Source organism: Myxocyprinus asiaticus, chromosome 21, assembly GCF_019703515.2.
Source record: "Myxocyprinus asiaticus isolate MX2 ecotype Aquarium Trade chromosome 21, UBuf_Myxa_2, whole genome shotgun sequence".
Taxonomy (NCBI): Eukaryota; Metazoa; Chordata; class Actinopteri; order Cypriniformes; family Catostomidae; genus Myxocyprinus; species Myxocyprinus asiaticus.
The window spans coordinates 13,181,501-13,242,448 of NC_059364.1; the positions used below are offsets into that span (position 1 = coordinate 13,181,501).

Genomic DNA, 60,948 nt, shown 5'->3' on the forward strand with positions numbered 1-60,948 from the left:
TTGTACCACCCAAAACAAATATGAATGCCATAACTTGACTTTACAAATAAATTTGGCAATCATACATTTTTAGAAACCCAATTAGACGAAAGACATATTTTTAAGGAATTAAAGGGAAATTAATTTGTATTTGATACATAATAAAAAGTTATTTAAGAAATAATTTTTAAGATATTAACAAGGTTACAAGAGATATTTCAGTTCAGTGTTTTCTCAAAAATATTCTAACTATAGCTATAGGCTATATGTTTTCAGAAAGAAACACAAATATGTTGTATTTAAACAATTTTGTATTTAAACACAAAAAACACAGTTGTATCTGAAACATACATTCCTGGACATGTATTTTGATACGTACTCATTAGCCTTTCATCACATACTGTATAAAAATCACCACTGCTGAAATTCACTGTGGTTTCTTACTGTCAGTAATATCCAGCAATGGCAGATCACTTATTCCTAAAATAACCTGTAAACTGTAATCAGCCATTGTCAAGCTGTTATTGTATATTATTGTAATCCATTCTGCTTCATACACTTAACCCTATTGTTTCTACTTTCAGTTCCAATAATCTTTTTTATTTATTTATACCAGGCAGTGTATAAATGTGGTGACTGGTCATCACTGTTGGAAATATGCTATCATATTGAATTAAAAAAAAAAAAAAAAAAAAAAAGTCATTTTCACTAATTTTGCATGTAGGTAGAATTTATTTTGAAAATAAAATCAAAATAGCAAACTTTTGAACTTTTGACACAATTTTAGACCTCTTCCTAATTAAATCTATTGGTATTTTGTGGGAAAGATGGTTTCTGTTGACAAAATCATCTTGGACAACATTCAAAACTGGCACTTTTAGGTAGGAATCTGGTAAATAAACATAGCCATACATATTACTTTCATTTAGATTATGATCATGTAGGCTCTAAGAAAATGAATTCTTTTGAACTTTAGTGAAATTCAAATGGTCATTTGAATGCATTTGCTGAACAATTTCAAACTTAAATTTAAAACACAGTAATGTAAATGTCTTTGATGTGGTGTCATAATGAAGCAGGAATTCTTGCTCTACTGGAATGAACATGTTTGACATGCATATAGTTTTATTGTGAATGTCCATGCTGTAAAAACGAAAGTCAATGTGTTTGACTAACAAAGTCAGAATTATTACAGAATTATTTACGAAGCAAACAAAAGAATAACAGTAAAGCTTTTAAAAAAACTGCAATAAAATCCTTTTTTGACCCATGGAATAAAACGTTTTTCATTGTTCATAACTATTATGTGTGACTCTTGTTTATTCTTGGCAGTTAAATGATTATTTTTTGCACACACTTTGACTAGTGTAGGCTTTCTAGTCTACATGTGTCTTCCACACGACACTCACCTAATCAATCTCTAGCACGGATCATTGAGTTTCCTGAACTCTGAGAGTTTCTTTCAAACACATTAACTTCCTGCTGCTTTCTTTCTATGTCGTTCCCTTAATCTTGATCAGGAGACATAAACTGACTTTCAAAAACCTATGCAGTTCTTGTCAGGATCAGTCTGTGTTCTTAGGCGCAGCTTCATGCCATTAGTATGAATAGCTGCCCCTCCATCTTTCATCACATCCATTCTTTTGTGCTGTCTATCTCGACAATTGGTCTTCCTGCAAGGTTTATATAGTTCTGTTCTCTGTAACTACTGATGTTCCTGATAATTCAGTAACACTTTTAGTATACGTCTAACAATGGAAAATCACTAACATCCATTTTACACATAATATATTATTAATCTAATAAAGATATAAACACACATATACTGTAGTTACAGAATCCAGAGGATTTTTGATAATGATTTAAAGTAACACTCCATAATATATTTCATTGACAAATATGACATAATAAAACAGATAAGCAGTTCATGTACATTCAAATACGTTTCCTTGTAATTTCTAACTTTTCTGTTGTCGTGAACATCACGTGATCTGTGTTAAACACTATGTAATACAAATGATTATAAAAAATGAAAAACATATCGGTAACACTTTACAACAATACATTTGTTAACATTAGTTAACAATATTAATTAAAATGAACTAACAATGAACAATAATTTTAAACCACTTATTAATCTTGGTTAATGTTAATAGCAACATACACTAATACATTTTTAAAATGTTATATGTGTTGATATACATTAGTTAATACATTATTAAATAACTTAAAATAACAATAAACAATTGTGTTTTTAAAAATTAACATAAGATAAAAAATGTATATTGCTCATTGTTAGTTCATTATACCTAATGCATTTACTAATGCTAACAAATGTAACTATATTGTAAAGTGTTACCAACATATCTTTACAGTTTAAAATAATAAAGTGACTCTTATCTGAAATTAACTTTCATCATTATTATAACTTTTTATTTAATATTATTTAGGGATGTACTGATGTTTTGGCCACCGATATTTATCGGCCAATTATTGAGCAAATTAAATCCATCAGCATATTGGTAATAAGCATGAAAACGTTGATATGAAAAACGATGGTTTATTTATAATTAATTAGTAATACACTTTGTAAAAACTCTGTGAATTCAAATGCACAATCCAGAAATAATAATAGCCACAATAAAGGGTTGGCGCTCCTAAGAACATGTCATATTCCGTCTCCTTCTCACGTTTATATGGAAAAAACACCTTAAATGGACAAACAGCTGTGAAAGTGCACTTACAAATAGGCTACACGATGACGGAAACCATCCAAAACGCTTTGAAACCAGTAGACTTTGACTTCTGAGATGTATGATATCCATTAATGCAGCATGACTGATTAAATGAAGACTGAAATTGCAATATGGCTTTGTGCGATTACTAATCCTTAAAAGGCTGCATTTTAAACTGCAAAAACAGAAGTGCAAAAATGTTTTAGAAGTACAAAATAACTTTTTTTTTTTCATATCAAATTATCAAGTTATAATATTTAGTATAGATTTTTTTTAACATTTTGGACAGTCATGTGTTCAACAGATCAGTGGAATCAATGTTCAATGGACATTATTTATTGTTAGAACAGTGCAAAAGCTTTTGTACCTCTTCGTACATTTTTAAGCATTTCTAAGTAAAACAGTGATCTGATGACAAAATAAGCTAAGTAACAAAATATCAGTATAGATATTGTTACCTGCCTATAGGTTTTTGTTAAAATCATATCGGAATAAAAAATTCATATCGGTGCATCTCTAATATTATTTTATTATTTCATTAAACTTTATGCAAAGCACTTAACAAAAGCACTTAACACATAGTTTAAAATATATTCTTTACATGTTCTCAATAAATGTTTATTATTAATAATAATTCAATGTTTTAACAACAACAAAAGCAGCAATAATAACAATAATAATAATAATAAATATCAATCGTTCACCCATGTGCCCTAGAAGAAAATAATAATAATAATTAAAACAAATAAATAAATAATAAAAAAGATTTGCCACATGCAGAACTGGAACATAAATCTTTTGTGAGGTCTGTTTTTCTGCAGTTCCTAGGTGCGACTGACCGGGGCGGCCGTGATCCGGTGGGTGGAAGCGGTGTGGCGGATCTCGTGTACTGCACGAGCTGCCGTAGATTGTGTGTCACTCTCTCATCAGCGGCTCGCTGGAAACATGGCGTCAGTGCACACACGGGCGAGCCTAAACTCTGCAGACGGATAGAGTAAGAAAGTGTGCACCGGGACTCGTATCACACACCTGTCTTTGCAAAGTCAGTCTGTATTTTCCTGGACATGTTTTGATTCATGCACCGGTGAAAGAAGCATTCCGTCGATTCGGCTCCGGTTATGGAGCCTCCGGATGAAATCAGGTACGAGAAGCGCATCAGAGCCAGTGCGTGTGCATATGCGTGTTTGAGCTTTTTTTTAGTGTGTGTGTGTGTGTGTGTGTGTGTGTGTCTGTATGCTTTCACGCAACTACACAGCCGGGATCAGGACACGCTGCCAAATAGTGCTCCCATCGATATTATAGTGGGTGCGACGTTTGCGCATGCGCGAAACCGCTCCAACGCGCTTCCTGCCACAAAGTGATCCCGCTTTGCAGCGCAACATTAAGCAAGAATTCACGTTAAAGTTGTAAACTTTTTCCAAGCGTTGAAAATCGCTGCATCAAAGAAAGCGTGTGCATGTTTGCATCTGTTTCTGTGGGAAAAGCTCAGCGTTAATGGAAATAAACGGACCTGTGGAAAAGGTAAAGGGATTGTGCGTCTGTCTGCAAGATCGTTGTGTTTAGCTAGCGCGCGAGTTTCGTGAATGTGTGTGTTTGTGTTCCCTTTTTTCACTTTCTGCATCCTGCTACTAAAATTTTAGATTTGTATATTGTTTAAATGCAGCGTTGCATGGATGCATCACAGTCTGTCCAGTCCTATTGTCTAGGTGAGATTATAAACTTTTGTTGTCGGTTAAAGTTTATCTGCATCATTTCTCCGGTGTTGCTTCGGTTGCATAGAACTCACGCATACGAGTGAACTCGGACGGTGAGCCGGGAGCCGGTATAATGCAACAGACGTGATTGAATGGACACTATCAAGCAAGTTCATCACGAGCCCTGCGAGTCAGACTGACATACACACAACACACACAACTGGGAAGATGGGGAAATGTTTGATTTGCAATTCCCAGAAATAACTAATCTGCGCACAATTGAGCGGGAATGATCGGATTTGACGTGGAACATCGGATTTCTTAGTGTTGTAGTCGGGTAATGTTTATGTTTATATATGTATTTTTTTACATTGCTTATGAACTGCTGTTTTGCCCCTTGACCTATGTGCACTGCAAAGCTTGTTCTGGCAGTTTATTCCTTTCAAATCTTAGCTTCTACATTTAAAGAGAGAGTTCACCCCAAAATAATTTTCTCACCATTTACTAGAGCCCGACCAATATGGAATTTTTGAGACCGATACTGATTTTACAGAGGGAAAATTCACAGATTACCGATATATTTAATGTTTGAGCTGGAATGAAAACAGACCTTTTCTATGTGGATTGTTCACCGATTTTGCACCGATATGACTATGCAAAGGTACTCAGAAGGCTGCTTTCTTACACAAATATTTTTATCAAAGAATATTTGACATTATTATTATACATTGTCAACAATTTCTAGAAATGAACATTGAGAAAATAAAGAATAAATAAAAATACAATAAATAGCTTAATAAACATCAGTACTGTATGTTTAGTATAAGTCAATTGCTGACCATTTAAATAAAGAATAAATAAAAATAAAACAAACAGCTAAATAAACATCAGTTTTACTGTTTAGTATCAGTCAAAGGCTGACCATTAAAATAAATAATAAATAAAAATAAAATAAATAGCTAAATAAACATCAGTATTACTGTTTAGTATCAGTCAAATGCTGACTATATTAATGCTACCGAGTCAAGATAAACAGATAAGCAGCTGTGTTACACCGTATTTTGCAATACAAGTTCAGGGGAAACTTTCAACGGTGGAAAACCAGACCTTTAAATATTACATTTTATAAATGCAACGACTGGAATTGTTCGGTTGAAGGGGGTACCAAACTGTGAATCCTGAACAAAACAGTTTGGTGAATACATGTTTACACATTAGCTTCCACTCAGATGACAAGCAATGAAAGTAGCTACGTGATTAGCTAGTTAGCTATAAGCTCGTTTTCATGGAGAGTAAAAGACGGACATTGTTTATTTTACTTTCCAGCATTGTGTCTCACCAGCTAGGTAACAACATAGCGTGAAATCAGCACTCAACAGACACAATCCACCAACGCACCGTTGTCTGCTGAGCTGCAAAAAGATGCTCTGATGTTTACCTTTCAATCTGCTATATTACTGACAGCACTGACAAACTATAGCTGGCTAACATAACAAACAGATGTGATAAACATGAGTGACATGGTTGTCAGGGACAGGGTTAACGTTATATTAGTTATATTGAAAAGGGAAAATGATGGGGTCATTATTTATTAAGTTTCCAGTATGTATTTCACAAACTAGTTAACTTACCGACACACAGCTGAACTCCGCACTGCTTAACGCCGCCCTGTCTGCAGAGCCACCGTCAGTTCTGAGTTGGAGCTCGCTCTGCTGGACAAACTACGCTATGACACCAATTCTAAAGCATTGTTTTCTGCATTATGTTCTGAAAAAAGTTTTCATATCGGCGCATATCGGTAAAATATACCGATATATCGGTCGGGCACTACCATTTACTCACCCTCATGTCATCCCAGATGTGTATGACTTTTTCTTCTGCAGAACACAAACAAAGATTTTTAGAAGAATATTTCAACTCTGTTGGTCTATTCAACACAAGTTAATGGTTGTCAGAACTTTCAAGCTCCAAAAGCAAGTAAATGCAGCACAAAAGTAATCCATAAGACTCCAGTGGTTAAATCCATGTCTTTTGAAGCGATATGATAGTTGTGAGTGAGAAACAGATCAATATTAAAGTCCTTTTTTACTATAAATCTCCACTTTCACATTCTGAAAGTGAAAATGGAGATTTACAGAAAAAGTACAAAGTTCATTATGGATTACTTGTATACTGCCTTTATTTGATTTTTAGAGCTTTAAAGGTCTGGCCACCATTCATTTGCATTGTATGGACCTACAGAGCTGAAATATTCTTCTAAAAATCTTCATTTATGTTGAACAGAAGAAATAAAGTCATCCACATCTGTGATAGCATGAGGGTGAGTAAATGATGAGAGAATTTTCATTTTTGGTTGAACTATCCCTTTAAGTCCTTCATTTTCAGATCAGGTGCAGAAAGAGTTGTTTGCACCCTGCTCTGTGCATGAGACTTTGCTTTTAAAGACCTGGAGAATGTTTTCTAGAGTGTGTTTTCATATTCTTGTCACTTACGACCCCACGCAACGTCACAGACTGTGTTTACTCTGAACTCCCGGGCGACAACTTCTCAAGAATGCCTTGTTGTGTCTTTTGCTGCCATCCCCACTTTTCTAGTAAATTTTCATGATAAGCTGAATTCAGTGGTAAGTGTTAAGGGCAGAGATAACTTCTTTAGAATACACAATGACGGATGTTGTCATGTGTTCTTCAGGGATAGTTCACCCAAAAATGGAAATTCTGTCATCAACTTTGCTTCTGATGCAGAACACAAAAGTAGATGCTATGCAGCATGTTAGCCTCAGTCAACATTCACTTTCACTGCATCTTTTTTCCATACAATGAAAATAAATGGTGCCTGAGGCTAACATTCTGCCTAACATCTCCTTCTGTGTTCTAAAGAAGAAAATATGTAATACGGGTTTGGAACAGCATAAGGGTGACTAAATGATATCCCTTGTCTGTGCAGTTCATGTGAACTGGATCACCGTGGGGTGGGCTGTAAAATCAGTGTGCATGGCATTTAGAGGTTGAAATCGCACACTGTGGCAATAAAGTATTTCTTGACCTTGTGTGTAGACTCGAGGGCAACCCTAAGAGCTTGTGTATATCAGTTCATGGTTGTTGACTCCAAACGCATTGGAATCCTTAAAGGTATGATGCTGTGATGTATGTTATTAGACGTTATCAATGCTATTGATTGTTTTTCATTATTCTGCAGTCAACAAGCATATCATCTGTCATCAATATGGCTGTATAATGTGATGTGCATAACTGATGTTTGGACGTTTTATATCATTGTGTTGCATGCTGTAAATCCCATCCCTGTTCATTTATGACCGCAAACATTCCTCAATTCCAGGATGTGGCACACTAAAAGAATGTTGACCTCGCGTCCTGGAGGCACCCATGGCTGGATCTCATTAATTTATTGCTCTGCATAGTCCATGGTGCAAATCTTTGGATTGTCCTCTCTAATTTCAATATCTCAATATTTCCCACCTTTTTGATATTTTGTGAAAATTTCACATGATCACAAGGAAGAATGATATTGAATAGTTTGCTTTTATACGCACCAATGTAACAATGCATAGTATAGTTAAAGGAATAGTTCACCCAAAAAGTTACATTCTCTCATCATTTACTAACCCTCATGCCATCCCAGATGTGTATGACTCTCTTTCTTTAGCAAAACACAAACAAAGATTTTTAGAAGAATATCTTAGCCTTGTATGTCCTTAAAAGGCAAGTGAATGGGTGCCAAATTTTATAAGCTCCAAAATGCACATATAGCCATCATAAAATTAATCAAAAGACTCCAGTGAATTAATGTAAATAATTGTTTTTACAAAAAATGTTCGCTTCGAGTTCAAACTGCCTCTGTGTGACGTAAGCGCGTAAGCCTCCTCAGCATAGATATTAATGCGTAGATACCTTATTAGCAGCTATTCCTATGGACCGCGATACTGGTTCCACACTAAAGTGGTTTATGCTGCAGTTTGAGCAAGGAGCTTGGTCTGAGGCATCTCCTCCGTTCACTTACATTCAAACCGATTCAAACAACTCTCCTTGTTGACCATTCCAAGATGGTGCCGCAGTTGATGTATCCAAACAAGCCGAATGATGCATCTATGTATGAATGTCTATGCTCCTCTGTCGTAAACAACACTGTGCTTCTGTATTTTCTCGTATTTCACATGTCAGTTCTCACTTGAACTTGCCAATGCACTCACGTTATGCGAGAGGCCGCATGACCTCAAACCTCGTGAATTTTTAGTAAAAAAAGTTTTAAATACCTATTCCTTACACTTAGCCTTTCACTTCAGAAGACATTAATTAATCCATTTGAGTCATATGGATTACTTTTATGATGGCTATATGTGCTTTTTGGAGCTTCAAAAATTGGCACACATTCACTTGCATTTTATGGACCTACAGAATTGAAATATTCTTCCAAATCTTCGTTTGTGTTCTGCTGAAGAAAGACAGTCATACACATCTGGAATTGCATGAGGGTAAGTAAATGATGAGAGAATTTTTGTTTTGGGTGAACTATCCCTTTAATAAACAGCAAGTTACTTTTGTTTATTTTAATTTTTTTACTTAACATTTAAAAGCATGTAAAATGCCACACAGTGACTTCAATAAACATTTTTGGCGCAAATTAATCTTTAAATTTTGAACCGATTAACTGAAATGGAGAGTTCGAAAAAAACAATTTGCAGAAATGAATCAAAGTTTCGAGATTTAAATAAGATACGCTATTAAAATAGGCTTTCTGTTTTAGTGCTCTCATATTCACGAGTCGTGACATGAGTGGGTAAAAAAAAACCCATCTAAATAATCACAATATTCACAATGTAGGTTAATGTCATACTGGCAACTGGGCTAAATAATCTATAACATATCCTAAAAATGCAATATATCACCCAGCCGTAGAAGTTAAGGGATGTTTGGGGTCTGGAACAAAATGAGGACTGAATAAATGAGAGAATTTTCATTGTTGGGTGAACCTTTTCTTTAAACAACTGATTTAAACTGAATTTAAAAGGGTTTCTAGTTCCTTTCTTTTCATGGTTCTTGTTGCTCTTTCCACTAAGTTCTTTATTTAGGCTGTGAAGTTAGTATGTTTGGGTTTATATGTTAGCCAGGCACCTGTATCTCTTTGCCCAGCAGAGACTCAGCCCATATTGTCCCCTTTTCAGCTTGTCTACAGGAAGATGTAACACATCAACCTGAAGCGACTGCTTTTCCAAACTCCCAAAACAGTCTTTAGTTTCTCACATAATACCTTCCATTGTGCTTTCAATTGTCCTGTTGGGGTGTGCACCAGGGGTGGAGGTTAGAAAAGCTGCCCTTGTTGAGTCCTCTGTGCAGAAGTTGACTAGACGAGGTTTGTCATTGGTCCCTCATGCAACACACATTCCTTTCTTTTTTGCATGCTTATGGCTTATTGTCACCCACCCACACACACACACACATACACACACATTTATTCTGTCCTGTGGCCTCAAATGGTCATTATGTGGACACAGGAAATTATACTGTATGAATCTGTGGCATAGTGATGGGAAATAGAGCAAAGGAAGTGGTTAGTTTTAAAATTATAGGAAGGCTGCTTGAACAATCCTAGAACTCACTTTTCATAATGTGACTGTTTGCTATTATCCAGCTTCCGTACATCTCTGTGATGCGTGCTCATGACGCGCTTCTTGTCACCTCCTCTCCGCCAGTCATAGACCGCGTGACTTTACCAACGAGCTTACGTCATCCCTCTCATGAGCGCGCGTCACAGAGATGTACGGAAGCGAACATTTGTAGTTAAAAAGTATATAAGTATTGTTTTGTTTCTCAAAATAATCAATCGTTTGGGTTCAGAAGAACTTTATTTGTCGACTGGAGTCGTGTGGATTATTTTGATGCACCCTAAATGCATTTTGGACCGTCAAAAAATTTAGTACATTCACTTGCATTGTTTAAAGGAGAAGGCCTGAAATGAAATCCTAAAAATCTTAAATTCTGTTTTGATGAAGAAAGAAACTCCGATACATCTTGGATGGCCTGAGGGTGAGTAAATTATCAGCAAATTTTCATTTTTGGGTGAATTATTCCTTTAAATAATCCTATGGCCGATGCATTTGTATTAAAGCAATATCACACAAGCAAGAGTGTTGTATGTCCAGCTATCAGCACAGCTGTGATTCGGCCGTAGGCACGAGGCCACAGGCCAAATACAGCAGGTAAATCACAGCCATGATGATATATGGATAGACAGACAATGCAGCACGATTGTGAATGTGATATTACTTTTATACAACAGTTCAACGAACAAGTAAATAAATAAGTAGGGAAAAACTAAGGACTAGGGATGCTCTGATCGATCGGCCACCGATCGGTATCGGCCGATATTCACGTCCTATGATTCGATCGGTGATTGGTAATTTGGCCGATCACACAAACCGATCGCATATGAAGCAAAAGGCACTTGTAAGACAACAAACCTGATTCAGCAGTTAAGAACGATGCAGTGGGAGCGGTATGGCAAATATGAACAGTTTTTGTACTGTACTGTTAATGTGGCATTTCACTCGCAACAAGGCAAAGAGAAAACAGCACAGGCTGTGAAATGGTCCTTATTATCACTCATGGCGGTAGCTTCTCATTCTCCGCCGGTCATAGACATCTCAGAAATAATGTGAGTTAAAAGATGTGGTGTAATTCAAACATATTTATTAAATATCTGCTGATTAAACAGCACTAACAAAAGTAGCACCTGTAGAGTCCAGAAACATGCACTCTTTCTCCGCTTTCATCTCTTGCTCTCATGAGCTAGCGCGTGTTCCCCTCATTAAAGTTCAAGCAGCAACAAGTGAAAAATAAACAATTAATACAAACGTCCAACTAAATGAAAACGCAGGGAAGAAATTTATAAATATAATAATTCTTTATACAATATTAAGATACCACAATAGATCGGGACATTCGCGCAACTCATAGAAGAGGCGCTGACCACACAGAGAAATGCCAGTTTCGGAGTTTGTTATTTACATGATCTGCTTCCGTATTATTTTACACATTAAATATAAATTATTTTAAGATGTAGCGCCGGGGTGTTTCCTTTAGAGATCTGGCTCTGCTTATTCCATAACGAGAGTGCTTCTGTATTTACTTATTTTGTATTTTTGCATTATAATTCCCTCATACTTTGTGATCTACATAACCTGAAGCTGTTTGGAAAGTTTAGATTGCATCTGGACTGTGAGCTGTTTTCTTCCTCTCCTCAGTCAGACGTGAGCTTCAGTGCTGCTCTCGCGCGTCATCATTAGAGTTTAATGTGATCTCACGTTACGTTAAATGAGATCAAACGACTGTTTGACAATGAACATGTTCCCGATAACTTCGACTAATCGTTTCAGCCCTACTAAAGACTGGCCAAAAAATACTCTTGTGTGTGGAACTAATTTTTTACGCCACATGATCTATTTGCCATTTCTAGTTTGAAAGATGTGCCCAAGCCTCCGTTACTAATTTTGAAAACCACACTTTAGAACTTGTAACGACAGCTTGGGCTGTTTCTAACAAGTTATTGAAGAAACAAGGACCTGTGTGTGTATGAGAGAGAGAGAGTGACTGAGCATGTGATTACCTGTGTCTGATAGTTTAACTCTATTCCTTAGTGTGATAGTAATCTGCTCCAATCATGGAGTGATGCCGCCAAATGTGCTATCTGAATTATCCTACGAGTATTTCATGCACGTTCAAGTGTTTTGTTGTTGGAGAGAAAACATGGAGAATGCCAGTTTCTTGTGGAACTTCTATTTTGACACAGACACAGAAAGCTTTCTCTCCTCCGCATGTTGACATTTTATGTCTTCTCCCAACTCATATCAGGTAGGTGCCCTGAGTGTGCTTGATTACTTCATCTGTCAGGACTCTCAGCTGTGATCGGGAGTAATGCTGAAGCTGTTAGTTGTACTCTATTTCTCAGCTATATTATAGTAGTATTCTGAGCGATCATAGAGTGAGAGACAATTCCGGGTGATTTCATAGAAATTTGTTCACTCACTGAGGACACACAGTTTGTCAAGGTCAGCTCAACTCACTCCTAGCACACACAAGATGGTCTTTTGTCGCCACCTGCTGGTTCAAATGTTTAATATCACAGGGATTAATGATCTATCTGTTCTTACAAATCTGTGCTGCTCTTACATGTTTGGAACGCCACGAACACAAGAGGAATGATACAAACAGTAAAGAGTCCCAGTGCTGATGATGGAACGCTTCTCGCCCAATCAGATTCGAGGACCGAAACTAACTGTTGTATAATAGGAAATACTCCCTAATAAATGTAAATGTGACATTCACAAAATAGCTATTTTGAAAACAAACAAAATTAGTTTGTAGACTCAAGTGAAACCAGAGCCATTGCACTTGTTCCTTAAAAAGATTGAAGCCTCTTGTCTATTAGGAAATATTAAATATCAATTACATGACACCATGCACTCTAGAGTACATTATAGGCAATAGAAGTTGTTTACTAACAATGTCTTTGGGCATATTTCCATTGTACGTGGGAAAAAGTAATGTGTGGACCTATGTTAGTAACTTAATGGAGACAGAGGCACTGTTCTCCAATCAGGCCTTCAGTGTGTCTTGCAGGGCCTCTATCAATCAATGAATCAATCAGTAGCTCAGCAGGGATCAAGGAATTTTGTTAGTGAAAGAATTGTGTGAATGTGTGTGCACATGCTAGTGGTATCAAGGCCTCATGTCAAAGTTACATAAGTTAGTGGCATGACTGATTATTTGTTCCATGCTGTCGGTGACATGGTGTTCTCTCTGGTTTGGCCTCCACTGTTAACATCCTTTGAAAAATGAAGCTGTTTATTTCCATTTTCTGCTTATGATCATTTCCTAGCCTGTACTTAGAAAATGCACATAACTTTGTTTTATTCTTTTTAAGCAATTTCAGGGTAAATACGGAAATATCTAAGAGTATATTAAATATCTTCAAAATGGTGAAAAGAATGAAGAGATTATGTTTTTAACAGAGCCTTTCGCTAGCTGCAACCAGCCATTAGATGCCGAGACTCGACCACATGCTGTTCGCACACAATGGAACACTGCAAGCTCTGACAATGACACCAGTGGCGGGTGGGGTCAGAGTTTACTGGCCGCTACTGCAGCGAGACAGATGTGGTCAGCACTGTTTATGGCCCTACATTCCACTGCTGAATAGTCCGTTCTTGATAAACTTAGACGTGCTATTCAGTGGACCTGAGCTCCATATGCTATCATAAATCAACACGCTGTTGCTTTTGTGTGTGGTAGGGGCTTAATGTTCCCCTGGGTTGGTTGTCTTTCAGCAGGGTGATAGCACTGAGGCTGAATTCTCTAGAATTTTCTGCTCAAGTGCTTAAGCAGCATTCAGTGGTGATACGTCATGACAACCAAACAAACAGCCAGAGCTGGGGTGATTTCAGCATTTCCTCTGTCATTCCTGAAGGGTTTGGTCACAGGCTCTGCCCAGAGCTGCACCTTCAAACACAAATAGTCTGTCACTCTCCCAGAAGGCTGTTCTGTATTTCACTTGGCTGCTTGAGCTAAACTTTTGCACAATAATGCTGCAGCATGCGTGCAACTATTTTGCTTTCTTTGCAGACATAATTTACATATGATAGAATTTGCTCAGTGTGAAGCTTTGGGAACATTACACAATCAGTGCTTAATTTGCAAAGATATTTGGACTTTACTCCAGCAGTCTCAGTGGTTGGACTTTTGGAAATGATGTCAATGCCATGTTTGTTATTGAAAAAGGACACCCATCAAATTACATGCAGTGTGTATAATAGGAAAGGGTCACAATTAGGGATGTGTATTGATGCAGGATTTTCGATTTCGATTCATATGGGCATATTTTGGTTACAATGTCCATATATGAAAGAATTTCTTTCAGCTAATCCTTTTAATTATAAAGAGACCTTCTAGGTAACCCTTCTAGGTACAATTTGAAAAATAATATTTCCATTCGTTTTTTGTCATATTGGTCACATTTTAACTTTTGAAAAGTTTTAAAATTCAGTCTATTCCATCAATATATGTCGTGTAATGGCATATTTGTTGTTTAATATTTATTGTTTACATGCATAATTTGTACTATTTACAAGTATTTACATTGATATGTAGAACACGTGCTTAATCGGTACTGTCTCTTTTGAACTACCAGCATCAGCAAGTAGGCACATATTAACGAGAGAGGACGCGCACTATTTCTTTAGTGCATCCGTGCTATGTGATTCGAATTAAATGTATCTTTTTTGTTGTTGTTGTTTTTAATCAACAACTGATTGTAAATAACAGCAAGGGTATTAAAAGAGACATTATTCAAAGACATATGGATTGCTTGGCTCTCTTCTTTGGACACACAGAATGAGTCAAACCAAACTTTTACTCTCATCAGGCAGTGAAAGGATCTCTGTGCTAAACTTCTTTGCCACAATACTACTCAATAACTAGTCAATTAAATCTGAATGTTTACCAGGCAGTGGTTAATCACAGACATTTTTAGTCTCATAGAGTGAAAAATGTCTGCATATGCAAGTGATTTACTTGCATTGTAGAGAGTTGTTGCATAAAGTAAAAGATTTATCTTGGGGTTTAAGAATCGAAATCGAGATTGTTCTAACGAATATGCATCGCAATATTGTGGCTGTATTTTTGAAACTGTGTATTTTAATGTTTATGGCCTGGATTCCTTCACCTCCATTGTAAGTGCCTTACTGTAACAGCGACTTGTTGGGTCCCAGTACATTCCTTAAAAAATATACTGCTGCGTTTCTTATATAAAAAGCCTCCTAAGAAATGTGTCCGATCAGGGCCAGATGAACCAGAAACTAAATGACTAGTTGGTCCTAATTATACAGGACCAACTAGTCATTCATGTCACTCAGCAACTAGTAGATTTTGAAAAGTAGTTCAAATGTTCAAATGCGTTTGAATCAAATCGCAAATCACTTTTATTGTCACACAACCATATACACAAGTGCAATAGTGTGTGAAATTCTTGGGTGTAGTTCCAAGCAACATGAGCACTGTTGTGACAGTGATGAGACATATACCAATTTACAATAAACTTCAGATTTACACAACATAATTTAAAATCTAATATACATTTTTAATAATTATAATTACACAGCACAATATACAAATAATAACATACAATGTACAGTATACAATACACACAATATAGAATACACATTATAAAATAGAAAATAGTATATATAGTATATATAATATGTACAGTAGGTTGTATTGTACTGTATTGACATTCAGGCTGTCGGTTGATAGTCAGTTGCCAGTGTGTTGTTAAGAGAGAGATAATTATGACAGTCCAGTGTGAGATAATAAGATTAATAAAGTGCAGTGCTGATGTATTTTGATCGTGAGAGATCAAGAGTTCAAAAGTCTGATTGCTTGGGGGAAGAAGCTGTCATGAAGTAGGCTGGTGCGGGTCCTGATGCTGCTATACCACCTGCCTGTTGGTAGCAGTGAGAACAGCCCATGGCTAAGATGGCTGGAGTCTCTGATGATCCTCCAAGCTTTTTTCACACATTGCCTGGTATATATGTCCTGGAGGGAGGGAAGCTCACCTCCGATGATGTGTCTGGCAGTTCGCACCACACTTTGCAGGGCTTTGCAGTTGTGGGCAGTGCTATTGCCGTACCAGGCGGAGATGCAGCCAGTCAGGATGCTCTCTACAGTGCTGGTGTAGAACCGTGTGGGGATGTGGCAGTTCATTCCAAGTTTTGGAATGCCAGTTTTGCACATCCATATTGCATTAATGGTGCAGAAACCTTATATGTTCTCTACTGGTGTCCATAAATGGCAGCAGATGGTGGGTGGTATCAGGTTGAATGTTCTGGCATGAGGGCCTCAATGCTATGCAGCAGGTGTCTGATGGACTTTGGGGAGGTCTGGAGACTCCCTGAGGGACTGGGTGATTTTATGTCTCTGTTCCATATCTTAGTGAGCTGCCTTGCTGTCCCCTGCCTACATAGGCAGCTGTCTTCAATGGCAGCATCCTTACTGAAATGATGCCTCATAAGAGAGCGATTTGGAACGCTGTACATAGGCGCCTCTACACGACCCCTAACCATATCCTCCACAGTTTTAGCAATAAACGTGTTGTTAATATGCTTTATTAATAAAAGTTATATCCTTTCTTATATGTTAAAATGAGAACTTTTCTGACCCATGATTTATAAAAAAATAAATAAAAAAAAAACCTTTTATATGTTAAAAATATTTATTTTTATTTTTTAGATTATTTGTCTTTATCTTATTTATGTATACATTTTGGTAGGTATATACGTATTTTTTTTATAATTTTTACTTTATTTGTTTATTTTTTTCCCTTCACCTGCACTTGTCTTTATGACTCATTGATTGTATTCATACATTGTTTGTTTGATCTTATTGAACATTTATATAGAAAAAAGTTTTAGCACCATTTGTGGACTTTTCAGACAGTCCCTTACCACACCCTACACAGTATTAGCACGTTTTAGCACAATGTGTGGACTTTTCAGACGGTCCCTTACCCACCGTAGGCAAATTTTCCAACTTGTTGGAAGTTTAAATTAGCGATCTGGAACGATTTTACCGTGACGCCATCTGACCAGCTTAAATATGGGGCAAATCGTGTCCCGTAATGATTTGATACGGGATGCATAATTTTATCTTTAAATATGGGACGATCCCGTATTTTATGGGATGGTTGGCGACCTTATGTATAATCCAAATTTCTCTCTCTTCGTCCGCCATCTTGGATTTAGTTTTCCATCGAGCTCATCATGTTGCATTCTGGGAACGCCTACCCAGGGAAGGATACATACGATGCTACCTTAAAATTTGTCTAAAACGAGGTATTTTATGAGGCAGCATAATTAAGAAACCTATGTTTTGGAACAGCCATTGCATCGGGAGCGCACCTATGATGTCTTAAAATGCTGCCTCCAGAGGAAGCTCACTGAGGTTTGGAACAGATGTGTGTGTAAGGGGCAGATGGATGACTCCGGCTTTGCTCTCAGTGCACTTTGTGAGTGAAATCCCAGATTGACAACCAAAGTCTGACCCCACTGTGAAAGTGATCTGTGAAAGTGATGCCGCCCCCCACCCAGCAAATGCAGTCTGTTTGGTTGGTTTCTTTGTCTGCGGGATAAAGGGTTTTATGGGATTTTACTTACAATTAGGCCTAACATATTTGTAATATGTTTGCTACAGCTTTATTTGTCACAAATATAATTAACATCTGACCATTACATCAAAGCCAGCTGGTGATGTTTATGGTCTGTGGCCTACTAATTTAACCATTTTGAACTTGTAGCATACTAGCATTGTGTTTACTTATTTCCCTATTCTGAAATAGACTATGCGAAGGCAATTATAGTGTGTCTGTTACAAATAATGTAGGACACATACTTATTCACTTGTTTTCTGTTTCTACGATACTAGTTTATTCATCCCCAAATTTCAAGATGAAATTTAAGCGTTACAGCAGAAGCATAGAAAAAAAACTGAATACAACACAAAACAATAAAGGAATATGAGAGAAGACGACTAGAAATAAAAAAAGAAACAAAACTACACTGCTGCAACAGACTGCCACACACAAAGTGCAGAAGTCTGATTTGTGGTTAGTGAACATTCTTAAGTGATATGCAGTCTGAACACTTGCAGTATGTATAATCTCAGGCTGTTGCAGCTTGTCGTGAGTCACTTCCAGTGTAGACTCCATGTAACATAAGGTTTACACAGTGGAGTTTGGCAAATCCATGCTGAGCCTGTAGTGCCTGTTGTTAAGTTCATTGTTGCATTATGGCATAATCTTGTCACATTTGTTTCCTATGCAGGCCGGAGGACTCATCCAAATATGCGTCCCAGGAGAACACTGAGGTGGATGAGTCTTGGGATGAGCCCAGCCAGGAAGAGGAGACTCTGTATGATACCTCCCCTCCCCGGACTCCCCGGCTGATCAAACGCATGTCCAACAAACACCAGAGAAGTAGCCAGGGGTCAAAGGGCAAAGGTAACTTTGCACCTTTTTGAAATTTTATATGCATATCTTAGGCCCCCCATTAACATTAGCGATGCACAGCCAAGGTTCTGGAGCGACCTGTTGTGCATTCAAGACCTTGAAATTGATGAAAATTGATGCAAGTGATATTTTTTAGCCAAGTGGGCATTGTTTATTTTTTTTCCAGAATGCCAAATACCGTCGGCATGGTTGATATATTAGCCTATGACTCATAGGCATAGCAAAATAAAGCTTTTGTAAAGTGCCACATCTTAGTTTTGGCAATATCTTTTGTATTGCTTTCACATTATACAACAAGGACATATATGAGGTATGCCAAGTATGTAGATATAGAAATTAGACTGGGAAAAGAATCTTTTAAAAATAGTTAAAAAACAGTTTAGTTTGGTTGTTTGTCACTGATTTGCATCTCTTCTGTCATCTACAGAGAAGCCCTGTTCCTCCAGCCCATTGCCCCAAAGAGAACGTGAGGGAGCCCGATCGGCTGAACCTCCCGAAGAGCACAGTTATAAGCAGGAGAAGAAGCAGCGCTTCAACCAGCGCTCCAACGAGCGAGATAGCAAAAAAACCTTTGAGGGCTCCTTTATGATCGAATCAGTCTCTAAATCGAGTACCATTGGCTCTCGAAACATGGACCCCCGCAAGCCCTACCTGAGCTTAGGCATGCTCCCTGTGCGCACCCACCGGCAGACCTCTCGCACCGACTGTCCGGCAGACCGCCTCAAGTTCTTCGAGACCCTGCGGCTCCTGCTCAAACTCACTTCCATGTCGTCCAAGAAGAAAGAGAAGGAACAGCGAGGCCTGGAGAACACGGCCTTCATGGGCCAGAACAATGAGGTTATCTGGCTGGAGTTGCAAGCCTGGCACGCCCGCCGTAGTATCACGGAGCAAGACCTGTACCTGTACACCGCCCGCCAAGCCATACCTGACATCATCAACGAGGTACTGCACTTCAAAGTGGACTATAGCAGTCTAGTCGAGCATGACAGCAACCTCACAACAGAACAGAGCGACTCCTGTCCTGGAGAAACCAATTGCAGGAATGATCCTTTTAGTTTCAGCATCTCCTCCACATCGTGGGGCAAAGTCGATGCTGCTGCTCCTTTTTCTTCAGCATTGGAGTGCCGAGAGCACCTGCAAAGGCAACGAATCGCCTTTGATCAGGTGAAGCGAGTCATGTCGCTGTTGGAGTCGGTGGAAGCTCTGTACCCATCTCTGCAAACTCTGCAGAAAGACTATGAGAAGTATGCTGCCCGAGATTTCCAGGGCAGAGTGCAGGCGCTCTGCCTGTGGCTTAACATTACTCAGGATCTCAATCAGAAGTTGCGAGTGATGGGCACTGTGCTGGGCCTAAGGGAACTTTCCCGCATCGGCTGGCCTGTCTTTGAGATCCCCTCGCCTCGATGCTCACACGAGGACGAGGAGGTGGATGAGGATGAGACCGAGTCTACCGTTACCTTCACCACGGAAAACGATGGGGAGGAAAGGACCTTGAGTGGGGCAGCTAGCGACGGAGAGCAGACGCCCTGCCTCACGCCAAAGTTTTCACGCCTCATGTCAGAAGAGGAGTTCCTCCCACTGGACAGTGAGACCCAGTACTGTCCCACCGCCATCTACAGGCCGTTTGTGGATAAGGCACTTAAACAAATGGGACTGCGTAAACTGATCCTCAGACTGCACAAGCTTATGGACCGATCGCTACAGAGGTCCAGAACTGCACTGTTGAGTCACATGTCGGCTCAAGAGGTGAGAAACATCTGTAGAACTTCTAGTTCCTGGAAGGACGTTGGTTTGGTTCTGAATGTGAGACATATTGGAGGAAAATGGAAGACGTTTCTTTTGGCTTAATAGTAATTTTGGTTGTTTGGATGCTTGTTTGGGTGGATGTCATTCCATAGCTATGTTTACATGCATCTGATTAAGTTTGATCCAAATAACATTTATATTTCCTTTGCAATAGAGCTGTTCAGCCTTGACGTCAATTTGTAGGTAAACCCGGATGTCTAATTTGACATGGGTTCCCTCAGGATTTTCCTATGGGTTTTTTATAATGGGATTTTTGAATTTATGTGTAAAATACGGTCTTACGTGATGATATATGGACGTTTTGTTGTGTAGACAGCTTCAGACTATAGTGGGAGCAATCTGGTTTTGTAGCGTCGTGCTCGTCCTCCTCCAATAGCTAGACATCTCTTAATGTGAATACATAGCAAAGATTGGTGGGAGAGAGTTGTACTTAATGCATCCACACAAGGTATTTTGTAAGGGATTGTGAAATAGAGCTGTTTATGTTGTAGTCCATAAACCTGGAAGAGAATTTGCCATGGGTTCCATCTGGATTTTATATTATTTTATAATGGGGTTTTCAACTTATGAGTAAAATAAGGTCTGTGATAAACTACTTGACGATACTTGGACATTTTGTTCTACAACATAAATTGCACACTTTCATACCTCAAACTTGAATTTTTAAGCCGCTGTGTTTTTTCTTTTTTTAAATAATGCAATTCAATATGGCTTCCAAATTCACATATGAGGTATGAAAATTTATGTTGTAGAACAAAAGTCCACGGATCGTCAAGTAATGTTTACCACAGACCTTATTTTTCTCAGATGTTGAAAACCCCATTATAAAATCCCATAGGAAAATCCAGAAGGAACCCATGGCAAATTCTCTTCCAGGTTTATGGACTACAACCTGAATCGCTCTGTTTCACAATCCATTACAAAATAACTTGCGTGGATGCATTGTAAAGTACAACTCTCTCCCACCAATCTTCACATTCAGAGATGTCTAGTTATTGGAGGAGGAAGAGCACATCGCTGCAAAACTAGATTTCTCCAACTATAGTCTGAAGCTGTCTACACTTAACTCTTTCCCATTTCTCGCTGCTAAGGTAATGTTGACTCTAAATGCCTCTGTTTGCATGTGCAGAAATGTTGTTTGCAATACATGTGAAGCATATGTAAATAGATATTTTCATCGGATTGCAGAGTTTAGGGCTTCTTCTAATCAGTTGATATGGAATCTACAGTTGAATTAAATGGATTTTGATTGACCAATCTGTGCATGTAAACTGTGAATCTGTAGCTCATTTTATTTGTTTCCTTTCATTACTGAGCAGTATTGAAATGCATCAGTATATGCATATGTAATATTGATCATTAGCTTTGAGATCGATGCCTTCTTTTTTTTATGTTCACAACCAGATTCATATACTGAAAATGTTTTTATTCATGTTCTTGTTACAATGTTTCTGGTAGTTGTTGGCGATACCAGGTTGTTCTTTGCACTGTGACTACCTTCCTGAGCTATCTCGTCACCTGGGCGGTCAGGAGGATGCGGGGTCAGGACGGGTATCGTGGGAGGAGCTTATGGACATGGACCTGCCCTCATTCCGGCCGGCATTCTTGGTGCTTTGTCGTGTGCTGCTAAACGTCATTCACGAGTGCCTCAAACTGCGACTTGAGCAAAGGCCTGCAGGGGAACCGTCCCTGCTCAGCATCAAGCAGGTCATTACTTACAAACATACAGTTGTGTTACCTACTGCTTTGGCTATGGATTTAAGCCCAAAATTTATAAACAAAAATGCTAGGTTTTTATCTTATTTTTCTTTAGCCTTAATGAGATAAATAATGATTGTAAATTTAACCCTACTTCATTGTTGTTTTTAAGTCCTATATTTAATTTTATTTAGCTGACAGTCAACATTGTTTTTTTTCTACACAAATGGAACACTAGCTTTATTCAGTATTTACCAAATAAAAAATAAATTAAAAAAAGTTTTATTATTATTATGTTATACTTGGATAATATTATTTTATCGGCCAATTAAATAATTTGCTCTCTTCTTCTATTTGGACCGTTCAGATAATCTTAAATTGTCAGAATATTAACTGATTATTTGGCCCAGTCTATCACTATTTTTATTTGTTTATATTTGTGACTCATTCATTATTTTGACCACTTAGTTGGTCTATTATTGTTTTACATTTGATTTTTTTGACAATTATGACATATTTGAGCCTGATTTTTTACTGAGATGCTTCATGCCACCTGTGTTTGGTGATTCCCACTGAACCAATAAGAGCTTTTCACTAGGGCTGGGTATTGATACAGATTTCCCAATTTGATTTGGTTCTTATTTACAAGCTCTTGATTAGATTAGATTCGATACGATACCGATTCATAAGGGTACATTTTTGTTACAATGTCTGTTACATATAAAATAAATTCTCTCTCAGCTAATGCTTTTAATTATAAAGGAACCTTCTAGGCAACTCTTCTAGGTACAATTCGAAAATATTAATTTTACAAATTATATTATATCATTAGTTTTTCATCAAATTGGTCACATTTTAGTTTTGAAAAATGCTCAAATTCAGTATTTTCCATCAATTAATATGTTGAAATTGCATATATATTATGTTGCATTTATATTTTTGTTACGTTTATTGTTTACTTGGATAACTTGTACTATTTACAAGTATTTATATTGATACGTGCATGGTTTCTGTAGTGCATCCGTGTGTGATTATAAGTAAGTGTTTATTTTTGTTTTTAATCAACAACTGACTGTAAAGAACAGAAAGGGTATTAAAAGAGACATTATTCAATGACATATGGATCCGTGAATCATGTCTTCGAACACAACATGCAGTTAAAAGATCTTGGTGCTAATAACTACTACTTCACAATACTACTCAATCACTGGTGAGTGAAATCTGAACATTTACCAGCTAGTGGGTAATCATAGAATTTTTAGTCATATAGCGTGAGATTTGTGGCATATGTGAGTGATTTACTTGCGTTATAGAGGGTTGCCACATTAAAGTGTAAGATCGATCTTGGGATTTAAGAATCGATATTGAGATTGTTCAAATGAAGATCACAATGCACGGGAAAATCTATATATTTATCCAGCCCTACTTTTCACACATTCTACACAACTAAATGAACTGAATTCCTAGAGGCATCAGAAAAGACTCATTTGTGTGTTTGTGTGTGTGTTGTAGTTGGTGCGTGAGTGTAAAGAGGTTCTTAAAGGAGGGCTGCTGATGAAACAGTACTACCAGTGCATGCTCCGCGGTGTCGTCACTGACCCCCAGGGTCTACAGACTAATACCAACATTGACGAGTTTGAGGAGGATCTTCACAAAATGCTAGAGGTGGGATTTTACCGTCTAGTGTTGTGAATTTAGCCTGAAGATGTGTACACAAAATTCCAGTACAGATCCCACCATTACCACCAGAAGTCCTGTGTTATATGACCCAGATTTTGCATGGTGTGAGTTTGTCTTGACAAAAATGCATGAATGCGTGACTGTTTGTAATTAACAAAACCAATAAGTATATTATTGACATCTAGATTAACAGTACGATTCCTTCACTGTGACTCAGTGGGTGTGGTTCTCTGTGTTTTCTGGCTACTAATTTGTACCAGGGATTTTTTTTTTTTGCCCAGCTCTGCTTTGTTCTTTTATTGCATTTTTGTTTTTGTATGTGATAAAACTCCTGATAAAATTGTCACACAGATTCAACTGAAAAATGTTCTTTAAGATAAAGTCTGGATGCCAGTGTCTAGAGGTATTTAAAAGTGAGCTAAGGCAAATGCTTTGAAAATAATCTATAAAATGGTTTTATTCTTATCTGGTACAGGTGTTGTTCAGAGGAACATGACATTTGAGTGGTTCATGCTCTCTGTTCTTTACCATGTTTTGGTGGGTTCTTGGACAGCAGTAATCTCAAAAGGGGTTACTGTAGAAAAGGTTAGAAAATAAGCTAGAAAATCATTTGTAAAAGTATGAAAAGTATGGTCTGCTCTTACCTAAATGAGCAGGAGTTGTATACGTGTCTAGTCATGACTAAACAGTCCTTTTTAAAGATTCAGTCAAAGCATTCACCGATCATCAAAGTGTTTTTAAATCACTGGATTGGAAGTGAGAAATTTCTATGGGACTCACACCTCAAGGTAAACCAAAAGCAGCATTACATTTGACAGAAAACTTTCACTGAATAGTCCTTAAAAATCATGTTTATTTGGACCAAACACGATCAGGATCTCAATTATGATGACAGTTATAACCTGGAAACACACACTAAATACAGCTAAAACATCCTAATTTATGTAACTTTAAGGTAAAGTATGTAATTGCTGCGCACTTAGCATCATCAAATGGAATTCCAAAAATAAAACCGGTTTCCTGAAAGCTTCCCCTCTCATGTATTGGTTGAATAAACGGATAAAAAACCCACTTCACCTTTAACCCATTGTAGTGATAAGCAATAATATTTAAGTAAATATTTTTATTACAAAATCGAACAGGTACAAATACCATGCAGGGACTTCTAATAACACTTTTGATTAATGACTGAATCAGTTTTTTGAACTGTTGTTGAAAGAGCTGTCATAATGAGCCGAATCGGACTTCGCAACTCTAAATGAGACAACATTCAGCCCGCTTCACACCATTGGTGTGTTGTGTATATCTGTGCATGCAGGTGTACTTTGACTACATGCGCAGCTGGATTCAGATGTTACAGCAGCTGCCTCAAGCCTCCCACAGCCTGAAGAACCTACTGGAGGAGGAGTGGAATTTCACTAAAGTCATCACTCCATACATCCGTGGCGGAGAGGCCCAGTCCGGCAAGCTCTTTTGGTTAGTCTCTCATCCGGTGCACTGGCTGTTTCAAATTCTCTCCTCATTCATTGTGTTAAAAGAATAGCAATATGTGACATTGTCTAAAGAATAAAGTTAATTGATGCAGGAAATAAACAAAAATATTTTTTGAATTTTATTTAGCAGAAATGTAAAACAACAGCTACATCAAAATGAAAGTGCACAATATAAGCGTCACTATACACGGTGCAACTAAGAATATGGATTCATCAGTATTCTTGTGTTTTTAGTGATATTGCTGGAATGCTGTTAAAATCCACTGGAGACTTCCTGGATGCGGGCCTTCAGAAGAGTGGCAACGAGTTCTGGGAGTGTGCAGATGATAGCACTGCTTCAGATGAAATCAGGTGTGTTTGAGAGAACACTTCATGAGTAATTAACTTTTCTGAACACACAGCACTAAACTGATTAAAGTAGGAATGTATATTTTGACTATTCAGGTTTGATCAGATTGCATGACCTAATTAGGGATGTGCAAAACTACCAATTTTCATAAACGACTAGTTGGTCAGTTGTTTGAACAACTAGTCAACTAGTCTGTGTTAAAGATAATTTAAGGCTATATATTATATATTATTTATACAGTGGCATGCAAAAGTTTGGGCACCCCGGTCAAAATTTCTGTTGCTGTGAATAGTTAAGTGAGTAGAAGATGAACTGATCTCCAAAATGCATAAAGTTAAAGATGAAACATTCTTTTCAACATTTTAAGCAATATTAGTGTATTATTTGTATTTTGTACAATTTTAGAGTGAAAAAAAAAAGGAAAGGAGCACCATGCAAAAGTTTGGGCACCCCAAGAGATTTGAGCTCTCATAACTTTTACCAAGGTCTCAGACCTTAATTAGCTTGTCAGAGCTATGGCTTTTCACAATCATCGTTTGGATAGGCCAGGTGATGCAAATTTCAAAGCTTTATACGTACTCTGACTCCTCAAATCTTGTCCCAACAATCAGCAGCCATGGGGTTCTCTAAGCAGCTGCCTAACACTCTGAAAATTAAAATAATTGATGCCCACAAAGCAGGAGAAGGCTATTAGAAGATAGCAAAGCGTTTTCAGGCAGCCATTTCCTCAGTTCATAATGTAATTAAGAAATGGCAGTTAACAGGAATGGTGGAGTTCAAGTTGAGGTCTGGAAGACCAAGAAAACTTTCAGAGAGAACTCCTCGTAGGATTCCTAGAAAGGCAAATCAAAACTCCTGTTTGACTGCAAAAGACATTAAGGAAGATTGAGCAGACTCTGGAGTAGTGGTGCACTGTTCTACTGTGCAGCGACACCTGCACAAATATGACCTTCAAGAGTCATGAGAAGAAAACCATTCCTGCATCCTCACCACAAATTTCAGCATCAGAAGTTTGCAAATGAACATCTAAACAAGCCTGATGCATTTTGGAAACAAGTCCTGCAGACTGATGAAGTTCAAATATAACTTTTTGGCCACAATGAGCAAAGGTATGTTTGGAGAAAAAAGGGTGCAGAATTTCATGAAAAGAACACCTCTCCAACTGTTAAGCACGTGGGTGGATCGATCATGCTTTGGGCTTGTGTTGATGCCAGTGGCCCAGGGGAACATTTCACTGGTAGAGGAAAGAATGGATTAAATTAAATACCAGCAAATTCTGGAAGCAAACATCACACCATCTGTAAAAAAGATGAAGATGAAAAGAGGATTGCTTTTACAACAGGATAATTATCCTAAACACACCTCAAAATCCACAATGGACTACCTCAAGAGGCACAAGCTGAAGGTTTGGCCATGGCCCTCACAGTCCCCCGACCTAAACATCATTGAAAATCTGTGGATAGACCTCAAAAGAGCAGTGCATGCAAGACAGCCCAAGAATCTCACAGAACTCGAAACCTTTTACAAGGAAGAATGGGTGAAAATCCCCCAAACAAAAATTGAAAGACACTTACAAAAAGCTTTTACAAGCTGTGATACTTGCCAGGGGGTGTTACTAAGTACTGACCATGCAGGGCGCTCAAACTTTTGCTTCGGGCCCTTTTCCTTTTTTGTTATTTTGAAACTGTAAAAGATGAATATAAAAAAGTAAAATTGCTTAAAATATTAAAGAAATGTGTCATCTTTGGAAATCAGGCCATCTTTTGCTCGCTTAGCTATTCACAGCAACAGAAATTTTGATCAGGGGTGTCCAAACTTTTGCATGCCACTGTATATTATAATAAGGCTCCATTTTGTTTACATGACTCTGATCAGATGCCTTTTAGAGGGATATACGGATGTTAAGTGCAGCACTTCAGCATAGTGACCTATGGATATTCAACAAATGAATAGGTTAAAATAACTATAACATCTTATTACACAAAACTATCAAAGAAAGAAATAGAAGAGATGCTTCAATACAGAGTGGCGTAAAACTGCTTATGCACTTCCTGAATGCAGAATGAGGCGCTTCAGTGTAACCAGAGTGCCTCAGGGCGATCCTCGCTGCACATTCAAAAGTGCAGAACTGCAAGATAACATACCTAGTTTACAACGTCAAGCAGATAAAAGCTTTTTTGCTACAATTTTTTTTAAGCAGAGTCAGACCAAATCAGCAAAATACTTTAATCTCTCTACAGCACCTCACAAATACGCAACTATTACTCACAGCAGATGATTTAACATTGACAGTGATTGTCTTGAAATGATTTGTTGATTCAGCGCTTTGCGTGCTATAACAGCAGCGCATAAATGGACTAAACATAAAGCATTAAAGAGATAAAACTTCTTGCAGAGGGTTTTACTGTGCTGACTGTCATTCACTGTTAAGCACAGCAAGCTATCATCTTGCAAAAACAGTCACTAAGAAGTTGCGTTTCTCAATTAATTTTGAAATTGTGTCTCCCATTAAAACCACCACCACTACATATATTATGTTAGTCGATCCCACTAATCTCCTAGTCAGTTTAGGTCGATTAGTTGACCACCCTGGCACATCCCTAGACCTAATAGTCTTATATAATGTATTTTTATGCATCTTTCAGCATCGATCATCCCTGTGATTTTCTTTCCATACAGGCGTTCTGTGATTGAGACGAGTCGCTCCCTCAAAGAGCTCTTCCATGAGGCAAGAGAGAGAGCATCTAAAGCACTAGGCTTTGCCAAGATGCTGCGCAAAGTGAGTGTACTACAAACCCAGTTCCACTCATCTCGGCACAGTGATGGACAGTTTTTACCTTCTGTTTTATTCCCACTTAGGATCTTGAGATTGCAGCAGAATTCAGCTTAACCAGTGGAGTAGCCTCTCTCCTGCAGGCACTGAAGGCCAAGAGTTACGTCAAGGTAATAACATATTTTTCTGTGATATTGATGAACTGTTATGACACCTGATTATTTTAGTTTTGTATCACTGTATTAACTGATTTGGAACCTATTTATATATTACTACAGTATGTTGATAACATAGCATATAAAATCTCAATGCATTTGAGATTTGGGACTTAAAGAGATATGAAACGGATTTGTTTTTCTGTTTTTTCTTAGGTTCAAATCCCAGGACTGGAGGAGTTGCAGGTGTTTGTCCCTTGTGGTCTGATGGAGCAGCGGTTGGTCATCTTACAGCTGCTAAATGCGGCTGCAGGAAAGGACTGCTCAAAAGAGCCGGATGAGAACCCGGAGGATGAGGCCTACCTGCTCATGAGCAAGCACGGAGTCGGGGACTCGACCGCTGATGGCACCTGTGCCGAGTGGGACGGCAGTGTGCTTAAACTGGTGCCTCAAGTGGAGACGGTGGACACATTACGTGCCATGAAGGTATGAAGTTGGATTTGCATGAATTTAGAAGTTGTCAACTCGTCATTCTAATTGCTTCATTTGTGTACATAACCATTTCAAGTAAATAACCTTGTCAACCCTAGGGCATTTTTAAGCTGCCACCCTTTTCACACTCATATTTAAGCTCACCATTTACACATACTGTGAACTAATTGCCAAAAATTGGTCTAATTTTTTCAGACCCCACCCCCAGTTACTCATAAATAATATTGGATATGTTAACAATCCTATGTTGAATAGAATAATAAAAAAAATAATTTGTCCTAACTTTGTAAGCATGTAATTCTGGTTCTGGTCCTTCCAACTCCCTCCAAAAAGTCTTATTTTATTCCTCTATCACCTTCCATCACAAAATGACGATCTGAAATGTTGGTGGCCCCTAAACGCATTTTTAGCCCTCACAGATGTGCTTATCCATAGACATTCAGTCTAATTTTCAGTTCATGCACCACCCATTGTTTCATTGAATATCTCTGCCTCTGAGTGGACTACAAGCTCAATCTAGCTGTAATTTGAAATCTGAGATCCTCCCCTTTGATGTATAACATGCTATCATCAATAGTTGATAACATATGTTTTAGATGATTTGTTTAGCATGCATTTCCTTCTGGACCGCATATTTTGTTATGGAAATCTAAGATATAACTTTCTTATTATTCACATAGGCAAGCTCACAGCCAAGTAAAAATTTACTTTTTTTTTTTTTTTTTTTTTTTAGAAAACTGCCTAAGGTAAAAGCAGATATAAAGTTTTTAGCTGTTTGGGGCAGCAGTGATCAGCGCTTAAGAGATGTTTGTATTTGATGTCTTACAGATATCATATTTCACTGTGTGATTCTTTTGAAAATCTTTCAAACTGTGGTATTAGGGCAACAAAATAAACAGTTTAGTCTCATTCCTGAGAAAGAGAGCTTTCATTTGATATAATTTGTCTTTTTAAGTGCTATTTTATATTCATATTAATATTTCTACAATATGACCTCTAGGTGGCACTGATTTGTGACGCGAATGTTTTCAGGCCTTATTGTTATTTTATTTAGCATAAATGCAGAAATAATGGTTATTTCTTAAAATCTGAACTTTTCAGCTTTTAAACGATATGCCCGATTTATGTATTCTGAGACTTGCATTTACATTTATGCGTTTGGAAGACACTTTTATCCAAAGCGACTTACTTATAGGGACAATCCCCCTGGAGCAACCTGGAGTTAAGTGCCTTGTTCAAGGACACAATGGTGGTGGCTGTGGGGATCGAACCGGCAACCTAACCAGTGTTGTGCTTTAGCCCACTATGCCACCACGACTCAGACTTGAACGCTTTAAGCGTAAACTTTTTTCCGCGACATGGCGCCCCCTTTTGGACCCGCCGGCAAGTCCGCAGAGTTGAAAAGGTTAATAGAATGTAATGATTTCTTTTTGTAATGTAATCTGATTAAAAATAGACTTCCACAGATTCAAATACACTATATAGGTATGAAAGTGGGTGGACACCCAAATTCCACACCCATATGTGCTTGTTGAACATTTAATTTTAAAACCATGGCCATTAATGGGGAGTTGGTCCTCTCTAACAGCTTCCACTCTTCTGGGAAGACGTTCCACAATATGTTAGAACATGGCTGTCGAATTTGTCACAAAAAATGTTGCCAGAAAGTTCTTTAGAATGACATTGAATGCTGTAGAATTAATATTTGTCCCCAGTGGAATTGGGGATGTTACATCATTATTTCATTCCTGATTCCCAGGTGGACAATCTCCTGCTGATTGTGATGCAGTCTGCACACCTGGTGGCACAACGCAAGGCCTTCCAACAGTCGATGGAAGATCTTCTAACCCTCAGCCGAGAACAGACATCTAGCCAGCCACTCATCGCCTGTGCTCTGGAACAACTCAAGGTGAAGAAACACAAACTATTATCTTGTGGTTCTTTCCTTCTATTTTTTTTCTCATCAGCAGTTCTCAACTTGTTTACTGTCTGTCATTGGAGTTTGTGGAGACCCACTTTCATATCACATCAAGCAAAGGTTTCAGTTTGTGTCACTCAATGCTGATATAGCAAACAAATGGAAAATGTGGTAGAGTTTTGTCAAACACTGTCATTTAGGGAGATGAGAACTAGACATGTTGCAACAAACACACCAGCGAGTCCTGCTTTAACGAGCACAATGACTTTTGATGGTTTTGTTTCAAAGGCAAAAGTTATATTTGTTATGCAAGGGATTGAAAACCCATAGCTGCATCTCAGCAAAGTTTCCTTCACCAACAGGATGTTTGTAAATAGAACATTAGTTCATTTGGATTGCATTGTATTAAATTGCTCTCAAAGAAAATGTTTTTTTTTATTTTTATTTTTTTAGAATGAGGCTCTCCAGCTGTGCATCAAGATCAACACAGCAATCGACCGTGTGGAATACATGTTCACGTCAGAGTTTGAGGCAGAGGTGGAGGAGACAGAGAAGGCAACACTGCAGCAGTATTACAGAGAGGCCATGATCCAGGGCTACAACTTTGCCTTTGAGGTCAGAGCCCTTCTTTAACTTGGGCTAGTATGTAACATCTAGTGACCACATAGCAACATACTAAAAACCACTCAGGACACCTTGGCAACTGCAAAGTTATGCCCTGGCATCCACCCATAACACATTTGCATCGTGGTGGCAAGTTTTACATGGGCACTACTGATATTTTCTTCATAAAATAAAAAGCATGTTTGTGCTGTCCCTTCAGTACCATAAAGAGGTTGTGCGTCTGATGTCTGGAGAGTTCAGGCGGCGGATCGGGGAGCGCTACATCGCTTTTGCTCGCAAGTGGATGAACTTTGTCCTCACAAAGTGTGAAAGCGGGAGAGGCACTCGTCCACGGTCAGTGTTTCATCCTTCAAATATATTAATATCCGCAGGAAATGTTTCCAGCTTCCTGCTAAATGAATTATATCGCCACTTTGTTCTTTTATCATGTTTACATATGCTATTTGAGGGTATATTTTTGTTTCATCTCCAGATGGGCAACCCAGGGCTTTGATTTTCTTCAAGCGATTGAGGCGGCGTTTATATCAGCCTTGCCAGAAGATGACTTTCTGGTGAGATATCTATTATCTGTTGTTTCAATATCTGTAATGGGTTGTAATTGAGTTTATAACAAGGTTATTATAGTTTGAGTTTTAAATATAGTTTTCATTTTTATTTGATTTCCAATTTTAAATAATTTAGTTTAGTTTCAGTTATTTTGCAAACTGTGTTTGTCAGTTTTAGTTTTTCAATTAAATTAGTTTGTTTTAGTTTAGTCTATAAATATATTTTAGTTTTTATTTTTATTTCCATTTCTATTATCACAGGGGGGTAAATGATACATGAATAACATCTTTTGGCCGATCAGTTGAGATGACGCTGGATGGCTTCTCCCTAGCTGTGTTTCCATCCACATCTTTTTATGCAAATTTTGGGAGATCGCTTAAAAATGCTGGATGGAAACGCCAAGATGCAAATGATACAGTGCGTCCGGAAAGTATTCACAGCGCTTCACTTTTTCCACATTTTGTTATGTTACAGCCTTATTCCAAAATGGATTAAATTCATTATTTTCCTCAAAATTCTACAAACAATACCCCATAATGACAACGTGAAAGAAGTTTGTTTGAAATCTTTGCAAATTTATTAAAAATAAAAAAATGAAAAAAATCACATGTACGTAAGTATTCACAGCCTTTGCTCAATACTTTGTTGAAGCACCTTTGGCACCAATTACAGCCTCAGGTCTTTTTGAGTGTGATGCTACAAGCTTGGCACACCTATTTTTGGGCAGTTTCTCCCATTCTTCTTTGCAGGACCTCTCAAGCTCCATCAGGTTGAATGAGGAGCGTCGGTGCACAGCCATTTTCAGATCTCTCCAGAGATGTTCAATTGGGTTCAAGTCTGGGCTCTGGCTGGGCCACTCAAGGACATTCACAGAGTTGTCACGTAGCCACTCCTTTGTTATCTTGGCTGTGTGCTTAGGGTCATTGTCCTGTTGGAAGATGAACCTTCGCCCCAGTCTGAGGTCCAGAGTGCTCTGGAGCAGCTTTTCATCAAGGATGTCTCTGTACATTGCTGCATTCATCTTTCCCTCATTCCTGACTAGTCTCCCAGTTCCTGCCGCTGAAAAACATCCCCACAGCATGATGCTGCCACCACCATGCTTCACTGTAGGGATGTATTGGCCAGGTGATGAGCGGTACCTGGTTTCCTCCAGACATGACGGTTGCCATTCAGGCCAAAGAGGTCAATCTTTATTTCTCATGGTCTGAGAGTCCTTCAGGTGCCTTTTGGCAAACTCCAGGTGGGCTGTCATGTGCCTTTTACTGAGGAGTGGCTTCCGTCTGGCCAGTCTACCATACAGGCCTGATTGGTGGAGTGCTGCACAGATGGTTGTTCTTCTGGAAGGTTCTCCTCTCTCCACAGAGAAATGCTGGAGCTCTGTCAGAGTGACCATCGGGTTCTTGGTCACCTCCCTGACTAAGGCCCTTCTCCCCCGATCGCTCAGTTTGGCCGGGCGGCCAGCTCTAGGAAGAGTCCTGGTGGTTCCAAACTTCTTCCATTTACGGATGATAGAGGCCACTGTGCTCATTGGGACCTTCAATGCTTCAGAAATTTTTCTGTACCCTTCCCCAGATCTGTGCTTCAATACAATCTTGTCTCGGAGGTCTACAGACAATTCCTTGGACTTCATGGCTTGGTTTGTGCTCTGACATGCACTGTTAACTGTGGGACCTTATATAGACAGGTGTGTGCCTTTCCAACTTGTGTCCAATCAACTGAATTTACCACAGGTGGACTCCAATCAAGTTGTAGAAACATCTCAAGGATGATCAGTGGAAACAGGATGCGCCTGAGCTCAATTTTGAGTGTCATGGCAAAGGCTGTGAATACTTATGTACATGTGATTTTTGTTTTTGTTTTTTATTTTTAATAAATTTGCAAAGATTTCAAACAAACTTCTTTCACGTTGTCAATATGGGGTATTGTTTGTAGAATTTGAGGAAAATAATGCATTTAATCCATTTTGGAATAAGGCTGTAACATAACAAAATGTGGAAAAAGTGAAGCGCTGTGAATACTTTCCGGATGCACTGTATCTCCAAAATGCACTTAAAAAACGCATACGCTTGCTTGAGCTAGATATTTTTTTATTCGATGAGAAGACATGCGCATAAACTACGATGGAAACACATTTACTGAATATATTCCTAGAATAGAATTTAAATAGTACTATAGATGTTCATCAGAAACATCATGTGTCTGTGCCTCATCAAGCCAAGTAAATACATAATTCGTTCAGAATATTATCAATATCATTGCATAGCATTTCAAAGGTTATTCTGAAATGCTGGACACAAAGCCTGTTATCAAAATTATTGGCTACTAATGCCTCCCAGAACTTATTTTGCTCCCAGACATAAGGCATCTGCTACTGAACGCTAGCAAACATGAAGCTTTTTGCCTGCACGCAAGTAAATCATAAAATATAATACAAGAGCCACAGTGGCTTTAACTTCAATTGTCATTTTTATTTTGTGCCCATTTCCCCTTTTGTTGTCTTGAACACATGGGATGGAAATACTACTATATTCGCATATTGTTTTTGCAAAATTAAATTTTTTTGCACAAGTTAAATAAGTAACTTTTATGGAAACATAGCTACTGCTGTGCCTCCTGATTAGCTGAGCCCCGCAGTGTTCCATATCTTTGAACACCTCATTGTGCATGCTTTGCAGGTACACTTTCAAGTTTGTTGGGATTTTACGAGAAACAAGTAGGGATTTCGATTTATCAATCAGTGCAAAATATTCGACGAACCCCCAAACACAGCTGGCGTCTCCTTCCGGCGTTTCTCCTGCTAGAAAATCATGGCAGTATATAGCATGTTTTCGATGCAACAAATTCAAGATACATTTTGTAACATGAAAATATTTGTAAAATATTTTATGATCATTTAATTTAGTTAGTTTTGAAGCGATGCTGGACAGTTTCAGTTTAGTTTTTATGAAAAGTTTAGTTTTCATTTTTATTTCCTTTTTCAAGGTTATTTTTTTGGAATTTCATTTCATAATTTGGTTCATAATTTAATTATTCATAATTTTTATTTATCATTTAGAGTCTGCAGGCTCTGATGAATGAGTGTATCGGACATGTTATCGGGAAACCACACAGTCCAGTCAGCAGTATGTACTTTGGTAAGTGTTCTCCTTAAACATTCGTTAAAATCCGGTTCATCTATAACTGTTTTTCAAAAGACACTTTTGTTTTTTTTCCTGGTTTCTCAGTCTTTTGAGTTTTATGTTAGTGTATAATTTTTTCAATGTTAAAATACTTTCTGGTCCCAGCTTAAAATGCAGAGACAACTTTAAGTAAGCCATTCGTAGATTGATTCCTACAAAAAGCGCAAACACTATGACTCATCAAAACATTGCTATGTTTGTTTGAGCATCCCAACCATTTGCTTAACCAATGCCGCAAGTTTCTGATGGGAATATCTGGTTTTCCACCATTGACTGAAAGGGGTAATGTTTGGGAAACAGTCATTATTTTTGCAATAGCGTTTGGTGTCGTTAGATACACTTAAATTATGCAGTTCACCTTTTAACTCACTTTAAAAAAAATTACGTTGGGCAGCTGTTACAGTTTAGTACTAAATTAATACACTACCTGGCCAAAAAAAAAGTTGCATACACTAATACTTCGTTGGACCGCCTTTAGCTTTGATTACGGCGTGCATTCGTTGTGGCATTGTTTCGACAACCTTATGCAACATCACAACATTTATTTCTGTTCAGAATTGCATTCATTTTTGGCGCGATCTTGTATTGATAACGGGAGAGTCAAACCACTCTGTAAAGTCTTCTCCAGCACATCCCAAAGACTTTTAATGGGGTTAAGGTTAGGACCCTGTGGTGTCCAATTCATGTGTGAAAATGATTCCTCATGCTCTCTGAATCACTCTTTCACAATTTGAGCCTGATGAATCTTGTCATTGTCGTCCTGGAATATGCCCATGACGTCAGGAAAGAAAAAAATACATTAATGGAATAACCTGGTCATTCAGTACATTCAGGTAGTCAGCTGACTTCATTTTATTGCCACATAACGTTGCTGAGCCGAGACCTGACCAATTGAACAACCCCAGATCATAACACTGCCTCCAGAGGCTTGTACAGTGGGCACTATTCATGACGGATGCATCGCTTCATGCACTTCCCTTCTTACTCTGATGCACCCATCACTTTGGAATAGGATAAATCTTGACTCATCAGACCACATGACCTTTTTCCATTGCTCCACAGTCCAATCTTTATGCTCCCTAGCATATTGAAATCTTTTTTTCTAATTAGCATCACTAACAAGTGGCTTTCTTGTGGCGACAGATGTTTAGTCCCAATGCAGTAAATTCTCGTCACATTGTGCATGTGGAAATGCTGGAGTTCTACTGTCGACTACTGTTCCACTGGAGTGGAAAGGAGTTCTACTGTTGGTTTCTCTTTTTTATTTATTTATTTATTTATTTATTTTTTATGATGTGACTTCAAGCGCTTTATTCAAGATTTTTTCGGACCACATTTCTTCCGCAAAGCTGACGGTTCACCACTATCCTTCCAGGTTTTAATAATGTGTTGGGAAGTCCTTAACCCAATTCCAGTGATTTCAGCAATCACCTTAGTTGTTTTCTTTGCTTGATGCAGGCCAATTATTTGCCCCTTCTGAAACACAGTAACATCTTTTCCATGACCACTGGATATGTCTTCCGACATGGTTGTTTAAGAAATGAGAAGCTACACACTGCAACAATTAGGGTTAAAAGAATTGTTGCCAGCTGAAACATATTAATCACAGCAAAAAAGATCCAGTCATAGGCTCTTAAGTATTTGATTATTTAAATCCAAACAGCAACTTTTTTTTTTTTGGCCAGACAGTGTATAATGACAATAAAGAGCTTGACTTAACTAAAATGCATTTGATTCTGACAACATTTTGTGTCATTCTTCCAGCAGGCCCACGGAACAGCCCTCGACCTGTCAAAGTGCCACGTTGCCACAGCGACCCTCCAAACCCATATCTCTTCATCCCATCATCTCATGCTGAGGGCTTCAGGTAGGCAAAGTCCTGGGTTTTCACAGCACAGCTAGTACAAATAGTTTGAACATTTTTACGTTTGTGAATATTGACCTCCTTTGCATGCCCTAGTGCCCTATTTTTTAAACTGGAGAAAGGTGTAATTAAATGAGTCATGCTTATATTAATGCTTTAACCAAAATATGTGCTGCAACATAGAGCTTCATATAGGTGTGTTTGTGTGTTGATGTTAAAGCATGTGTAAAACTCTGCCTTATTTAATATACACAGTCGCTTACACACATACACCTCTTCACATCCAAAGCACAAATGCTGAGGCAGTCAGTGTGTTTTTCCACCACAGCTCGCGGAGTCTCCCGTGTGATCTGCGTACCCAGTTGTGTCCCCCTGGTCCCCGCCCCACCCCTCTGTTACCCCCAGGGGAACACAGCCAAGCCACCAAATCCTCCGGCAGCACCCCCAATGACATCAGGTAGTCAGGACCACCCCTTCTCAACCCTAGATTTCTGCAACATTTTCAACAGCTTAAGCATTACATACGTGTGAGAAAGCAGCTTGCATGGGTTTTGGGATTCGTAACTGAATTGACCAAAATCTGAAATGTAGAATGCTTTATGCCAGCAACAGAATGATGTGTAACAGAAAATCTTGAGATAGTCTTCCTTGAAAACTCCCTCCCCAGAATCCTTCTCTAAAGATTTTGTTTTCTCACCCAAGACCATTAGAACACCATGTTCCTTTTGACAAGAAATGCTGTTTTCACACAGGATAAAAAGATATTGAATGGGCCATATCACAAGGAATCAAAATGTACTTAATCTTTTAAGATAGAAGTGTTTGATGTTATGTGAAAACCTACCTTCACTTTCAGAACTCAAAATTAAAATAACTTAATGATGATGTTTTTGGTGCAAATAAACTTTACTTACATTGTAAGTAGAAACATATGTAATACAAAATAGGTGATTTGACCCCATTATGTTTGATATGCAAGTAATAGTGCTCCTCATTAAACTTGCCAGTAAACTGTAAATAAACACAAAATAATCATGATTACATTTGGATGCTGCATGACTATGCACATTAATAGTTGGTTAAGCCCTTTGCAGATGAATTGCTTGAATGAGTAAAATGGGTTTGGTGAACTATGACATTTGCAATTTGCATAGTGTCCAATGCTTCCCTGTTAATAGCCTTTGTTGAGGTGCTTAAGCATGCATCATTGGCTTATACACATATAGTTCATTAGCCTAAATGTTGGCTGTTTATGGTTGCCGAGCATTAATAGCTGTTAATTGGTATTTTTAAGTCGTTAGTTTACATTTTATATGAATGTGTCACCCTATATAAAATGTTTTTTCACCATTTTTAATAAGCTTTTATTTTGTTCCCTTTTGCAGTTAATTTAAATATTCTGGTGGTGTGCCAAAGGAATTAAGAATAAAAAGTAGTCTGTTAGAGGTTATAAAGACAGCATGCATGAAAATATACAAGGATTGGAGACATGTTAATTAAAATGGTTTCAGATAGCAAATAGCATGTCACACCGCAGGTCAATGCTGTCACTGCTTAAAATTTAATGTCAACTACCCATATATTGATGTGCTCTTATGCTCTCATGTTCGATTGATGTGCATTTACAGATGGCCCATCCAATAAGTTTAAAACAATTGGGGCCTGGGTAGCTCAGTGGTAAAATACGTTGGCTACCACCCCTGGAGTTTGCTAGTTCGAACCCCAGGGTGTGCTGAGTGACTCCAGCCAGGTCTCCTAAGCAACCAAATTGGCCCGGTTGCTAGGGAGGGTAGAGTCACATAACCTCCTTGTGGTCGCTATAATGTGGTTTGTTCTCGGTGGGGCGCGTGGTGAGTTGAGTGTGGTTGCCGTGGTGGATGGCGTGAAGCCATATGTCTCCGTGCCAACACGCTCAACAAGCCACGTGATAAGATGCGCGGGTTAACGGTCTCAGACGCGGAGGCATCTGGGATTCGTCCTCCGCCACCCGGACTGAGGCGAATCACTACGTGACCACGAGGACTTAAAAAAAGCACATTGGGAATTGGGCAAATGTTTTGTTTTTTTTTGTTTTTTTATCATTCACAAAGGCAGAGGTGTTTGTATGTGGTTTGAAAGAGCTTAATGCTGCTTAAAGTGGCCTCTACACTGCTGCACTCTAATAGAGCTGGATTTCCCATTTGCTGTTGTGTTGCTGTTAGACTAAGCATGCTCAATATAACTAGTATCTGTCACTGTATGTGTCTGCTTGCATGCTTTGTGGATGTTTCTAAAAATGCTTCTTGTCTGAGAGTAGGTAGCATCTGTAACATGACTTATGTACTTCACAGGGTCTCCAGTGTACATGAGAATGACCGTCTGTCCTCTGTGGCAGCAGAGTTTAAATCCCTTAGCCGCCACTCCAGTCCGACAGAGGACAGAGAAGGTGTGTTTTGATATTTAAACTGTTCAGACGTCACTCTGTTGTTCGGTATTGATGCTTTACCTTCCATAAAAAGTGTCTTGTTTTAGGTAAACAAATTCTCTTGTTCTGTTGCCATTACAGAACCCTCGTATCCTAAAGGAGACCCCAACAGTACTGCTCGTCGCAGCTGGGAGCTCCGCAACTTTATCAGCCAGTCAAAAGGTAGGGCACACCAAAAGGAAAATATAATAATGCATTCTGCAGTGCAAACTGATATCTTATTTATTATATCTGATCTTTTGGCAATATTCGATGTATGGTATATGTCAGTGTTTGTGTATTTGCTCTGAAATGACCTAAAATCAGAGGAACCAAAATACAGTGAACATTTGTTTAAAAATAATTAAGCCATGTTTTTCAGAAAAGAATTAAATTATTATTATTATTAATATTGAATTATTTTTCATTTATGTGCACCATAATAACAATACATAATATTATTACATAAACTATATTTACCTACATAGGCCTGTCGCAATTATCAAATAATTATCTGATCATGGTTATTTGATCAATGTGATTATTGTGAACTTTAAATTCCAATAACATTTTACTGTCCAAATAAGGGAATGAATGGCAGGTTTGAGTGTCTCATTCAGTTGAACTCTGACTGTCTCACTTGAGCCGCACTGAGGACCGCACTTCCTGTGCAGATCCTGAAGAGCGTGTGAAGCAGTGTTGTAGTCAAGTCACTAGAACACTCGAGTCCTCACTGCCTAAGTCCGAGTCCAAGTCACTAATATTGTGTCAGAGTTGAGTCCAAATTGATTCGCCAATACCTGCATACAAGTCCGAGTTACGAGTCCTTGTCTTTGTCATAAAATAAGCAAAAAAACACAATTCTGTTGCAATTTTAAGTTTATTGGCACACACACACACACACATTCAGCCTTTCAAAGTTTATTGTACAAGAAACCATACAAACAATAACAATACCAATACCATCTCTAGGTTTTTTTTCCTTAATGTTACTTGAATGTTTGATATTGCTTTTAGAAATTTTAAGCAGTTTTCTTCAGTTGTTTCTTTGTTATAATTACTTGAACTTATGCATCCATCCATCCATCCATCTATCTATCACAATGTTGTATATAGGCCTATACAATAAGGAAATAAAAAAATTAGATGTCAGAAACTTTCCACCTTAAACAACAGTGCCTTCTTGCCATTTATTTGAAGTTTATTTGTTTATTTATTTTCCCAGATATTGTCCTCCTATTGTTATCAAAATTCATTATAATTCTGGCATTGGAGCAATTCACATGATTTTTCATGGATGAATGGATGGATATTTGTCCTTTTAACAATGGGATTACTGAACTGTTTTAGCCTACATTTGTGATAAACTGGCATCACACGAGCCAGTCTCCATCTCTGGGTCGTGTCACATGGGGTATCTCGTGGTCGCGATTAGGGGTTCTCTCTCTCAATGTGGCATGTGGTAAGTTGTGCGTGGATCACGGAGAGTAGCATGAGCCTCCACATGCTGCGAGTCTCCGCGGTGTCATGCACTGCGAGCCACGTGATAAAATGCGCGGATTGACAGTCTCAGAAGTGGAGGCAACTGAGACTTGTCCTCCGCCACCCGGATTGAGGTGAGTAACCACGTCACCATGAGGACCTACTAAGTGGTGGGAATTGGGCATTCCAAATTGGGAGGAAAGGGGATAAATAAAAAAAAAAAAAGAGGTCTTGAGTCGCAATGTGTTCTTTGTTAATGGTTTATGTCATTTGATTTGCTCATGTCTCTTACATTGTCAGTGAGCATCAGAATATCATTCTTACATTACAACTTTAACCATGTATTATGCACCACCGACCAAATGGCAATGAAATGCATATGATCTCATGCCATAAAAGGGCAGAATGCAAAAGTTAATGGTTGTAACAAGTCCTCTCCACCAAGTCAGAATGCACCCATTGCTCGAGTCCAAGTCCGAGACGAGTGATGAGTCATCAATATCGTGACTCGAGTCGGACTTGAGTACTACAACACTAGTGTGAAGATTAACTGCTTCTAAACCAGACTTGAAGTGCTATGATGGGCCATCTGCGGAGGTTCTCGCCAAACCTCCGCGAAAATATAAACGAGGATTTTAGTGAATGCAAAGTGCACCGGTTTCACTTTAATTATTGTGTAATGGCAAATGTTATTTGTCATCGTGGGTTCATACATGCAGTTTTAATTACACACAGTAGCCGCTTTTCCACTATCGGGCCAGTACGAGCCAAGGCTATCAACTGACCAGCCAGAGCCAGTAGCCTCGGACCTTGAGCCGCAAGGTCAAAATCGATCTGTTTTCACACCATCTGGCCAATAGCCCCGCAGCGTTGCCCTTAAACCCACCAATAATACGCTGACCTGGTGCCAACGTCACACACTCCGCCCATTTCACAAGCAAAAGGAAGCCTCAAGATGAGGTATCATGTTATCTAGAATATCGAATTTATATTGAATGTAAATATTAGCTAGCTAGCAAGATAAATTACTGATAACAACTCATTGACTGTAGCTGCCATGATGTCCCGAGTGGTCTCTCCACTAACAGTGGGACAGTGTCCCTGCACACCATCTATGAAAGTTCACAGAACCGTGGAAAGCAATTTCTTTGGGCACCGCTTTGTCCATTGTGCGTTTTAACGGATTTGTACTGTGCCCACATTTTTTATTTCCCCAAACCTGACCGTTGCACGCTGGATACATATCCTGACAAGTTTGGCAAAACTCTGCCTTTGACATTGAACCCGCCTCAATCCCTGGTTGACCTTGTTTGGCATTAGGGTAATCGGCGGGCCAATGGCCGTTGGCCCCGAGAAAGCCCAGTGGCGACACGATGAAGCCCCAGACGTGACAGTGGGAACACAACTGGCCCTGGCACGTACTAGCATGCCCTCATTTGGCCCGATAGTGGAAACATGGCTAATTACACAGGAGCCAGAGATGATAGAATGAAGAAACACAGACTCTCAAAGGTCATAATTCATGTGAAATAAGGGCTCGTGGGTTTAATCCTAGAGCCTATATATACCGCGTGAAATGGAAGAATTTTGGATAGAAATATTTTTCAATTGCGTATTTTAATATAATATAATGTAATATAATATAATAGCTATTCAGGTTGGCTGGGTTCCAGCAACAGCAGTGTAAATACAAAATGGACCAAGACTAAAGAGACAGATATTTTAAGTATTTTGAAATATTTTGATATTTAAAATGATTTTTTATTTCATTCATACATTTTCAAAGCCTTAAAGGAAATCATGTAAAAGTTAAATATGAATAAATGACTTCTTAAGGTTTATGAAGCACATATACACCTATGTCAAAAGCATGACAATTTGTATGACAATTAATGGACATGATCGTTAAAGCCCTAAAACGGACAGTTAATCTCCATAATCGCAATTATTTGTTTGACAATTAAGCCTAATTTCATAATTGTGACAGCCCTATACCTACTTATATATTTTTTACTACAACATTTTAGTTGAAAAATGCCATGCAGAGACTGGACGAATCATTGAATCAAAGTTTTGAATCAATTAAAACAACAGTTTGAACAACCAACTCTAGCTCAATTTTTGCTGTGGAAGTTTAAATTAAATATGCTATTAAAACACTATTATACTTGCAAATTGCAATACAAGGAAGGACTGCGACACTAGTTTAAATGAATCTTTATGAAAGTTATTGGCCAAATAAGAAGTGCATTCAAATCATCATGATATTCACATTAACAGTTACTTTCTATCAATTGTAAATCTTAAATCTTTTGTTATTCTTTGGCAAGGCAAGACAAGTTTATTTATATAGCACATTGCATACACAGTGGTTATTCAAAGTGCTTTTCATGAAAATGATAAAGAACATAAAAGTTAAAATGACGTAAGAACAAGAAAAAAGAAGAAATAAAAAGACATAAGAGTTTATTCTTAGTCTGTTACATTTTCCTGTTATATTAGAGTTGTATTATGACTGCCTCTCTGATGTGAGACCCGTACTCTGATTTTCCGTCAGACTCAGCAGCCCGTCAGAGCCCTATGGAGACAGTATGGCGCTCCATACATGCATTCGACGACAAGCACTATGCGCTCATGAGACAGCGCAACATCATCGGTCAGGTGTGCAACACCCCCAAGTCCTACGACAACGTCATGCACGTGGGCCTACGTAAGGTCACCTTTAAATGGCAGAGAGGCAACAAGATTGGTGAGTGCTTATCAGTATGCATGCATCATGCAGCAGAGGTCTTTTAGGATTTTCTGAAAACTTCTGAAATTGATCTGGAAAAACATTGTCTGTTGATAGGCGAAGGGCAGTATGGAAAGGTTTACACGTGCATCAATGTGGACACTGGTGAACTGATGGCCATGAAGGAGGTATTTGCTGGAATTGTGACATTTCAGTGGTTGACATTTGTAATGAGAGTGTCCTTTTATTTCTGTCAAGTTCATTTTAAAGACCCCATGAGATCATATTGACATATTACCTTTTAAACAGAAAGTTAAGGTGGGGCATACCAAAGGGCTCGTTCCTTTAAGATGGACTTTAGTTTAGGTAGTCAGTTGCAAATGGTTTTGGGGGAGGGGTATTCTCATTCTAGAGAGCATTTGATTGGACAAAAAACTTTGTAGTGCAAGATGAGTTAGCAATATTATTGGTCTGTTTTTCCCTAGTAAATTTCAAAATAAAAGTTCATGTTTGTCAACTTTTAGGAATAGACTAGCATATAGTTGACTTAAAAGCTAATAGACATGGATTCAAAGCCACAAAACTCCATTCATGGGGTCTTCTGATGTACTAGTTCGAAAGCATACTGTATTGTACATGTACGATTAACAGTCTATTAATTGTACATATGCTTTCAGATTCGGTTTCAGCCCAATGACCACAAAACCATAAAGGAAACAGCCGATGAGCTGAAGATCTTTGAAGGAATCAAGCATCCCAATCTCGTCCGCTACTTTGGTGTTGAGTTGCACAGGGTAAAACAGTTGTGTTCATGTCAATGTCTAACCTGAAGTTTCTTGGTAGCTTCCATATTGTATTCCACTTTGTTCCTTTTATTGGCTCCTAAAGGAAGAGATGTATATCTTCATGGAGTACTGTGATGAGGGGACGCTGGAGGAGGTGTCTAGACTGGGTCTGCAGGAACACGTCATCCGCCTCTACAGCAAGCAGATCACGACGGCAATCAACGTGCTCCATGAACATGGCATTGTACACCGTGACATTAAAGGTCTTCATTTATCCTTCATATACAGCAAGATTCCTCTCTTAAGTTACTCTTTTCCTTACCAAAAATGACCCAATGCCATTCTTAGATCAGTTTACAATGACCAAGTGCACAAAAATGTGGAAATGCAGTGTTATTTTACTTTCCAGGAGCCAATATCTTCCTTACGTCATCGGGCCTGATAAAGCTTGGGGACTTTGGTTGCTCAGTGAAGCTGAAGAACAATGCTCAGACGATGCCTGGAGAAGTGAACAGCACACTGGGGACTGCAGGTGAGAGGGTCATTGTTGTAGTTCCCAGGTTTAAACACAAGAGGGCATCTCGTTCTTTCAGAATTGTATTTTGGTATTGCATAATAAAGGCACACTGTTCTGAACCACAATCTTCACTGTATATCTCTAAATACGGGTTCCCACATGGTTGGTAAAAAGCCTGAAACATTTTCCACTGGTTTGAGCAAGCTAAAGGAACTGGTATATATTGATTCTATCTCATTTAAATGTATAAGAAGAAAAATTATTTTAAGCTGTCTCTAAAACATTTGCTCATCACAAAAAGTACCTGTAAATATTAAAATCCATCACAAATATTAATAATTGAAATTTCTGGATTAAAAACCACTTAAAGGAGTAGTTCACCCCAAAATGATCATTCTCCCGTCATTTATTCACCCTTATGCTGTCTCGTATGACTTTCTTCTGCAGAACACAAACAAAGATTTTTAAGGATAGATAATGTGTTTGGGTTTTTTTTGGTTTGTTTTTTTTTCCATACAATGCATGTCAATGGACTCCAAAGCTTTCAAGCTCCAAAGGCAGCATAAAGGATATCCATAAATGTTTTCTGAAGCGATACAATTGGTTTTGGGTGAGAAAAAGAACAGTTACATTTTGGTCTGTTTCTCACCCACAACCAATTGTATCACTTTAAAAGACATGGATTAAACCATTCGAGTATGGATTACCTTTATGCTGCTTGAAAATGTTGGACCCCATTGACTTGCATTGTATAAACGCATCATACGTCTTTGTGTTCTGCAGATGAAAGAAAATCTGAAATACAAGTTTAAGATGGTATGGGGTGAGTAAATAATGAGAGAATGATCATTTTTGTGTGAACCATTCCTTTAAGCTTTATCAACAGCATCTGTAGCATTTTGATGATTTGCCAAAGCAAAATATTTTTTCTCTGTCACTCCTATCTAGCATACATGGCCCCTGAGGTGATCACAAGGGCAAAGGGTGTAGGTCATGGCCGTGCTGCAGATATCTGGAGTCTTGGTTGTGTCTTAATAGAGATGGTCACCGGGAAGGTAAAGACAAAGTTTGGTCTTTATTCGTCCATGGACAGGTATTTTCCGAAATCATTGTTGTCTTGTGCACTGCTTTAAAAACATGTCAGCTCCATGACATTTTCAATTCAAAATCCTTGAAAGGAATTTTCTGAGCTTGCTCACACATGCCTGAACTACACAAAAAGAAACAATGTCATGACAGCCTGATATGGCTCTTCAAAAATAAAAATCTTCTTTCTACAAATTATGATAAGACTGGATTCAGTTTGGAATTGGACATCAGTATTAAAGTTTATACGGTTTGTAGTTTAAATTAATTTGTGAACTATGAACATTTTTGGAACCAAAGGAAGAAACTCTTTTTTTCCATCCTGTTTGTTTTATTCAGAGACCCTGGCATGAATATGAGCATAACTTCCAGATCATGTATAAAGTGGGTATGGGCCACAAGCCGCCCATTCCAGAAAAGCTAAGCACAGAGGGGAAGGACTTCCTGGTCCACTGCCTGGAGAGTGAACCTAAGCGTCGCTGGACCGCCAGTGCCCTGCTGGACCACACCTTTGTCAAGGTCTGAACGTTCTTACTTCACATAGAGCTAGTTTCATTCTTCAGCTGTTTTACAGGGTTGCATTTCCAATCTGTCACTTGAATTAACAGAACCCAGACTAGATCCAACCAGACAAATTTGTCTGTGTTGTTGCCTTCAGCACTTTTAGGCCTGGTTCAGACAGGCAGATTTTTTTTTTTTTTTTTTTTGCACAACTAACTCATCTGTTTAGTTGTTTGTAGTCTAAACAGCAAAAAAAAAAAATTGGTATCCATGTGTGGTAACAGATCAGGGCTGGGTTTCCCAAAGCACTAAGTTGGACGTAGTAGCACTTTAGTACTTAATTTCTAAGGCACATTTCCCAAAAGCATCATTATCTAAATAGTCAAAAACAGTGTCTTACTCCAGCAATTTTGGTATCCATGTGTGGTAACAGATCAGGGCTGGGTTTCCCGAATCACTATGTAGGACTTTAGTAGCACTTTAGTACTTAATTTCTAAGGCATGGTTCCCAAAAGCATTGTTATCTAAGTAGTTCGTAAATTAACGTATCTTTCTGGCATCTTTCACAGTTTATCAAAGACAATCGGATATTTAATAAATTGTATTAATATATTTTGATCATTGGAAAGCCACTATTTCAGAGGATAAAATAAGTGTTTAAAAAAATTGCATTGAAATCAATAGGCAGTCTCCGCAGTCTGCACGTGACGTGATTGGTCTAAATTACAAGACACGTAATACAGTATAACTTATATTAGCCTTCTTTGATAAGCATAATTGCAATGGAAATAGAAAGATGACATGTTCTTATTAAACAGATTATTTAAGAAGACATGAGTAATATAATGTGACCATGCAGTTGAAAACTTAAATATGCCTAATAAATAATTACAGTTTGGTTAGAGGAGATTAGAGTAAGAGTGTGCAATGAGAGATTCCCTCTCTCTTCCTCCTCTTCTTCCTCCAATGGCTGGTTCAAATCGGCTCGCCTATAGTCTTTTTTACAAGGCAGTAACAAATTGCATGATGCATAATGGCAGTAAGGCTACAAGTACACGGTGCCTTGAACTCTAACCAGATGATTTATTAATATTTAGACAGGTCTATGAGTAGTTCAATACTGATGCCATTTTAATCCAGTTCTGTGTGCATTTGTTCAGTTTCCAGCCAAAAATCTTACTTGAGAATCGCTTATGATTCACATCGCGCACTTTCACGTTACATGCATTTATTGCATCACTTTCATTAATCTCTATGATTGAGCATCAATACATCTGAAACTCCATCTTACTAAAGCCATAATTATTTCTTAAATTCTGTTACAATTTTCATGTTAAGACAAACATATTTACCATAGTGATCAGCACCTTTGGACTGGACAGCTCCTGTAACGAAGCACTTAAGTTCTACTTTATAACGAGCGATCTACGTGCTGGTTTGGGAAACAGGAATTACTCCATCGTAAAATAATGAGTGACGTTGGTTAAGATGATCGTAAAAGCTTAAGTTATAGCGTTATTGGGAAACCCAGCCCAGACCGGTTATATTTGTAAATCAACGTCTCAAATGCGCATTTGCGAAACTAAAACTTCACTGCACTAATGCAATCAGTTTGGCATTTATATGTGGATAACCACTCCATCTTCTGTGTAATTATGGCTGGTGCCTAGTATTAGGTCTGTTTTAATTCCACCCCCTATTTAGTGCTGGGTAGCAATGGATTATATGTAATCAGATTACAAAAAAAAGTACTTGTGAGGTATACACAGTGTCACATGCTGTCACTTGATTGGCTGGTTGAATGAGGTCAGTAGTAATGACACTCACGTCAGTCTCATGTCTTTTAATTACAGGTCTGCACAGATGAAGAGTGATCGGGAGGTCATCGTATTCTCTTAACGTTTACAGAAATGCTAGCACTACTTCACACGGCATGAAAGGAACTCTGGATTTGGGAAAGACAAAGGAAAAAGACTGGTTTTTAGCTTGATCTGCTAAAAATATCTGCTTAAAGGGGGCAAGTCTTACATGTACAGTCACATGAGCAGATGGAATGGGAGGGTTATATTGTACATACTGTAAGAATATGGTTATGGACTTTGTACAAAGCATAATGTAAAGCTGAAGTTTAATAGCCACTTTTTTGCTGGTAAATGAATTTTGTTGATTGAGTCACAGGGAATACTAGTTAAAGGAGACAAAGTACATTAATTCAAGAGACTTTTGTAGAAATATGTTCTCCTTTGACAGCACAAAGCATCAGAGAATGGAGATGGAGCGAGAGTTTGGCAATACATCGACTGACTGTATGTACATTCTAATGAGTGTTCATTGAAGAAAGTATACAGACCTGGGACTGACAGTCACAGTAGAGGTTTTAATTTTTTGTTAAAATATAGTATTTTTGTGTTTATTTTGCCTTACTGCAGAGCCCACTGTTAACAAGACATATTTAAGCCTATAAGTAGTGGTGCTGCGTCGACCCAGCTTCCTGCTGGATAATGGCGTGCCTTTATGATCTGGGTGTGAGAACATAACCAATTAATGAGAGGGAAGAGGCCAGTCTGACTCCGCCTTCTGCTGCTACACTCGGACAAACAGAACACAAGCTTCTACACAGGCATCAATGTTGTTGGTACTCTGCTCCAACAGTGTTTGCAATATTTAAAAAAAAACAATATTAATAAACAGACCAGTTTTTTTTTGTTTTTTTTTAATGGCCTCCATGTTTCATTCATGAATATGTGGTGAGTCAAAAGTGTGTTAAAGGTTGACTTTTTCTCTCGAGACACACAGGGCTGGGTCACTTTTCCGAGTTCCTCATTCTTCCTCAAATTTCACTTGTGAGTGGTTTCACTTTGCAAGTTTTGCCACTTCTTGTGTTGTGAAAATGTCCTCATATCGGTAAATAGCTCATCACATTAGCATGATTTTGTTGCTTTGGGATGCAAGTAATTCCTTAGTTATTGTTCATCTGCACTGCTTTATTCCCATAGTTTGAACCCTTGTCAATCTCAGTCTGTCCGATCATCCAGCGCATACCAACTGATGCTGAAAATGAAGGCAAAGATTTGTCAGTGCCATAGTACAACAGCTAGTCACATTAGCATGCGGCTTATAACTAAACAATGGCTGAACGCACTAATGTCCATTATATAATTTATTTTTAAATCAGTGACAAAAGAGAGTTCCCACAGGCATGGTAAACCTGAAAATAAGGGAATTTTGAAATTGCGTTTTCCAGGCCTGGAAAAGTCATAGAAATCAAAATTCTAATTCATAATGAATATAGATTTTTCTGTAACACTTTACAATAATGCAATACGGTTAATGCATAGGTATCATGAGCTAACAATTTTTACAGCATTTATCAATATAAAAAGCAGTTATACAGTAGAATAAAATACATTTTGATGAACATGAACCATTTTTATATATAAATATACAGGGTTCCCATCTGTCCTGGAAAATCTGGAATTTTGCAATGCAGTTTTCCAGTCATGGAAGAGTCAAGGAAAATGAGAATACCTAAATGTCCTGGAAAATCCCAGAAAACATTTTAGTGTAATACAACTGTTTGACTGTGTCACGAACCAGGTTTTTGTTACATATACAAAAACAAGGTAACAATGAGGACTTTGGATGTGTCAAATACACGTTTTTATCGTTTTGGTCACTTCTGCCAGCTGCGCATTGTCAAACAACATCAACGGTTGACTGTCATGAACTATTGATAATAGTGCAAATACTGTGAATTTTTTTTTTTTCATTCTAACATTGCTGTTTTGTTAACTACAAAAACAATTTGAGTCCACTTATACTGCGGTTACCAGATGCGCAGCACATACAGACTATATATTTAATTGAATCACAGCATTGAGACATTTTTTAATCACACTGGGTCATGTAGTGAACTGCTTATCTGGAGGTGAGAAATTACCATCAAAAACACCGAAACATTAAAATAAAAGATTTAAAAGGGGGGAAACAATACAATAACATGTCACCACTGTATAGTAATGTTTACTGTAATAATATAATGAGTGAATCTCTCACATTTGTGATGTTCTGTTGTGCAGCACTTCATTTGAAAAAATAACTCCAGTGTTGTTTTGGATTATGCTGTGAGAATTATGTATAAAGTACTTCAGGTTTAAAGTTTTTAATTAATTTGATTAGACAATTTTAATAAAAATCAAACTGTCAAAAATGGAATTCAGAAGAAAAAAAAATCCCATCATATTACTACAATATACATCATGACCTCTCGTGTGTGTTTTTGTTTAAATATTACAGCCGTTGGTGTAAACGTCCTGGAAAATTGTGCCTTGAAAAGAGTGGGAACCCTGATATACTACTGTTCGTGTAAACATATGCAATTTTAATGTTAATGCATTAGTTTATGTAGAAATGATTAACATATCCAAAATTAATAAATGCTGTAAAAGTATCCATTCATTATTAGTTCACGCTAATCTTAATATATACAACCTTATTGTAAAGTGTGACCAATTTTTCTAGTTATACTGGTTTTAAAATATAACAACAAATTGTACAATCTCTAATTTGTAGTCACAAACAGCTGGAGCAAACTTAATTTTTCAAAAATTGTGGGAACCCTGTACTAAGCAAGTGAGAAAAGAAAAGCTAAAATTAAAACTTCATTTAAACAGAATATTGAGTTGAATCATGTAGGTCAATGTTTGTGTTTGAGTTCAAGTCTGCATTCAGTGTTTAGATTAAACTTTTACTACTAATATGAATTTTTAAACCTGTTCTGGCATGCTGTGACATTAAAGGTTGTTTTAAATGTGGGAGGTGCTAGAAATGCATTACAATGTGCCATTCATCCATGCACTTATGAACTGAGCAACATGCAGATCCAGATTCAGTACATAAAAGTGGTTGATATACTTACTGTTATAGCACCTATTTGGCCTCCATTTATGTATTTAATTTTTTGAAAAACAGATTGAAGGAAAATAGGAGCAGTACATAATTTCTTAGTTGCTTGACCACAAAAGATTACTGACTAAAAGTCCTTGCCCCAATCTTGAAGGGATAGTTAACACAAAAATGAAATTGTCATCATTTACTCACCCTCTTGTTGTTCCAAACCTGATACAACTAACTTCTGAAAATTCTGAGAAATTAAAAAAAAAATAATAATAATAATAATAATAATAATGTTCCCTAACATTCTGCATAACATCTCCTTTTGTGTTCCACAGAAGGAAGGTTTGGAGCAACAATTTTTTTTATTTTTGGGTAAACTAGCCCTTTAAATGTTTAAATTCCATATCAATTTCCTTATTTTGATTGCTAATATACAAGCTTTAATTATAACCAAGTGAGAAAAAAAAAACAACTACCCTCCCACCCCTTGTCTTCCCCCCAAGTACCTGCCACACAAATGACAAATGTAGAGATGATATTGAAGGTGGACCCTGACAGCAGTAGTTGTAGCAGAAGCATGCAGAGAGGGTAAACCAGCACACAGACCCAGAAGAGCCAGTTCAGCAAGGACCAAGGCCGGCGTGGGGGGCTCATAATGGGTCCTGGAAACTGACCTGTCTGCCTGTAATGCTCTTGGAATTGGTCCTGTGAGAAATTACACAAAAACATCACTTATTAGTTTCCACGTTATAAATAGTGACTTGTGGTTACACAAATGCCATTAATGTAAAGTGACATTACAGCCATTATCAACCCAGGAAGTAAAAAATAAAAAGGTTTGATATGGTTCCAACAGTCATGTAATCCTGTAGAAAGAATTTTAAAATTGTGTTTTCCAATTACAAAACTTTTATGACTTACTGTTGGAAATATATATTTTTCTAGTTATGCTCTGCTCTTTTCATTGACTAGAAATTGCTCGTGCAGTTTATGTAGTGTTAGACATTCTTGAAAGGCATAGTAATGTCCAGTTTTTGGGTAAATAGTTATTTTGAGTTGGTTCTGTTCAATGAATCAGCTGAACTGATTCACAGATTTGAATTAATGATTCATAAGCAAAGCAATCTGAATTGGAATGTTTTGGAAAAATCTATATTAAAGGGATAGTTCACCAAAAAAAAAAAAAAATGCTCTCATCATTTACTCACCCTCATGCCATCCCAGATGTGTATGACTTACTTCTACTGAACACAAACTAAGATTTTTAGAAGAATATCTCAGCTCTGTAGGTCCATACAATAAAAATGAATGGTGACCAGACCTTTGTACTTCAAAAAATTACATAAAGGAAACATAAGTATTCCATATGACTCCAGTGGTTTAATCCATATCTTCAGAAGTGATATGAAAGGTGTGGGTGAGAAACAGATCAATATTTCAGTCCTTTTTTTTTACTCTAAATCTCCACTTTTACATCTGAAAGCCATATGTGGTGCCTATTTAGTTTCACTTCCACATGTGAAAGTGTAGATTTAGACTAAAAAAGGACTAAACCCTCTCACCCACACTTATCATATTGCTTCTGAAGACATGGATTTAACCAATGGAGTGTCTTAAGGATTACTTTCATGTTTCCTTTATGTGATTTTTGGAGCTTCAAAAGGTCTGATCACCATTCACTTGCATTGTAAGGACCTACAGAGCTGAGATATTCTTCTAAAAATCTTTGTGTTCTGCTGAAAAAAAGTCATACACTTCTGATATGGCATGAGGGTGAGTAAATAATGAAAATTTTCATTTTTGGGTGAACTATCCCTTTAAGTAATCATGAACAACGGAGAAGTCGTGAAGATTAATAAAAGCTTAAGTTATGGACATTTATGTTGCAAATACACATTTTTCAAGTTATGCTTTTAAATATATTTTATCTGCAATTAATTGCTTTTGCGTAGATTAATACTTGGTTGAAAGCCATAATGATGTATGATTTAGAGGCAAAAAATTATTTTGAGTCAGTTCTGTTCAACATATTGGCCTGAATGATTCATTAGCGAAACTATTGAATAATGAAAAATCATTCAAATTCAGACAATCAAAACTCATGGAAATTTACTGGTCAAACTTTTCTTATTCAAAGGCATTTGATGTACTTGCAACAGACATGGTTCCCACTTCCCATTTCTGACCAATGCATTTCCGTAACTTTTTCCAGTACTTTTCTAGGCGTTTATGATTACTGGATACAGAATTTTTTTATTTTTTTTACTCTGATTTGTGAACCGTTTCGACTCATTTATTGACAAGAACTGAATCAAAAGAATGATTTACTGACCAACAGGTCAGTATCAATATCCATGACTTCAATTTCCTGATATTTCCAGGTTTTCTATGATCTTGAAAACCCTGACTAGGCTTCAAGATGGAAAAGTCCTATTGAAATACAAGGTAATGCCACTTCAAAAACACCTCAACCTACACCTACCTTCTCCTGATAGAGTTTGTGGAGCCAGGCTGCACATTCCGACTCATCCTCTGGGATTGAGTCCAGAGGAATCCGCCTAACAGACACAATGAATTTCATGAAGGTTTATCTTGCAAAGGAGCAAAGTTCTTTAGTGGACTTGGCAACACTTTTATATTGTAAGCCATAAGTGAAACTTAATGTATTCGATTATATTTATATGACTATGGAGACTGCATTTTGAACCTTGCTATATCAGGAGATGTATTCAAAGAAAACATAATAAACAATATGCTGTTAAATATTGCCCAACGGCAGGGTGAACATCTCTATTATTCAGATTTTTTTCTTATTCTTACCTCACATATAAATCAGCATGGTACTTTCTACCGTTGAGCACTCCAAGTAAAGTTGGCATTTCGTTGTTTCTGAAATTAAGTGTAGAATCGTACACAGCAGTAACTACAGAGGAGACACAAACCAAGTCAGCGTGCCGAGTCCACATATGTCAGCAAGACGTTTTTCCTCCCCAATTTGGAATGCCCAATTCCCAAAGCGCTCTAAGTCCTCGTGGTGGCGTAGTGACTCGCCTCAATCCGGGTGGTGGAGGACGAACCTCAGCTGCCTCCGCGTCTGAGACCGTCAATCCGCACATCTTATCACACGGCTTGTTGAGTGCGTTAGCGTGGAGACATAGTGCGTGTGGAGGCTTCACGCTATTCTCTGCGGCATCCACGCACAACTCAGAATGCGCCCCACCGAGAGCGAGAACCACACATTATAGCGACCACGAGGAGGTTACCCCATGTGACTCTACCCTCCCTAGCAACCGGGCCAATTTGGTTGCTTAGGAGACCCAGCTGAAGTTACTCAGCATGCCCTGGATTTGAACTCACGACACCAGGGGTGGTAGTCAGCATCTTTACTCGCTGAGCTACCCAGGCCCCCAGCAAGACTTAATCTTTACTCATTTTAGGAATTTAATTTATGAGACATCAACCGAGGGATTTGCCTTAATTTACCAAAATCATTGAAAGATCAATAAAAGCCCTGCTGCTATAGATTCCTCATTACTCAAAGGTCAAGTAGCTCTCACCCGTTCCCCGTAGGTTCTGGACTGTAATGCAAAAGCCTTTGGTCCGAGGTAGAAGATGGTACTTGAGTTTGGGGAGACCTTTCTTCTCTGCCACCTCCATACTAATCTTGTGCTTCTTCTCAGTGAATCGTGTACCCTCACAGTGCAACAGGAACTATAGATGTATCATAAAAATTAACATGTCCTGTCGTCACCAACCAAATACAGCGAAGTACAGTCAAAGACTTGGTAACGTGTCAACCATAACAAGGATATAGGGTACTTGTTAAAAGAATAGTTTACCAATAGAATATGAGTTTGAAAGGCATGAACTACCCATTTAACTAAAAATGATTAGTGTTTAATTTGTGGTTTTTAAAATAAAGAGATGGAAATCTGAGATCTAGTAAAATCCCATTGGCATCAATTTGTATAATAAGTTCACAAATATACCCAAAAGTTTTCGGGGTAATCCCAAAGGTTGCGCAGACTCTGCACTACTGTCTTGCGATCCTCTTCCCACTTCCTTTTGCAGAAGACGATTTCCTGGAAGTACCACATCCAGCCCATCACAGGAACATAGGAAAGTTCTTTCTTTGCCAACACTTTTGAGCTCTGCAATAAAAATGTGACAAAAACAATTATGTGTGACAGTACAACTGTCCAATTACATCATGAAAATACTGATTTTTAACATAGAAATGAGTATTAGTTCAATAAATGTTTTAGCTACTGTACTTAATCGCAGCTAAATTTCATTTGGAATCTCAATACTAGTTGTGTTGAGAGAGGGCACTTATATTATCATTTGGGCTATTTTTGTCTTACCCCTAAAATACCAAATCTGTCACAGATGGTCCAACCGCACAAAAAATCGATTTCAAAGTTATGATTGAGGACAACAATGGCGTTTTCTTTGCCATAGAGATTATAGCTTTCCGGATCCGTGTAAAGTGTACATTCTGTTCCGGACCACCATTCCAACAGTGCCACCATTTCTGAGAAAACACAGAAAAAGAAGACACAACTGAACTTATGATGTATTTATTTGGAATGCAGAAAGTATTTACGTATTCACGAACACACAATAGTCCAACAAGTGCATCTTTCTTCTATCAGCCATTCAAAATGTCTGTAAATAGACGTTGAGACAATTTGCAATATCCAGAACTCTCTCAATTTCCTGTTTTTTTGTCACTCTCAGTGTGTGCTATGCAATAGTGTTTTTTAAACAGGAAATTATTGTTTCAGGTTGTGTGCCTCCTTAAAGGGATAGTTAACCCAAAAATGAAAATTCTCTCATCATTTACTCACCCTCATGCCATTCCAGATGTGTATAACTTTCTTTTGTCAGAACACAAACGAAGATTTTTAGAAGAATATCTCACCTCTGTTGGTCCTTTCAATGGAAGTGAATGGTGACCAGAAATCTGAAGGTCCAAAAAGCAGATAAAAAACAGCATAAAAGTAATCCATAAGACTCCTGTGGTTAAATCCAGGTCTTCAGAAGCAATATGATAGGTGTGGGTGAGAAACAGATAAATGTTTAAGTCCTTTTTTCGCATAAATCTCCACTTTCTCTTTCACAACTGAAAGTCACATGTGGTGCCTGTTTAGTTTCCCTTTACATCTGAAAGTGAAAGTGGAGATTTATAGTAAAAAAGGACTTAAATATTGATCTGTTGCTTATCCACACCTATCATATAGCTTCTGAAAACATGCATTTAACCACTGGAGTCTTATTGATTACTTTTATGCTGCTTTTATCTGCTTTTTGGACCTTCAGATTTCTGGCCACCATTCATTTGCATTGAAAGTACCAACAGAGCTGAGATATTCTTCTAAAAATATTTGTTCGTGTTCTGCTGAGGAAAGAAAGTCATACACATCTGAGATTAACTATTCCTTTAAGCTAGCTTCATGTTACAATACAAACAATGTGCGGACATTATTCCACTAACTTCTAAAAGTGTCCTCACCAGGCGTGACATGATAAAGCATGTTAAAAAGACATCTTAAATGTGTACAATATAATTTGGATGGCCTCAAAGCAAGTAGACATAAATTACAAGCCAAAAAACTCTTAATTTAATTTCATGGGGTCTTGAAAACATCTGATACTATGTTCTGATTGGCTATGATGTGATTTGGTTGCTTTAATATGTTGCTTTTTAGGACTTACGGCTAGAAATGGAATAACCCAATCTGCAGTTGATCTTGCGTGCGAGCTGCTTGTTAATGGGCCACAGTGGAAGAGTACAAAGCTGCAGCAGGTTGATTATAAACCCACTGACCAGGAACACATAACAGATAATGAGATGGCACAGGAACTGAGTTTTCAGCAGTTTAAGGATTCCCATCCTTATTGTGTAGTTTTGACTTCCCTTGTCTCAACAGAGGCCTGTGCAGAGGGAAAAGGTATGATAAATATATAGAGCTTTGGTGACTTCATCCTATTAAACAGAGGCTTGTTTTCATAAATAAATAAAGATGGCATCCCAAGGTGTGGGACGTGTAAAAAAAAAAAAAAATGTTTTTGAAATATGAAAATCTACTTCAGCCAGTATTCAAATAGTATGGTTGCAGCAAAGGGGAAGAGAGTTCATATCGTTTCTCTGTTCCTTTCTTGCCCATCAATGTGAAAGTTGTAGGAATGGTTTGACATTTTTTAAGCTTTATACATTTTGGTTTTACTAACTTTTACATTACCCAAAACCACTGGTCCTGTTGCTTTTTGTATAAACCTGATCAAAGGGTTTGATTTTAAATTAAATGTCTTGCATATAAGCCAAATACCCAGAAACTTCCACAAATGTAACGTTTTGTTATTCTTCCGGCTTCCTATAATCAGAATCAAGATAACATCGAGATAAATCAAGATGACCAAGAACATCAAGATAATCAAAATAACATCAAGAAAACAGATATTCCCTAACAAAAATATAATAATAATAATTAAAAAAAAATCCTGAGTGTGGTAATGTAGCTATTAAGTGCTAGACCACTGGTTTTGCTTCAGGACTCGGATTTACATTGGACATCAAGTGGCGACACAACATTGTGTTCGGCACAAATCATGTCTTTCCTTGTTGCCAGTGAACCTACATTTAATGTAGTCTGGGTCGTATTTTCTTATAGCTTGCATAATTTTGTTCATGGTTTTTGAGGATGAAGGCATGTCATGACATCCAAGTGACAGATGAATTTGAGCCTAAATACCTTAAAGGGATAGTTGACCCAAACATGAAAATTCTAATTTACTCACTATAATGCCATCCCAGATGTGTACGACTTTCTTCATGTAGGTCCATACAATGCAAGTGAATGGTGACCAGACTTTCAAGCTCCAAAAATCACATAAAGTAAGCATAAAAGTAACCATATGATTCCAGTGGTTTAATCCATGTCTTCTGAAGCAATGCAATCACTTTGGGTGAGGAACAGACCAATATTTCAATCCTTTTTTTTTTTCAGAATGTGAAAGTGGAGATTTATAGTAAAAAAGGACTTAAATATTTATTTGTTTCTCACCCACACCTATTATATCGCTTCTGAAGACAGATTAACCACTGGAGTCTTATGGATTACTTTTGTGCTTCCTTTATGTGATTGAGTTCATTTGCATTGTATGGACCTCCAGAGCTGAAATATTCTTCTAAAAATCTTAGTTTGTGTTCAGCAGGAGAAAGAAAGTCATACGTATCTGGGATGACATGAGGGTCAGTAAATAACAGATTTTTCATTTTTGGGTGAACCATCCGTTTGATTGGGATAATTTGAGTTTGAATGCAGAATTGACGTCAGCAACAAAAGATATGGGATGTCCTACCTTTTTTTTAAGTCCATTAAGCCCATTTATTTTGCTACCTTAACTATGCAAGACTATAGATGCATTTTATTATTTGTATTTTAACAGTTTTTCCCCTGCTGTCTGTGACCTTATCAGAACAGAGCTGCACATTTAATAAGAGGCTGCAACGTTGTCCGCATACTCTCAGCTACTGGTGACGGCAAATAAGGTCTAATTTATTGGAAATTATTGAACCATGTTCATAACAGCCCAAAGAATACACCCGTTTGTGTACTTTTGTGGTGTTTACCTACTATGGTGCATCAAGATTTCACCATCTACTAAAAAGCAAGATAATTCTATCCTTAAACATTTGTACAAACCACAGGATATTCCCTTAGTTTATTAAATGTACTACTTTCTAACTAATGGGCCATTAATTAGGGTGACATGTTGATCATATGTAATACATACTCAGTTAATATAATTTTTTTTTTTTTTTAAAGGCATTCTGCACACAATACAGTGAGTTTTCTTAACAAACATGGTCATCATATCCTCTTCTTCTAAAAGACTTCTGTGAACTCTTTGATATGAATTGTTGTTACAAACTATGTGGTTAAAAGTGCCAGGTATTCACTGTTCACACAAAGAATGAACCAGATTATTTCTTAGTTAAGAAAAACAAATCTATTAAGAAATGCATACAAATTCTACGGTGCCACATTGTCATTATATTAATATTTCAGTAAATAAAGTTCATTTTTACACGAACTGAGTTTATAATAATCCATGCCGCTTTTACGCTTACGTTAAAACTCGTATTTAGACATCACAGCTCGCGTTATGACATACGTTTGTTAAGTTCGTGAGGGGCCGTTCACACCAAACTTGTTTTCCGTCCGTCAGCACTGTATTAAAAAAAATAAAAAAACAAAAAATAAAATCTGTGTAAACATACGTTGCGATGCGTCTCGTTGTTTTTTTCAACTTCTCGCGCATGAACGCCGCGTTGTTTTAGACGCCGTGTCAAGTTAAAAAGAACTTCAACTTTTAAAAACGTGTCTCGAGACGCTTGCGTTCTGTTCAATTCGTTACGCGGCATCTAGCTTTTTAGCGCAAGAACGTGTTCGGTCTGAACGGCCCTTATCACACACGCGTCTTATTCAGACGTTTGTACTATTGGTTTCACTTAAAGGTGTGCCTTGTTTAAACTTCCAAATTGACCTAATATAACCTTAACACGTATTAGTCATTTTATTCCTTCTTAAAATGTATTTTTACGCACTAATAGTAACAATGTCATTCTAAAATACACTGCAAATACAACTGTTGTGGCAGCAGACAAATCTCTTATGCCTATTTCAGTCCAGTTATTAAATTTGTTTGTCTATGTCAAGCATCAAGAGTGAACAGGCACTTTACTGAAAACATAACACAAAACTCGAGCACATCTTTACGGCGATTTGTAGGTCGCCCACAATGCACATCACTTCATCATTCATCAGAAGACAAAACCGCAGAGGTGTTAAATTTACCTTATGTTTAGATAAAGTGCAGGCGTCTCATCATATGGTAATAATTACAGTGTGTGAATGAATAGGGTTTTAAGATTCCAGCGTTGGTATTGAGTGGAAAGTGAGACCATACCACACCCCGGTACCAAGACGTTGCGTGAACAGCACTGGAAAGTGGGCAGGGACGATCATTATGTCATTTCCTCTATCCACAGCCAACGCTCTACAGAATGTCCTTACGCAGCTTGCTTTCCACTGTTCGCTTTGACCAGCAGCTGTACATAATTGCCAACCAAGCACGTTGGCAACTGGATGGCATCACCTTAACGCGAGGTTTACAACCCAAAGTTATGAAATCAATTGCACCATCTACTGGACCAGACACGGCTTAGCTGGGCTTCAGAGACAAAGAATATAAACACTGTTTAAAGAGAGAACTCTATTCTACTTCTATATGAGAGAAATATCAAGCTGTTTTCTGTGTGGAAAGAACATTTGACAGAAAATGTGTAAGTTAACAATTTAAAGGGATAGTTCACCCAAAAATGAAAATTCTCTCATCATGCCATCCCAGATGTGTTTGACTTTCTTTCACCTCCTGAACAC

At 37.9% G+C, this 60,948-nt stretch overlaps 2 protein-coding genes across 7 annotated transcripts; one reads left to right on the forward strand and one right to left on the reverse strand.

Moving 5' to 3' along the window:
• The first annotated feature begins 3,489 nt into the window (after positions 1–3,489).
• On the forward strand, positions 3,490–49,281 carry LOC127412023 (mitogen-activated protein kinase kinase kinase 4-like). Of its 6 annotated transcripts, XR_007892385.1 has the most exons (28): positions 3,491–3,855; positions 18,297–18,472; positions 18,909–20,227; positions 21,746–21,994; positions 23,498–23,650; positions 24,984–25,141; positions 25,393–25,509; positions 28,187–28,286; positions 28,367–28,450; positions 28,652–28,921; positions 30,687–30,836; positions 31,299–31,460; positions 31,669–31,802; positions 31,942–32,020; positions 35,071–35,149; positions 36,959–37,061; positions 37,387–37,515; positions 39,389–39,483; positions 39,604–39,684; positions 43,541–43,732; positions 43,832–43,902; positions 44,392–44,508; positions 44,603–44,762; positions 44,909–45,031; positions 45,965–46,071; positions 46,442–46,621; positions 48,457–48,909; positions 49,033–49,281. XR_007892385.1 is itself a non-coding variant. In XM_051648060.1 (27 exons), the coding sequence occupies exons 1-27, from the start codon at positions 3,833–3,835 to the stop codon at positions 48,475–48,477; spliced, it is 4,629 nt and encodes a 1,542-aa protein (XP_051504020.1). In that variant the 5' UTR covers positions 3,490–3,832; the 3' UTR covers positions 48,478–49,281. The 6 variants fall into 6 exon arrangements, 5 of the variants coding, with proteins under 5 accessions (XP_051504020.1, XP_051504019.1, XP_051504022.1 ...); XM_051648060.1 differs by having other exon boundaries at positions 3,490–3,855; positions 36,962–37,061; positions 48,457–49,281; XM_051648059.1 differs by having other exon boundaries at positions 48,457–49,281.
• Positions 49,282–49,309: 28 nt separating this feature from the next.
• Positions 49,310–60,527, reverse strand: LOC127412024 (1-acyl-sn-glycerol-3-phosphate acyltransferase delta-like). The gene is made up of 9 exons (XM_051648065.1): positions 60,364–60,527; positions 57,218–57,436; positions 55,864–56,033; positions 55,489–55,650; positions 55,057–55,210; positions 54,320–54,422; positions 53,982–54,057; positions 52,006–52,204; positions 49,310–49,654 (listed from the first exon to the last, which is right to left on the reverse strand). Exons 2-9 carry the CDS (start codon positions 57,393–57,395, stop codon positions 49,563–49,565), a joined length of 1,134 nt encoding a protein of 377 aa, XP_051504025.1. The 5' UTR covers positions 57,396–57,436; positions 60,364–60,527; the 3' UTR covers positions 49,310–49,562.
• Positions 60,528–60,948: the final 421 nt, after the last annotated feature.

What these genes read in the sequence shown, in the direction of transcription:
- LOC127412023 (XM_051648059.1), top strand. Translation starts at nt 3,833, where the DNA reads ATGGAGCCTCCGGATGAAATCAG. An exon ending in CCCTGCTCAGCATCAAGCAG is followed by an intron (nt 21,995 to 23,497) that starts GTCATTACTTAC and finishes TGTGTGTTGTAG; the next exon opens with TTGGTGCGTGAGTGTAAAGA. An exon ending in TTGGTGTTGAGTTGCACAGG is followed by an intron (nt 44,509 to 44,602) that starts GTAAAACAGTTG and finishes TGGCTCCTAAAG; the next exon opens with GAAGAGATGTATATCTTCAT.
- LOC127412024 (XM_051648065.1), bottom strand. Translation starts at nt 57,395, where the DNA reads ATGGGAATCCTTAAACTGCTGAAAACTCAGTTCCTGTGCCATCTCATT. An exon ending in GGGTTATTCCATTTCTAGCC is followed by an intron (nt 56,034 to 57,217) that starts GTAAGTCCTAAA and finishes GTGTTTTCTCAG; the next exon opens with AAATGGTGGCACTGTTGGAA. An exon ending in ACAAACTCTATCAGGAGAAG is followed by an intron (nt 52,205 to 53,981) that starts GTAGGTGTAGGT and finishes AATTTCTCACAG; the next exon opens with GACCAATTCCAAGAGCATTA.